The sequence below is a fragment of the Polistes fuscatus genome, unplaced genomic scaffold, assembly GCF_010416935.1.
Source record: "Polistes fuscatus isolate 324 unplaced genomic scaffold, CU_Pfus_HIC Scaffold40, whole genome shotgun sequence".
Lineage (NCBI taxonomy): Eukaryota > Metazoa > Arthropoda > Insecta > Hymenoptera > Vespidae > Polistes > Polistes fuscatus.
In genome coordinates, this window is record NW_025113119.1 from 34,499 (window position 1) to 106,587 (window position 72,089).

Below are 72,089 nucleotides of genomic sequence, written 5' to 3' on the forward strand. Positions count from 1 at the left end.
TTAATTATTACATACGGTGGTGATTGATTAAAAACTGTTAATATCTTTAAAAATAAATTCTAGTAAGTAGAACAGCAATATTCTGTTCAGTTAAAATACAATAAAAATAAATGTATTATACTGTTTTTTAATTCAATTTATGGTACTTTACTTCTTTTTTATATTTTTCAGATTTCATACATAAACTACTTTCTTAAATAGTTTCATAAAAGTATGTTGCTGTACACTTGTTATTCTAATCAAAGACCATAACACACCCAAGGAAAAGACTTTAGTCCAACATTGGATCTATGCATATAAATTTCATTTTCCAATGGGTTAACGATATAAATACTTCTTTTAACTAATGTCTTCTTCATAGAGGATTTATGCGAATTATTATGTGAATAGAATTCAGCCACAGATGCAGGAATAAGCAAGACATGAATCTTTTAAAAAGTGAAAATAATTATCTTGATTCTAAAAGAAACAAATATTATAATTCTCTTGAAAATTCTCTTAAAAAATATTTATTCAGAGCATTAGAAAACTTGTTCTCACGGCATAGATGATTAATCATTTTACTGGAAGAGAGAGCGCATGAAAGATTTTGAAAGACATCGTCTTCTTTTTATTTACACTGGAAAAAAATAATATGCATTATTATTTTTTCAACAGAATTAAAATATGAATGCATTTTTGTTATTTATAAATTATTTTTTACAATAGTTTTTATTAAACTATAATCTCTTGCAGCTTTTTTTGTTCAGTATCAGTATATATTTAAATTTCTGCTTCAGTTTTGGAGATTTCTAAAACCAATGCAGAGTAATGTAATGCCTATTACTATCGTTATAAAAATTTATCTAAAAGAAAGTATCCATCCGAAACAAACGCGGAACTTTGTAATGTGTATAGACTGCGAAAAAAAATGTTTTGTTACGCAGAAGAAGTATAACTTCTTACGTGCGTACATAAGTACACACACCTGATATTTTTTTAATTCTTTTATTAACGTGCACCTGATGTTAACGATTTACAAATCGTACCATCTAGTTCCTTTAATAAATGTACATTGGGATTAAGATCAGAAAATTATGAAGGTGATTTGTAAAATAATAAAGCAAGTGTGAAGTAGAAATTCCTGAACAATCGGTGCCTCGTGTTTCAAATCGTTATCGCGTTACAATTAACATTGCTTATATTAGAAGTATTTTTTAAAAATTATTTTTTTAAAGTATGCAACTAATGCTTCAAATATGCTAAACAATATTTTGGATTCAGTTCTTTTTTCGCTTTTCCCCATACTTTCATCCTCTCATCACTGCCATTAATAACATTGAATTTGCTTTAATCCCTCATAGAAATATAACATAATATATTCCTTCGCAAATTTAAATCTCTTAACTCTATTTATCGAATGTATATATCCAGGGTATCTCAGTTATATGGAATCCTTTACAAATCTCTTTTTTTTAATTGTATGAAAATACTTTTGAAAGAATTTTGTCTCAAGGTCATTTTTTACAAAAGTTTAAGGTTATCAATGTTTTTCTAAATTGAGCGCTGTAGTTCTTGCGATATTCTTATAGACAATAAAAACGAATAAGAATGATCTGCTTGATCATATGATTTCGGTCATTTATTCTCGAAATATATACATTTAAAAATAATGAATCCTTAACGCTTTGTGCGTTTTTGTACTATTGCATATCAGCCATTCCTGCACATAGCATTTTAAGCGTAATTCGGCTCTACAGCGGAGCCATCGGAGCATTAAGTTGAATTATATTAAATCATGCACTTGTATTCAAATGTAAATTTTGGGAAATTTTTACTAATTGTGTAGGCTACAGGTGTTCAAACTGGTGACTATTTACTTTTTTTATATGAACTATCATACATCTTTTTTAAATAGTTTACATCATAAATAAAAATCTAATGGGGTGAAGTCAGGGGTGGATACTTAACAAAAACGAGTGATAAACATATGAATATGTATATGTTACTAGAACAGTGGGAAATCCGGCATGTTTATATTTTGTTTCATATCTGCTTTTTTACTTAACCGGTTTCTTCTTCGTCATTCTATAGAATATCTGGAAAATGTGAGAGATATGAATACATTTCCTACATTGTTAAAAAACGCTTTACATCGAAGGCAATGCTTGGGAATTACAAACATTGCCTAAATTTTCCACTATTCCAGTAATAGATATAATCCAATAATTTCCCTAGCGCATTTTAAAAAAAAGTTTACTCACATTGAAGTTTCATTGTTCTTTTTATATATAATATCAAAGAATTTAGGTAAACACAATATCTAAAGGTTACAGAAATATTTTCTTATAATATTTCTGAGAAAGGAAAGAATAGAAATACTTTGTTCATACTATGTATAACATTTTTACGATAAATGTTTATATTATTTTAAAATGAAACTTCTTAGGCGACGGTAACGATAAAATTTTATAAAACGAAATGAGCATAGAGGAGCCACAGATGAAGGAATAAAGAAAGAACGAGATAGAATTAACAAGTCGTTTGACAGTTGTTCGTGCGCAATGTATGTATGCTAACGCAAATCCGTTTTAAACTAACGTGCAAATTTTTTAAGTCGAATTATACGTTCGTCTTGTGCGGAATCTCAACGACAGTAAATTAATACGGTGTGGGGTATTTTGTAGTAATACTAAAGGCAGTTCTTTAAACGACAATGAATTTTTATTATTAAGTCTTGGCGAATATAGTACAATTATTTGAATGCTTGATGTATGATGATGAATTTATGCTTAGTGTACACTATATGAGAAAGCTGTGTATAATGTTACAAGAACACAAATGTGTGTCTGAGAGAATATTTGTGGGTTTAGTGATCGCTAGTTGAATACAAAAACACACATCAAACACACACACAAAAGCGAGCATGCAGCGGGATGTTAAGACTGTGCGTATCTCTATAAACTGAAACTTAATGTTGATGTGTGTGAAGCACAAATGGTGTTCTTTTGTTTCCTACATTGACAAAAATGACTCGGTATTGTGGACAATTCCTAGGCTTTTTACACAATGACTGCATTGCACAGATTCTCTATAAAATATATATCCTATATTTACACACGTGTTTTTTTTTTTAATACAATTATCGTATTACGTCAAAAATCAATCGAACTTATGATCGTTATTAATCGCAATGATTGTAATAAAAAAGAATTTTTCTATTCTCTCGAGGAAGTTTGATAAAATATCATGATCATCGAATAATCATTTTGTCTTACATTTTCTGTTCTAAATATTTAAATCGTGCAAAAATATTTGAATGTTTATATTATAATAACAATAATAATAATTTTAGTGGATAAATGCGTTAAAAAAAGAAAACAAAAAATAATGTGAACGTTTAGTGTTTTGCAATTTCACAGTTATTATTTTTTTTATCACAGTCTAATTAGAATTTCGGATAAGTGATGTCCTAGGTCCTCGTCGAAATGTTAGTTTTCTTTATTTCTTTTGTATTATTTGTTGTAGTTTGACAAACCTTGATTTACAAACAAGTGCCCGGTTTTAATAAGAATGACAGTTATCATCGATGAATCAGATACGTCCGAGAACCATAGCAAGGAGAGCCATGCGAACATAAACGCCGATCTCCGCTTGTCTAAAATATGCGGCTCGAAGATCCATGTCAAATTCTGTACTAATGTCGAAAACACGTGGAAGAGGGATGCATTACCACTATTTTATTCTTTGCGCGTGACATTAATTGCGGCGTCACTATGAAATGATCACAAACCTGTCTATATTCCGCCTGCGTAGCGAAACGTTCACGTTGAATACGTGTCATATACAATACATCCGTATCTGGTAATGCTGCCTCAAAACTTTTAAACATTTCCTGAGATACGCCACGCTTTGACACATAATCTATCACATGTTCGGGCATTTCAAGCCCGGGTGGAGAAACATATCGAAGTTCAACGTTGACAAAGTCAGTAACTTGGAAAGAGAATGAATGGTTCTTCCGTGCTTTTAATCCCCGAACATAGCGGTCATTAAACCATTAATAGTTCCAATCTCATCACGAATCGTAAAGATATCCAATAAGGCCTGAGTGGGGTGTTCACCAATACCATCGCCGGTATTTATTAGAGGTTTTCTACAGTGTTGAGATGCTTTTGAAACATCATCAAGCTCAGGGTGTCTAAGGACAACAACATCCGCATAAACAGCCATTACAGCCACAGAATCTTCTAAGGTTTCACCCTTTTTAACCGATGACGTAGATCCATTAGAGTAAATAACCCTCCCACCCAGTCGTTCCATAGCAGCTAAAAAACTGCACGATGTTCTGGTACTATCTTCGTAAAAAATAGATGCCATAATTTTTCCTCTCAGTATGTGATCCAAAGTTCATTCTTTTCGAATCGCATTCCGAAATGTTTCGGAAAGATTAAACACCTCTTTCAGTTCTTCTTTATTAAATGTATCTGCCGAAAGAATATGATGACCGGTCAGATTGCAACTAACATGACTCGAAGGTGTCGATTGTAGATGTAAATTTGTACTATTATCGCTCTTGTGACGTATTGAACTACTAAAGGAAAAAGGTGAAATATTTCGTTGAACTCCGAGTAGCATTGGATGGTCGACGTCCACATCGATCGTTTTTGCATTGACAATATACTGATGTTTTATATTTCATTCATTTCTCTGATATCCTGACCAAAACCTGGATTAACCAGAATTTCTTTTTCGACATTAGTTACTTCACCTCTGAGAATAACTCTGTGAACAGATCCGCGATCTTTCATACCTGTGAAAGGAGTCCATTGAGTTTTGCTAAATGGCATTGCTTCCGGTATCACCCATTCATCGTCGAGATCAACTTCAATGTAGATATTTGGTTGATCTGGTATGTTGAATATCTTTTTTGGATTCTTGTAAAACTTCTCGACCAGTTCTTCTATCGTAAGTCTTCGTTCGTGTACGGCATTTAGTAACAATGCTAAAATTGTTTCCCATCCTGGAAAACCTGGTGGCGAATTTTCGCTTAATTTTTCTTCAATGGTGTGAAGTGCATGATCCGTTGCGAAACAATCGATCACATCTAAATTGTCCTATAACGCTTGTTGGTCCTCTTTAGATACTAAACAAGGTCGTACTTGACCCTTTCTTTCACCTATTCGTTTTAGATCATCTTGACGAAGGAAAAGATGGTGTGGACATATTTCACTAGTTACTGCTAGACCCTTTTCTATGGTAGTACGTATGATCTGAATTTCTTCTTTTCGTGTAACATGACAAATATGAACAGGTCTGTCATACAAATTGGCCAAAAGTAGAACTGCTGCTGTAGTTTGTCCCTCGGCATGAGCACATATAGGATATTTCTTAGGCCAGTTTTGAAAATGCTTCATCCAAACGTTCAGATTCAGCAAACAAAGCGTCGTGAATGTTTCATTCAGATACATCATGAGGCATATGGCAAGGGGTGCGAGTTCTGGTATTTTACTGTAATTGTCCGATGAGGCACCAACGAAAAGAGCATAATCGCATCTTGCACCAGCTACGGTATGCTCTTTTGCCAAGGCAAAGATCTGATGATCAACGACAGCTGGACTGGTTTTGGGCATAGCAAATATCATGTCGATACCACCAGCCAAAGCGGCAGCCATGCATGATGCCAAATCTTCTTTGTGATTTTCATCAGGATCACGAGTGTGTACGTGAACATCTATGAAACGCGGTAGTTTTTCATTCTTCGTGAAGGCATGCAATAAGTGTGCGTTTTCATGCGCGGGGCACATCCACCTAATATTCTCATTGCCTCGACAAGAAGTTTAACACATTTAACATCCGTGACAAGTGGAACAGAATAATCTACCGCCAATCTTCTGGTACGATAACCATGTGTCATGAAGTTTGACACACGTCTAGCACCACCATTTCTCATTGGCAAATTAATGACGAAGTCGAATTGTTTTTTCGAAAGAAAATTAGCAAGATGCCTTGATTCTCTCGGACTGGAGTCCTCGTTAACGCTGATGTTTTTAAATGTCCATTGCACCGGTTCAACTTCGACTCCGTATTCACTGTAAAAATCCACAGTGCCCATGCTGGCATACAAATTGTAACCCATCTTGTGCAGACTGCTAATGGCCGGTAATAATTCCATTTTATGTTTGAAACTTCCTATTGATAATAAGATGCTTTTCTGCGGTATATGAAAACCAGTACTCATCATTCCTGTGAGATACGCCTCGTAACGATTTTCTCCGAAGCAAGCAACTTCTCCCGTTGATACCATTTCAACACCTAACATGACGTCGGCACCTGCTAAACGCGAGAATGAAAATTGCGGTACTTTAACACCAACTTTTCCACACCCAGCTAGAACATCTACAGGTCCAACTGATTCACCAACTATCAATCGTGTTGCCATTGCGACAAAATCGTGATCCAATGTTTTGGAAACGGATGGAAAAGACCTTGAAACTCGTACGTTGCATTCTATCACTTTTAATTCGTTGTCTTTGGCGCTCAATTGCATGGTAAAGGGACCAGTTACTCTCAAAGATGCAGCAACAGCTTTGGAAATCGATTTGATTTTTACTAAAGTTTTTGCATTGATATCTTGCGAGGGTGTTACTAATGTAGCATCTCCTGAATGAACACCAGTATTTTTGACATGTTCAGAAACAGCCATGCATAGAATCAAACCGTCGTACGCTAAAGCATCCACGTCGATTTCTTTTGCTTCCAAGATGAATTTTGATATCACAACGGGATGTTCCTTGCTGACCTCCCTGGTACTTTTCAAATAAGATTCAAGATCTTGATTAGAGTGTGCGACATTCATAGCAGCACCACTTAAAACATAAGATGGTCGCACTAGACAAGGATAACCAACGTCTTGGCAAAATTCAATTGCGGATTCGAGATTAGTCAATTCTTTCCATCTGGGTTGTGAAATTCCAATTCCATCCAACATGCGAGAAAGTTTAAATCGATTTTCCGCACCGTCTACAGATTCTGGTGATGTTCCAAGTATTCTAGCTTGTTGTCTGTGAAGATTCATAGCAATATTGTTCGTCAATTGTCCACCCATAGATAAAATGATTCCTTCTGGCGATTCGTTGTCGTAAATATCCATTACTACTTCGAATGTAATTTCTTCGAAGTAAAGACGATCGCTCATGTCGTAATCCGTGCTCATGTTTCATGATTATAATTAACCATAATGGTTTTACGATTCAAATTTCGAAGTTCACGTAGACAACTTACAGCACTCCAATCGAATTCTACAGAACTGCCAATTCTGTTTTCTCCAGAACCTATAACCATTGTATAACCCCCAGGAAAATCGATATCGTGGGTTATACCATTGTAAGTCAAATAAAGATAATTCGTAGTCGCTGGCCATTCGGCAGCAACGGTACCTATTTGTTAACCACAGGTCTGATGTTACTTTCTTGTCTTTGTATTCGCACTGCTAGTTCAGAACTTTTAATCACCGTAGCTATTTGTTTATCGGAAAATCCAATTTGTTTTGCACGTAACAGCATGTCATGCGATAATCTTGTATGATCGGTAGTTTCCAAAACCGAATATAGATCGATTATGATCTTCATCTTTTGCAGAAACCAACGATTTATTTTTGTTAGTTCGTAGAGACGATCCATAGAATATCCAGCTTTTATGGAAGCAGCGAAAACAAACATTCTCTTGTCCGTAGGTTTTTCCAATTCCTCGTCGTTGACAGAGTTGGTGTACGGATCGAAACCATTAACATTTTCGTCAGCCATTCTCAATGCTTTTTGGAAAGCTTCCTAGAATTTGCGACCAATCGCCATTACCTCGCCTACGCTTTTCATAGAACTACCAATTTTTGTGCTGACTCGTTGGAGTTTGCTGAGATCCTATCTTGGTATTTTGACAACGCAATAATCCAAGCTAGGCTCGAAACAAGCTGTCGTTCGTCCAGTTACGGAATTATGAATATCCGGTAAATGATAACTCAGTGCTAATTTAGCAGCTACATAAGCAAGAGGATAACCGGTTGGTTTGATAGCCAATGCAGAACTTCTCGATAGTCTTGCATTAACTTCAATGATGTAATACTCTTCGCAATTTTGATTTAAAGCGTATTGTATATTACATTATCCTACTATTCCAAAATATCTGATCACTTTGATGGCCGTAGTACGAAGCACGTTGTATTCTCGATTCGACAGAATTTGACTAGGTGTAACGACAATTGATTCACCAGTGTGAATTCCAAGCGGATCGATGTTCTCCATGCTGCAAACTGCGATACAATTGTCGTATGCATCTCGAACTACTTCGTATTCAACTTCCTTCCAACCCTTCAATGATTTGTCTATGATAAGTTGATTTGAATGGGAGAGCGCCTGTTGCGCTAATTTTTTTAATTCGTCTTGCGTATTAGCGAAACCTGAACCGAAACCACCGAGAGAAAACGCTTCTCTTGCCATAATCAGATAACCGAGTATCTTAGCTGCTTCTAAGGCTTACGCTGTATCAATACAGCGTGAATTCAGTGACTTACACTGTCATATATGTCAGAAACGCTGAAAATATGTGTGATAGTGATAATTTAGAAAATGAAAGCGAGCAGCCTCTTGCAAAGAATGCTAAATCACACTATGACGCACAATCAAGTAATTCAAGACAATCGACCAATTGTCACAGTAATACCATCAATGGTATACCACCAAAATCAAATATTATTATTACTAAAGCAACTGAATAAAAGAATGAGACCGTCTCGATTTTTAGGAAATTTTTAATTTTTTATTTTTTATTTTTATTTTTGATTGTTGTTTTAATAAATCACCTTTCATGCATATTTTGTGTACAAAATAGTTTCGATGTTTCACATTTGCCAGGCCATGTCCCACGATGGCTTTAGTGTTTTTTCCCTTTCATGCTCTTAAACACACACACACTCTTTCTCTATTTCTTTGTCTCTCTCTGTCTAAAATAGATATTAACACGTTGACTGCCATGTAGATCACCGGTGACCTCAACACGACCGTTAGTAAAAATACATAATAAGAGTAAACATCGATTCTGATAAATTTTTAAGTAATACCATTGTTTTTAAAAAAGGTTGAAGAAATTTACAGCTACAGAGCATGCAAAAACAATTTTGCTATTACAAGGAAAATAAACATTTTACTCGAGCACACTTCGATGAGTTACATTGAGACACGGTAGGCAAAGAAAAGGTGAACCAAAACAGTCAACACTTTCCGATTATTTTTTAATTCGTGATAACGTCTTTTCTGTACGTTATTGCTTGATAAAATACAATCTTCAACATTAGCACATTGTACTAAATACTTTGCTAACTTCATCCTAAAACCAAGAATTGAAATATTTTTCCGAGTTACTTGTTTCTATAACACAATCAAATTTACAAGGCAAGTACTTTTTGAAAACTATACATTTTCAGATTCTTGCAAACAAAGAAAAAATTTCGAAGAAAATATAAAATAGTAAAATCTTAAGAAAATACCAAAAAATCTGTTGGAGGTTCTTCGAAACAATTTGTGACTATTATAAACTGAGTAAATATAATATATTTTTTCGTGGAATTCGGTCTCTTTAATCTTTGTATATGTCTTCTGCAAATAAAATCAATCGTCACGGTCAGAAATTAATCGTTGAAATAAATTCCTCAATCTTTTCCGTATTTAAAAGGAGCAAATAATCGTGAAATGGTCTGCAGCACCTCGGGGGTCACCGGTGACCTTATCATAAATAATGTATAAAACACAATTATAGAACATCGTTTATTAGTTGTAAACAAAATTTTAACAAAATATGTATCTAATAATAGAAAAATACGTGTAGGTATGTGGCAGCAAACATGCGGAAAGCGCGCGACAATCAACGTGTTAAGAAGGATAAATAGAAGTAGAAAGAGAGAGAGAGAGAGAGAGAGAGAGAAAATTAGATGAGTCAGAACGAGATTAGAACATCTCGTTGAGCTCGTAATCCTTTGAACTCCTGTCTCGCTCTGTATGTCACAAAACACGCGTCCCAACGCACTCGATGTTGTTTGTGAAGGGGGATGATGACGGAGAGGAATTAAAAGGGCTACTGGTTGTGCGATTGATGCGATACCGACACCGACGCCGACGACGCCCTTTCAATTTAACTATTCTCATCTTTTTCTCTCTTTTCTATCTATCTTCCTATCTATAGGTGTTGTCTCCTTTTAGTTTCCAGATACGCCTTAAACACTGCCAGTCGACCTGGAGCTTCTTCTTCTTCTATCTTTGTGTTTCTTTTTCTCTCTCTTTATTTCGTTCTCTTTGCTATTTTCATTTTATGTCTTTCTTTATCCGAAAGGTAAAACGCCATCTTCTTCTCTTACCGCTATCTCTCTGGTGTTAGCTTCTTATTTTTTTTTGTCTATCTTTATCAGTTCGCTTTAACTAACCTCGTACGGATTCGAAGTCGATCGTAAGTTGCTTGATTCATTCTTTTTTTTTATCTCTAATTAAACACATAGCATTTTTTTGTACGTGTAGGTAACCTAAGTGGATATTCAATTAACCTTAGCGCTGCGTGTTCTCAATTTATAAACTTAATAATAAATTTTATAATTTATAAACTTCGCGTATAGGTTGGGGATTGCGTAAGACTACAACCTCGAATGGTTATCTCTCTCTCTCTTTCTCTCTCTTTCTCTCTCTTTCACTTTCTAGCTACTTTTTACTATATTTTTCTCTCTTGTTACCTTTCTTGGTGGAAGAAATTTTCGTTCTATTATGTAAAGGTTTGATTGTTCAAATTCATGCTTTTCCTAGCTTGTTGCTTAAAAAGTGTACGCCAGGTGTTAAGTAACGCCGTGTGGTTATTATAAATTTACGTATAAGTAGGGGAATTTTACGATACACTGTATAAATATTAAAATTGTTATTTTTTTTGTATTCTCATGTTTCCTGTAAAAAGAACAATTTATACAGATAGATTATAAAAAGAAACAGACAGTGTGTATGTGTGATACAATTTTTGAAGGTATACTTCTCTCAGCCTGTTTTAAAAGAAATGATGAGAGTGAATTTTTACGATGCGTGCGCACCCCGACAAAACAAACTTCCGAAAGTGATCAACGTCTTTTGGTATTTACAATGCACGGGCAAAGCGATTTCCAATTTATGGCATAAGGTAATTCGATATGTCTCTTTTACATTTACTGTGGACTGATATCTATATTTTTATATTTTTTCAATACTAAAGAACGAGCGTGGCTTGACGAGGATTTCCTTAAAAATTCGTGTGGCACTCAACGTGTTTGTTGAACGACCGACGCCTTGTATCGGTACTCCGGTGGTTTTCTTGTCGTTGAAAATGCACTTATAGGTGGATGTTGGGAATCGTTTATTTATGAGGAATGAGGATAGGTGAAAATAAATTAAAATATATTTTTTGAGCCCAGTCAGTATTAATAAGTACAATTTATTTAGCTCGTTGCAGGGAAAAGCTTTCGGCATAAAAACCCTGGTTGAAATACAGTTGATGATGATGTGTCGCTAGCTTGCCTATCGGCAGCTATCGATGATGATGATATTCCAAAGGAAGAATATAATTTTGACCACGTGCCTTCTTCCTTTGTTCCTTTGTTCTACTGATGTAATAGTAGCGCAGTAATGTAGCTCTCTTGGATATGATCGCTCGCAGGTCTCGTGGTAGAATAGCATTTAAATGTGAAAGCACGCGGGTTTTATAGAAAAAGACGATGCAACGCGCAGACCAATTACTGAAAAGTTAGATAACGTAGCTGTCGATGCATATGATTGGAGTAATAGAAATGGTGGGAGAACGCGTGCTAGAAGAAAGAAAGCGCCCTGCAAGGAGCTCGCTGCGCTCCTTTGTTACACCGTAACTAAGATGTTTCTTTGTCGCTATATCTCGGCACGCGTCGATACGTCTCGAAACGTCTCGAAACGATTCTCACTCACTCGCTTGCGTAGAATTACGCAACAGTGTTAACGATCTATGTACGATCCGTAAAGATTGCAAATTCTTAGCGTAAATTCGAAATACGCGCCTCAATCATTTTGAGATTATCGAAGTAAGAATATTCTTTCTTTGTGAGAATATTGAGAATATAGAAATGTTGTTATCACCCCTCCCTACTCTTCAAACCATTGCAAAGCACGCCCTGCTGGCTCTTCAACGAAGACACCCGTCCTATTCTTACAATAGTTTATTGTAATTATTACATACAATGGTGATTGATATTAGTAAAACTGTCAATATCTTCAAAAATATCTTCAAAAACATTGATTATTTGTGAATATTAGTAATAAAAGTCTTTTTTAAAGGTAAGTGAGGTATGTATTATTATTTATTAGTTTCTTGAAGTTAAGTGAGGTATGTATTAATATTTATTCATTTCTTGAGGTTAACTGAGGTATGTATTATTATTTATTAGTTTTAATTCGTTTCATTTCTTCTCTATAGTGATCATCAATTTAGGTTGAAAATGAATGAACCGGATAACATGCTGTGCGATTTTTGTTAAGCCTTAACCATATGATGACAATTTTCTGATTTCAATCTAAGTATACCGATGAATTACAAATCGTTCTCTTTATCCTGATATTATAACAGACAATAGTAAGTAGAATATATATAAAGTAATGTTTTGTATATGTATTATATTGTTTTTTAATTCAATTTATGTGCTCTGCTTCTCTATTTTTATTTTTTATATTTCATACATTAACTACTTTCTTAATTAACTTGAGCTAAGTATGCGGCTTTACATTTTTTATTCCAATCAAAGACCGCTACACACCCTAGGAAGACTCCATTTCAGCATCGGATCTATGCATATAAATTTCATTTTCCAATGAAGTTAACGATATAAAAATTTCTTTTAACTAATGTCTTCTTCATAGAGGATTCATGTGAATTATTATGTGAATAGAATTCCTCCACAGTTGCATGAATAAGCAAGACATAAATCTATTAAAAAGTAAAAATAATAATCTTGCTTCTAAAAGAAACAAATATTATAATTCTCTTGAAAATTCTTTTAAAAAATATTTATTCAGAGCATTAGAAAACTTATTCTCTCCGCATAGATGATCAATCATTTTTCTGGAAGAGAGAGCGCATTATTTTCAACAATGATAAGAAGAAGCCGACGATACTGAAATCATGAAAGATTTTGGAAGACATCGTCTTCTTTTTATTTACACTGGAAAAAAATAATATGCATTATTATTTTTTCAACAGAATTAAAAAAAGAATGCATTTTTGTTATTTATAAATTATTTTTTACAATAGTTCTTATAAAACTATAATCTCTTGCAGCTTTTTGTTCAGTATCAGTATATATTTGAATTTTTGTTTCAGTTTTTGAGATTTCTAAAACTAATAAAGGGAAGTGTAATGCCTATTACTATCGTTATAAAAATGTTCCTAAAAGAAAGTGTCAATAACAAACAAACATGGAACGTTGTAAGGCGTATAGACTGTAAAAAAACATACATAAGTACTCACGCTAGTTTCTTTTTTTTTTTTTAATAAACATTAACAGTAATTTAAATTTTCTATAAAAATAATTCCACCACTTATTTTAACACTATTTCTAGCACGGTTTTTTATATAACTATCTTAACCGAAAGGTTTCTATTTACACCTTTATTAAAAATAGAGTTATAGAACAAGAAATTAAGTTTCATTTACATTTTTTGAATAAAAATATGTAATATTGATTCTACTGTGATATGATTCTATTGAAAGCAAATATTTTAGGAATCAGTTGAATCTAGAATAACAAAAAGTAAAAATTTTTTAAATTGTTGTGTTTAAATTGTTTAAATTTTATTTAAGAAATACGTAGTTGTTTCATAAAATATCAATATTAATTAAAATCGTAAACGTTTAAATTAAAGTGTGATCTTTTATTTGAAAGTGTGCAACGCAAATATTTTTAACAAAAAATGGATTTTGTAATTTTGCAAATCTATCGATTTTATCAAAGTATAAAGCGGTGCCATGCTTTATATTTTAATGATCAAATTATTACAAAGTTTTGTCAATAATTACATAAATTATTGAATATCGAATAGATTATTTTTTCATTCGTCTCTCTATTCCTTTTTTCCACGTAAATCTGCCAGGGAAATAGATTTAAAAATATCCCAACGGGTTAGCCGTATCGAATCGTACTAATTTCTTTCTTTATCTAACTGATCAATATCCGAGTCTTCATATTAGAACAGAAATCTTAGTTCTTTCAAAAATCACGTCGGTCATAATATTATCCTTTACATTTTTTACAACTCGTACAATAATGTAAATTATAAATAGTTCGATTACTATAAACCATTATTATTGAAATTATAAGTTAATAATGCAAATTTAAAATTATAATAAGAAAAAGATTGTGCTGCGACATACAATCTCATTTAAATATTTACAAATAATTACTACTCGTTTTATATCGTCTTTTAACGTTGGATGTTTTATATTTGATAAATTCTGTTACTTTTTACACAGGATATTCTTGTAAATGTTCGTTATATTTTGTATGTCATGAAATATAAATATTGCACTATGATAGAAATGGAGGGTGTGTCTTGATTTGGACGTGAGTTTTTTAGATCACTTTGTTTGTGTGACACAGGCGGATGTTAAAGTACGGGTCACTTCCGTTTCATTCTTCTGTTATCGAACTTATTTCTTTCTCTATGTAGGAAATTACCTTTCTCTAACTACATTATGTTAAATTCATTACATTATCGTGATATATATAGGGTGCCGTAGTTTTTTCTCGCTAAACATTACCAATATATTTTACAAGCAAAAATAAGACAAAATATCATTTAAACATAAGATTTTTAATGCTTTATTAAAACGTTGTAAACAAAAATATAAAATAATGATTATCTGGTATTGTTTGTTACTATCGCACGGATTAAAGTCATATAAAATTTCATTTCAAAATGCTACCCGTTATCATGAATATAGAACAAAAATCTATGAAAAATGTAACCTATTGTATTATTTATTTCATATTCATTTTTTTTCATTTCTGTAAATAAATCACAAATTTGTTGTTATAACTTTGGACAAAATAACAGTTCCCAATCATTTCGTATTTTTAATTATAACTTTTTAATATAATATTTAAAAGTCTATGTTAATATAAAATTTTTTTCTTATTTTTATTTATAAAGTATGTTAGTAATATTTGGCGAGAGAAAATTGAGATACCCTGTATATGATATAATAAAAAAATATTAAATAATATAATAATAAAATAATAAAGTAAAATAAAATAACATTTTATATACCCAAAAATATAGTATATATCTCGAAAATATTGAAAAGTATTGAATGAAGTAAATAATTTAGTAATCAAGTAATCTTAATATTTAACAGGACAAAGCCCTAATGAAAAGAAAAAGAAAAAGAAGAAGTAACCATAACTTGAAACTAACAATAATTGTAAAATAATGGATGATAGTGTTACGTCCTGTGGCGTAATAAAAGGTATGGTCTATTTTTGGTCAAGCTTTGAAGTCTTTACCAGGAAATGACCTAAAGAATTGCGACTGGATTGGCGAGTGATGAGATTTGAATGTGAGAAACTGGAAGGAAAGAGGGTAGTTAAAATATGAACTTGATTTTAGTTTTATTGCAGTAAAAGTAGATAATTAAATATTAAAGTAAAATGCTTACCTTTTGCTGCTGCTGGTGGGATAGGCCTCTGGCTCTGGTTTAATCAAAACAAGTAGAATAATTCTAGTCGCAGGTAATAAATGTATTTTACTGACTCTCAAATTCATTTTCTTTTTTCGATTTTACGGAATGCAGAATTCGGACTTATAAAAAACAGACTTACTAACTAAGAGACCGTTTGATTAACACATCTTATTTTTTTTCGAGCTTTGCACACTTGTAATAAGTACATGAGAATATTCGTTATACTTTTTAAGAAAATTTGATAATCAACCGATTGCTGAAAAATGGGAATAGAAATTTTGCTTAAATGATCTCGAGCCTTTAATGTTGCTGGATCGATTCCTCGACAAAAAAAATATTTATTTTTTTATTTTTTTTATATTTTTTTTTCGTTATTGTAAAGCATGTTTAAAGAATTTTCTTTTGTTTCTCTATAGAGTATATTATATTAATTTTTTAGGGAATATAATAAAATGAGAAGTGATTTGTATTAAAAAGCGTGTGAAGTTTCTTCTTTTTGTCAACGTTATATTTTATTAAAAATCAACATTATTATGCAAGTTATATAATTAATTATTATAAATTGTATTACAAACAATAAATAACAAAAATTTGCTCTTTTTACGTACCTGGAACGATACATTTTTTGGATAATATTCGTCGTACAGACGCACTAACATAAATTTAATACGATTTCGTCGGTAGTGATTACAAATAAAAAAATACAAGCAAAATTACTTTCAATTAAAGTTTATTGTTATTTTGTTACAATAAAATCAGCATAGTATTCAGTCATATTACACCGGCTGGATCTTTAATTATCTTTTCGTAATTTAAAGAATTCATTCGTTGCGATAGATATTGTTTTAAGATTGTTTATCGATATCCAACAATGCATTCGGCTACTATTGTGCCTGTTTGATCCCAAGATTTGTTTAGCTTTATTATTTTTCCTGTTTTCTTATAACATACTTTACTATAACGAAAACAAAAAATAAAAACAGACCCGAAACAAATATTTTCTCTGTCGAGGAATCGATCTGCCTTCATCAGAAACACGATAATTATTGCGAAATTTCTACCCTCGTTTTTTTGGAAACGACTAAATATCTACTTTTTTAAAAACTACAACGAATATTGTCATGGACTACTACAAGTGTGCAAAGTTTGAAAATAATCGGAAAGAGGTCAATCTGACGGTCCCCTTTATATTAACTTATTGGGTGGTTACATTGACGCCTACAAGGTTCATAGATTTAAAGAATTAACAAAGAGTGTACCTTCTAGAGATGAAGTCCAGACGACTTCGGATCCACGAATTTCTATTAATCTGGGCATATGGGTAGAAATATTGATTCTTTGTCGAATAGTTTATATTTCCTAAGAACGATAATAAATACAAAATCTCTAAATTATTTACTCAATGTTATACGTACCTTTTATTTGTAAATGGTACGACACGAGCATGGGAAATGTTTGTTTTGTCATCCGTTTCCTTAGTTTAAGTATTAAAATTATATCGAGTACCTGATTTAAAAGATTCGACGAGAAAAATCCGGAGCTTAACAGGTAAAAAGAAAATCCTAGGACGTAAGGATAGTACGCAGAAATTTGTATTTTGTTAAGAGAAAAGTTTTTAATTGGAAAAATGTTATATTTACTGTAGAGTAAAGAAACGCCGTAATATTTTAGTGAAAGTAACATTTGATTGCAAAAAAGTAGTATCAAATCAAAGTAATTAATTGGTAAGGAGCGTTATAATGTATTGTAAAAGATATAATAACTGAAGAAGGTCAAATGTAAGATCACAGTGCTATTAATAAGGTTTGATCCAATCATTGATAAAATCGTTTTACTGTGGTTTGAATTTGACATGCGGTTTAAGAATTATACAGTGTAAGGTTTGGATTAATTATTTTTTTAATATTTTAATAATTTTTATTTATCTTTATTAAGTAATTAAAGAAAAAAAGGAGAGGATACATACATATATATATTACAATATATATTTATTTAAAGATATAATTGGATAGGATAAATTCGTAAGTTTCTATAATTATCCAAATTATTAATTAATAATCGTTGTGTTTTATGTTACTCTTTTAATGTCTTTTTTCTTAACAAAATTATCTCTTGCAATGTCGTGCTTAACTCTTTGTTATTCGTCGTACTTCTTAACAGAATCTTTCAGTTTCTAAAAACAATACAATATCAAGTGCTCATCCTAACGTTACACATACATCTTTATGCGTCACCCTCTATCGTCTTTCGTCATCTCTTTGCAGCGTCTTTTCTCCTAATTTTTCCTTTCTTTCGAATCCCCACTTCGCACCCTCGCGGATGACAATTGATCGTATGATCACTTTGCTTTCGGTCACTTACGTAACAGCACTCCCGCACTCGCTGCGACTAGTTGTCCACTGACTGATAAACACTGACAGTGACCAAACAGTACCCGGAAATTTGATGCTGTTCTTATGGTTTAAAAAATAATAATGGCAAAAAAATTAAAAATATCAATTTTTTTTATTTATATTAAGTAACTTTTTAAGCTATTTTAATTTATTTAACTTTTGTACATTCCTTCAATAATAATCGGTAAGTATATAAAAGTAAAAATCAAAAATTTATAATGTAACACAGGATATGACAACTTTAACAGGATAATTTATAATTTTAATATAATAATAATAATATAATAAAACCATAATGAAAGAATAAAGTGTTATGGCTAAAAAATACAGAGGGCGTATATATACGCCTTTCGTATATATTGATGGATTTGTGAGGGCCTATATATACGCCTTTCGTATATTTATGGACTTGCGAGGGCGTATATATACGCCTTTAGCAATCAAAGGGCTATATATATCGGCGTATAAGCGCGGCGTTTTTAAATCGAATCTTGATGCTTATGTTTCTTTATTTATTGTCAAAAATAATGAACCTTGAATAAAAGAAAAACAATAATTCATTTTAACAGAAACTATTATTATTTAGTCGAGAGTAAAAATAATGAATTATTTTGTGTCTCGACACATAAAACTAATTAGTATAATTATTGATATAAATTTTTTGCCTCACAAAAATTTATTTGTATATTTTTGTATAATATAATGAAGACAAAGTTAGTCGCGAACGGTTTAAATAGCAATTAATTTTGATATTTCTGAAATTGTAAAGAAATTAAATGATTTTATTTTTCCAAATGTACTAAGTATTTTGTTTTAAATGAAAACTATGTATCCCTCAAGAATGGGTCGAACATTTAACGAAAATAAGATGAGTCGGAGTTTTTATGAAACACAAAATCTATTCTTTTATCAACTTCGCTTTAAAAGGTAATTCGATTATTATATCGTTTTCGTGAAATTTCTCATAATTATAAAACTCAGGGGGGGTCTTCTATATCTGTGGTAATATTGAGGAATTCATTTGTTTGCATATTCTCGTCAACCTCTTCTCTTTCTTCTGCTCGAATTTCCGCTGTATTATCAATTGTGCTGACTGAAAAATTGGAGAAGGATTGTCCTCCACAGTATTTGCACAGATCTGTGCGAAGCATCCCTGTTTTGTGGCAGCTGCATGCAAAGTATTGCACTCTCCCGTCCACGCACACTGTACCTAAACATAGACAAGTAGAAAACATGTAAGGAAAAAGATTAAGAATTTGCGTGCGAAGATAATGTATATGATTTTTTATATAGATTTTTATATAGACTTTAAAAATCGTGAATTTTTTGAAAAATCATTGAGTCGTGCAAATTTTTGCAAAATTCCAAATATCGTAATAATTTTTGTTTTCTTCTTCGAATCATGTATAACAAAGGTAACGTTGGTATTCAATTTACAAGAGAAACGCTATATGGTTCACATTTTACAAAATTATTTTGCGATTTTTAATTTTCTTGAATTAACTCATTCGACTTGTTTCACCATTAATTTATTTAATCTATTCAAATTTTTTTGAGAACCTACCATTTTCAGCAAATTGTCAGGCGCTGAACCCTTAGTATTCATGACAGGAATTATGATTGTGGCAGATCGCTTCCAGCCCCAATCCCGTGCATCTAATTTATTTCCCAACCATGATTGGATTTGATAGAATGTACGTTTAACGTGTTTTCGCAGGACGGGTTGCGTTGGAGGTAAAGCCACCAAGAGAATTTCCACGTTGGTGTGCACGGCCAGCGATGCAAATTTTTCGTATCGAGCATCACTGAATATTTTTACAGCGGTCTGCAGATTGTTATTTTTTTGCAGAAAGACACGATGCTCTTTTTTCCTTTTCCGTACATGGCACTCGTCGTGTCATATCCAGCAAATGGGTGAGCAAATAAAATATACGGCTTAAGATGTGCGTGGTCTTCTGTATAATACAAGGTATTTTTGTTACCACCTGGCGATATCTTGTAAAAATACAAAGGACTGGAATCAGATAACGCTATGAATAAAACTAGCAGATCGGTGTCATTACCGACAACTGCAACTTCGCGGTCCGTGTTTTGTTTTAGTTCTATCGCTGTCCTTCCTATAAGCGGGTCCGCTTCTTCTTCTGCATTTTTTACGTTGAGACCTTTCATAGTCTGACAGCATCTGCACCAGTCCCATCTTGTTCTTTATATTGGAAAGAAACCTTCTTTGATTTAAAGTTACTATAGTGCTCTCTTTTAACTCGACATCCGGTGCAATGTTCCGTTGTCGTCAGCGGTATCTTTTGTATGATTTTATTCCTACATATTCCTCGGTGTATCCATCGAAGATGACCGAAGGATTTGTAGTAAACACACCGACAATCACCGTTGACAAGGAACACAAGACAGTTCGAAGTTCAAACGGACGGTTTTTCTCCAACCAAAAATTAAATTTCTTTACGTCATCATCGTCTCGTTTTTTTCTATGGTTGGCGAGATCGACGATTTGTTCACTCGTAAATGATACGACGTCACAATAATCTTCCAAGCACTGAATAATTGAGAACGACGATGGCATTATTCTTAAAAATCGTGCGATGACACTAGGTGTAGCACCTCTTCCATGTTCCAGATCTGTACCGAAGAACCTGTTTAAAGTTTGCTCAATCGTCATGTCTGTCCAGACACCGCACCAAGCTTTGTAAGACCTTCGCACCGTAAAATACCCCTCCGTTGTGAACCTTCGGTATTCATCGTTGGTCATTATCAGCTCTATGTTGACCATATCTTGAAGATATATTTGAATGCTTTTAGCGTAGTTGAAATGGCCTGCAGCATGGAAAATTAGCAACATTTTACGAATACTTTGAAGGTCTAATTGCCAGTTGTCTGAGCGTTCGGCCTATATAAATTGCAACGCAATTACGATACACTCAAAGTATTGCACCTATAATTGTGCTGTAGGTCCTTGATTTTTAAAAATTGCAATTTGTGTAGTCAAGTCCACAGTAATCGAAGTAATCGAAGGTTCTGATTGACAATCGCCGATAGTCGGAGGTTCTCTACCCAACTTTGGAGAAGAGGTCTTCGTCGTATTGTTGACTTATTTTACCTTCGATTTCACGACAGATCATTACTCCCAGAGCGGTAAATGTCAAGATATGAGCACGCATCGCACGAGCATAAGCATGCTTTGTCAACAACTTTTTCACTGATGCTGGAGCGTATGTTACTGCCCAGATATCTTCAAGTCCGCTGCCACTCATAATGTGACCGATTGAGCCCACGTAGGACACGAGCAAGTGGAACCCACTCAGGCGAACCACAACGTTTTTCAGTGTATCCTGTGATGCAGCAACAATGGGGAATCTGGTTGAAAAGAAATAGAAATTAGACTTCTCACCTTGTGATCACCTCTGTCTTTCTTTACAGATAAATAAGAAATTATGTCTCTCAACGATTCGTTCTCGAATCAATGTTTCGTTATCCTTGGTTCCGCTTCCGCGGTATGTTTTCCTTGATTCCCGCAAATCGTTTAACATTGTAACAACGTCGCTGGCCAGGCGTCTTATACGTCTTGTACGTACAAGCTTAAATATCGCAAATTAAATTATGTATCAATATTTCGCATAACATACACATTCGAAAATATTTAACAGTCATTTAATAAGGGGCAGATCGTTGTTGCGTTCCGTTTGATGTCTCCATGGGCAGTCTTTACGGTTACCACCCGAACCACGTTGTCCTCTCCGGGATGTATGTCTACAATCCGTCCCAGTTGCCATCTCATACAGGGTTGGTTCTTATCGATGAGAATAACGATCGCTTCTTTCTCAAGCTTATATTGAGAATTACTCAATTTCTGATGTTTCTGCAGCTTGCGTAGATATTCAATGTGCCACCGTCGCCGGAAATCCTGTCGCACCTTAGAAATATGTTTCCATGACGATAGTCGGTTTGTTTGAATGTTCTCGTAGTTTTCCTCTGGTAACATATTAAATGGTCTTCCTACTAAAAAATAGGCAGGTGTTAGAGCTGTAGCATCAATCGGATCTGACGAAATGGGGCATAAAGGTCGCGAATTTAATATAGCTTCGATCTCTAGCTAATGTGGACAATTCTTCATAGTAAATAAATGTTCTCCTACCACCCGTCTAAAATGATGTTTGAAAGATTTAACAGCAGATTCCCATAGACTTTCGAAATGAGGTGATAGTGGGGGGTTAAAATGCCACGATATTCTTTGGTCGGTCGCGAAATTGTGTATCTTCGTTTTGCATTCGTCCGATTCGATTATTGCATATAAATCTTTCAAATGGTTATTCGCCCCGACGAAATTAGTACCGTTATCCGAGTACACGTGTGACGGAATAGCTCTTGACTCTGTAAAAAGTCGGAAGGCGGCTAAAAACGCGTCTGTAGTCAAGTCGCGAATTAACTCGAGATGCACGGCCTTTATGCACATGCAGACGAAGATACACCCGTATATCTTAATGTGACCCTTGTTACGATGTTCCTTCTCTTTCGCATAGAGTGGACCAAAGAAATCTACTCCAGTATGGGAAAATGCGATGATTTCTTGGACTAAAGATCTCGGTAGATCGCCCATTTTGCACTTTATGCCGGACGCACGGAATCAAATGCAGCGTACGCAATGACGTACAATTTTCCGCACTTGATTTTTGCCGTCTAAAAGCCAAAATCGTTGTCGAATGGAGTATAGGGTGGTTTGTATACCGTCGTGAAAATTTTGTTCGTGAAATTTCCGAATGAGGAGATCGGTCACGTGGTGATGAGATGGTAATAATATTGGGCATTTCTCCTGGAAAGGTAAGTTGTGTTCCTTAATCGTCCTCCTACTCGAATCAAGCCTGTTTCGTCGATGATCGGGTTTAGCGCAGCGAGTCTTGTACTTTTAACTCCCCCCGAATGAGTCAATCTTTCCCTTTCAGCACGAAATTGTTTGTCTCGAATGAGTCTGAGTACCTGTCGTTCCGAGTCTATTATTTCCCTGGTCGAGATTTCTCCCCGATATGAGTTAGTTTTGATCCATCTTCTACACCGAGCTGTGATTTTTTACACTATTCCTACCAGGACCGGTCAAATGACCGTTTTTAAATTTTCATTTGGAATTTCCTACATTCAACGTATGTGAATCGCCTTTAAACTTACCACTTTCCTCATATATATGTATGATATATTTTTCAATATTCACTTATTTTTCTATTGTTTATTTTCCGAGAAAAATTTGTAGTCTGTCTTACCTACCACGACCGGTCATTTGACCGGTAGTACGATTTATACATTTATGTAAGAGTTTCTCTCTAAGACTCAATGCCAAAACTATAAAGTCGTTACAAACGAAAGGTAATGTAGTTATGACACATTTTATCCGATAAGTGCCTTCCAGAAAATGGTTAACGGCACTTCCAAGTGTTTACAGTTCTCACTCGACTATCGGGCTAGCGGTGTTTATTTGCTTGATTGATATCCGATACGGTCAAGATCCTCGAATGTTCTACGCCATCTCATCTACTATGACGTAAAATAAATAAACTTGTAACTGAAGGAAGTGTATAGACGTCTTCTCACGAATTCAAATCAGTATAGTCTTGCGACACGAACAGAGTGCATCGAACGTGAAAGTCACAAAGAGCATACTTGGCAGTCTTTTATTATTATTTTGTAATATTTTATATCGTATTACGTGTTATAAGTGCCATTTTCAAAATAGTGAACAAGACTAACAATACTTCGCAGTAAGTTTCACATTTTATCTTTTATTCTTTTTTTATCTATTTTGATTTACATTTCATATTTTAGTTTTATTTTGTAGAATATTTGTCCCCAAAATGGCAAGACGTTTGAGGAGTGCGAATGTATTAGAGAGAATAAATGATATCGATGCAGAATGTTCTGAAGATGATCAGGAAATTCTGGATATGGAAAATAACAATACGGAAAATTATGATCCACTTGAAACAGATTCGAACACCGATGAGAACGAAGAGAATATTCGAACGTACGTAGACGACGAAAAGAAGGAGATTCTTAGTTAGTTCCGATAGTGAGAATGAGGAGAAGTAAGACAGAAATGCGATGGACGGAACTGTTGGCACGAAGTAAAAATAGGGTCTAAATCCTGGAAGAGCACCTGGTCTAATATTTTAGGAAAACATCAGGCCCGACTGGGTACAGTAAACGTAATATTATGAAAGGCGAAGTAGGACGGGCATTTTCTTTCTGTATAAGTGATAAGAATATAATCGAACTTATAAGAAAGGGCACAGAGGCAGAGGCATTTAGAGTGTTGGGATATAAATGGGACTATCTACTGCAAAGTTATATGCATTTTTTGCAATTCTGTATGCACGCGGCGCAATATGAGGCTAAGAATAGATATAGCACTTCTAGGAATAAAAAGTGGGGCCCGCCTTTTTTCTCAATACTATGAGTAGACATGACTGTTACGGAGATTATGAGATTTATTCGATTTGACGACAGAAATCACGAAACCAACGGTTACAAACCGATAAATTTGCATGATTTCCGAAGTTTGGTACAAGTTTATTTGACAACAGTCAGAATTGTTATAAACCAGGACCATATATTACTATTAACGAACAATTGTTTCCAACGAAAGCAAGGTGTAGATTTACTCAATACATGCCCAATAAACCGGACAAATTTGGTATAAAATTCTGGTTAGCATCGAGTGCGTAGCAAATATAATAAACGGCTTTCGCATAGTTTGGGAAAGATGAAAGTAGAGAACCCTCAGTTCCTCTTGGAGAGTTTGTCACTATGGAAATTAGCAAAACCGTTAGTAGGATGTGGAAGAAATATAACCACGGACAACTTTTTTACAGCCTACCTTTAGCAACAAAACTGTTTAGCAACAAAAACTACGATTGTTGAGACATTAGAGCAAATGAAAAGAGCTACCAGACTGGCAAAACGAAAATGACGACATGGCAACTTTTTTCAACCTGAAACTCTACCGCTCAATAATTGTATGTTTCAGTTTACAAAGCCAAGCCAAGAAAGAAAGTTCTAAGTTCTCAGTTCAATGCACAACTCCGTACAAATTGAAAAAATGACACGAACACCGGAGACAATTCAATTATCTAATAGCACCAAGTTTGGCGTAGATGGACCAGACCAAATGGCGCAACAAAAACTACGATTGTTGGGACAATTAGAGCAAATAGAAAAGAGCTACCAAGACTGGCAAAACTGAAAAATGACGACATGGCACTTTTTTCAACCAAACTCTACCGCTCAAATAATTGTATGTTTACAGTTTACAAAGCCAAGCCAAGAAAGAAAGTTCTAATTCTCAGTTCAATGCACAACTCCGTACAAATTGAAAAAAATGACACCCGAACACCGGAGACAATTCAATTATATAATAGCACCAAGTTTGGCGTAGATGTGACCGACCAAATGGCCAGAAATTATTCGGTAAAATCTAAATCTCGGAGATGGCCTTTGCAAGTATTTTTTAATATCTTGGATTTAGCCGGGATAAATGCATGGGTGTTATATAAAGAAACTACGGGAGGAGAAATTACAAGACAGGAATTTCTATTTCAATTGGCAGAAGAACTTGCCATCGAATACCAACAAGAGCTCGGCAAAAAAAATCAACCAATACCCATCGCAAGTACAAGTACAGGTTCTCGTGAACGGAAAACATGTCAGATAAGGTATTGTAAAGATAATAAGACGAACAAAATCTGTCTAAAATGTAGAAAGTACGTATGCGGAAAATGTACAGTTGAGAAGCCCATTTGTAAAAAATGCGACGAAAACGAATAAAATGTAGATTATGTACTCTTGAATAAAAGAAAATATATTTTTATACTGGTAAGCTGGCCATTGGTCTGCATTCAATATTGAAAAATATAAGTTGTGAAAGACCGGTCATTTGACCAGCCGCGGTAGGAATAGGTATATTGAACTGTCGGTAGGAATAGTGTTAATAGTCGTGTAGTTGGATAATCGCTGAAATATGCTCTCCGGTTCGATTCGTGTCATCAATACTAAAATACTATCCAATACTGGGAACAGTCTACAGAATATCTCATCATGAAATATTGTCGGTCCATACTTATCATTGTTAAAATAATGTGTTGTCTTTCCTGGTCATTGATTTTACACTTTACTGAAAGAATCAATCAGTAAAAGAATGCTTAGAATAAATATTTTTTAAAAGAATTATATTAAACGTTTCTTCTTTATACAAAGTTATTATTTTTACCTTCTAACAGATTCTAGTCTTGATTATTCCTCGTAACTGCAGCTGCATTATTCGCATAATAATTTAAATGGATTCTCTTTAAAGAAGACATTAGTTAATACAAGTTTACATTATTTACTTGTAAGTGAATAAACAATAATGTCTTTTAATACCTGCTTCGACGCTCGAAGATACAATTTGCATTAATAAAAAATTTTCTAGTATAATGCATTTTCCATTTGCTATTTAAATAAGCAATTACTTGGATGTCCTTCTTCTTCAATTCTTTTAATGGAATATTACTGCAAAAGAATTATCCCAATGTAAGTGAAATAAGGGCAGTGTCTTTAAAGATCTTTAATAGTGGTTGAATTGTCAGAAACTTCTTATCGTTGTAGAAAGTAGTGCGCTTTCTCTTCCAGTAAAATGATTGAACACCTATGTAGAAAGAATAAGTTTATTAATTCTGTGAATATATATTTTTCAAGGGTAATATAATTTTCGTATTCTACTACAAGTACAACATTATTATTTTTACTTTTCAACATATTCTAATCTTGATTATAGCTTGTTAATGTAAGTATATTATTTTTGCGCTAGCATTTCATTTTTATTCTGTACAAAGGAGAAATTAGTTTTTAATAATCTTTAATTTTTTCCTTTCAATCAATGAACAGTAAAGTCTTTCATTACCTGAAACGAAGCTATGCCATATATTTAGTAAAAGAAAGGAACTTTTGTAATAGAATTTATTTCCTATTTGATTTTAAAACTTCTAATTATTAGATTGCATTTTTTCATTGAATTTTTTGATAGGATATTTATGTTTGTGTTTCCTTCCGAGTGTAAATAAGAACATTAAGACGGTCTTGCAGAATCTCTCATAATGATAATATTGTCGGACCATTCTTAGCGTTGTTAAAATAAATGTGTTCTCTTTCCTGTTAAATAATTTTATACTTTTACTGAAAGAATCACAATTAATATATTAATGCTTAGAATAAATATTTTTTAAAAGAATTATATTAATCGTTTCTTCTTTATACAAGGTTATTATTTTACTATCTAACAGATTCTGGTCTTAATTAATCCTCGTAACTGCAACTGCATTATATTCGCATAATAATTTAAATGGATTCTCTTTAAAGAAGACATTAGTTAATACAAGTTTACATTATTTTCTTGTAAGTGAATAAACAATAATGTCTTTCCATACCTGCTTCGACGCTCGAAGATACAATTTGCGTTATAAAAAATTTTCAAGTACAATGTATTTCCTATTTGCTATTTAAATAAGCAATTACTTGGATGCACTTCTTCTTCAATTCTTTTATTGGAATATTACTGCAAAAGAATTATCCCAATGTAAGTGAATAAGGGCAGTGTCTTTAAAGATCTTTTATAGTGGTGGAATTGTCAGAAACTTCTTATCGTTGTAGAAAGTAGTGCGCTTTCTCTTCCAGTAAAATGATTGAACACCTATGTAGAAAGAATAAGTTTATTAATTCTGTGAATATATTTTTCAAGGGTAATATAATTTTCGTATTCTACAAGTACAACATTATTATTTTACTTTTCAACATATTCTAATCTTGATTATAGCTTGTTAATGTAAGTATATTATTTTTGCGCGCTAGCATTTCATTTTATTCTGTACAAAGGAGAAATTAGTTTTTAATAATCTTTAATTTTTTCCTTTCAATCAATGAACAGTAAAGTCTTTCATTACCTGAAACGAAGCTATGCCATATATTTAGTAAAGAAAGGAACTTTTGTAATAGAATTTATTTCCTATTTGATTTTAAAACTTCTAATTATAGATTGCATTTTTCATTGAATTTTTTGATAGGATTTTATGTTTGTGTTTCCTTCCGAGTGTAAAATAAGCATTAAGACGGTCTTGCAGAATCTCTCATAATGATAATATTGTCGGACCATTCTTAGCGTTGTTAAAAATAAATGTGTTCTCTTTCCTGTTAAATAATTTTATACTTTTACTGAAAGAATCACAATTAATATATTAATGCTTAGAATAAATATTTTTTAAAAGAATATATTAATCGTTTCTGCTTTATACAAGGTTATTATTTTTACTATCTAACAGATTCTGGTCTTAATTATTCCTCGTAACTGCAACTGCATTTATTTGGCATAATAATTTAAATAGATTCTCTTTAAAGAAGACATTAGTTGATACTAGAGTCTACAATATTTTCTTGTGAGTTCAATCTATAGGGAAAGATAATGACTATTCATGAGATTATTTATAACATATTTTTACTTCTTTATAAGAAAAATCAAATATATTGTAAAGTTTAGGAAAAAATTGGGCTGCTTAATACTAGACCACGATTCGAACCATGGATATTTCGTTTTTCGGGCTACTGCTTTATCCATAAATTAATCCAGGGAATACGGAACAACCCTCTTACGAATACGTTTTTATGTATTTGGCATGGTGGTGCGCTGAAATCATAACATTTAATATTTCATATACATTATTTTTTTTTTATTTAAGTAGAGGCAAAAAAAAGAGTATGTATAACATAAATGGCAAAAATAGAATGGCGAAAAACTAAATGAATGGCGAAAACTACCCAAACAACGGGTATTCTCGAATAAAATATACAAAAAATATAAAATAAATATGTATAAATCATAAAATAACAATAAAAAGACATTTGAAAAATAAAAAGGATTGATCGGTATTATATTTACATAGTAAATAATATTCTATAACGATAATCTATTTCTGAAGGATCTCTCCCTCTATTGAAAAACTAAACAATTCAAAAGTGCTCTACAAATAAAAAAATATATCTCCGTTTTTTTAAAATCTATCGAAAAGGCAAATGAGCTTTAGCGATAATAGCATTGATACGTATTTATATTTATCGAGAAATTTTGTAACATTCGCTATCGTTTGGTGACCCAAAATATTGCGAAATTTCAATAGAAAAGAACGTAACAGACTAATGGATAAAACTTACGTGACTGGTGTAGAAAACACTGATCACTGATTTTACAATTAACACTTTTTATTACAAAATGAAATCACTCATACTCTCTGTTGAGCTCACAGTAAGTCAAAGGTAGTTCGAGAGTAAATGTGTTGCGTATCCCACGCAACGAGTGAGTAGGGCGAAGCACCTAGGCGCGTCGGCCCTGCCAAAGCGTTAGACGCGTGCGATAAAGCATTATCGCTGTTTCTAGTGGTAACCACGGCAGCGCTAAGATGCCTGCAAGGGCTCTTTCTTTATTCTAGCTCGCGTTCTCCCACTACATTTATCACGCCAATCATATGTATCGACAGCCGCGTTATGATCGGACTTTTCGGTGATTGGTGCAGCATTGCATCGCCTTTTGGTATAAAAGCCAGCGCGTTTTTGCGCCGGTTGTCACTCTGGATTCATCGCTCGAGATTCATCTAGCTGGACTTGCGAGAACTACTTCAAGGAGAATTCTTTGTATTGCGTAATACCATATCATCTAAGTTCGGCCAGCGACAAGGGACAAAGGCGGTCCTGCACTTGGCCAGAATTATCCGGATTTGTGGATTCTTCTTCATCGTTTTCAACCAGGGTTTTTATGCCGAAAGGCTTTTCCCTGACGAGCCAAATAAAGCGTACTTTTTAGTACTGATTGGGCTCAAATAAAGTTGTTATTGTGTTCTTTATTTTCCTATCCTCCTTCCCATTAATAAGGAATCTCGATATCACTCGTAAGGGCATTTTTCGATTCACTACTATCCACTGGAGTACCGATTAAGGCATCGGTCGCAACAACATTTTGGTCCTTCGAGCCGGATCGAGGGAGCTTCCTCCCCACTCTTCGTCCGGCGTCTATTGTGCATACAGTCTTCTTCAACGGAGGAGAAAGAGGCAACGGAAGACTTCCGATCGAGCAACAAAGGAGGTATTGCATCATCGCTACAAGCCGAGAAGCTTCTATTGTTCCGGTGCGTGAGTACGCTGCACGGGACGCCTTATTCAGAGGATTCACGTGAGTTTTGTAATTTCTGTTGCTTGATCATTCTTCGAAGTTGTATTTTTCCCCCTCTTTTCTCTTCTTAATTTTGCCTTTTGTCGTGAAAATGCCTCGTTCGAGTAGTGCACGTGGTGATGTTGAGCGCGTTATACGTAGATTCGAGTATGTAAAGAAAGAATTCGCGCAATTTCAAAAGGCGGTGAGCGAGATAGATCATACCAACCCGCGCGATATAATGAAATTAAAGCTTAGAATTTCCAAAGTTGATAAGAATGTGGCAATATTAGAGGACTTGATAGAAAAGACTTCCGGTGAAACGATGGGAACGCTGGTTGACGAAATTCGCAATCATGTCGAGTCAGTCATCGACGCCAGGGCGGAGGCGGAATTGATCATTAATAGAGCTGAATCGGTAGCCACTTTAGACACAAATGCGCCTACTACGAATCTATTGTCTCCAGTTAGCACTACGGTTAGCAATCCGTCCGTAGATAGCATTTACAGAGTACCGGCGGTACAATTACCTCGTTTTGACGGGAAGCATGAGGAATGGCCTAGTTTCGCGGACTCGTTTCAATCGGTGATAGGAGATAATCCCGCGCTTCGCGATATACAAAAATTTGCATATTTGAAATCATGTTTATCGGGACCGGCCGCGGAGAAAATAAGAGTTTTGGAAATTACCGCGGATAATTATCCGATTGCGTGGAAGACCTTAGTCGAGTGCTATGACAATCCGTTAATATTAATAAATAAGCACGTACGAGCTATTTTAGAGGGTCCCCCTATTGACAGTGAATTTCCCTCGTCTTTAATTGCCGCGTCCGATGCGCTAAGCGCAAATTATAGGGCTTTAGTAGCGACTAAAAAAGTGTTTGTCGATCAATTTGCTATTGCCGCACATCTTTCGCGAATGGATCCAGCAACACGGCTTCAATGGGAACAACGGTATTCCCGAGATGCTTTACCGACGGTAGACGAATTTGTGATATTTTTGCGCGATCAGGGAAATGCGCTAGTAAACTCCCAGCCGGCAGAACATTCTAAAAGAATTAACAATAGCAGAAGGAACGCACCGTTAGGACCCGAGAGAAATTTTCGCTCAAGGAATTTGATGCGTAACGAGCCGCGGTTTAATTCTCCGCGAAATTGGCCGCGAATTTCCGACCGAGGACAAGTTCAAGCGTATTCCACAAGCGCGACTGTCTCGTGTGGCGTATGTCGCGAGAGGCATAACACATCGGAGTGTGAGCGGCTACTGCGAGCCGAGCCCGAGGAGCGCAGAAGAATCGTGGTTAACGCCAATTTGTGTTGTAATTGTTTACAAGCTGGTCACCGCGTATACACATGTATTAAGAATGGCTGCTGCAGTAAGTGCAACGGCAGGCATCATGAGTTGTTACATGTGAGAGAGGCCGTTGCAGAAGGTGCAGCGGCGGGCATCACGAATTGTTGCGTTCGAACGGCGTCGGCGGTGCAGAATGCACATGTAGAGCTCCATCACTCGCAAGCACCCGCGCTGTTACTAACTGCAGTGGTGCATTTGCTGGATCGCGACGGCAGGCCGCACGAGTGTCGTGTGCTCCTGGATTCGGGTTCCGAAGCACATTTCTTAACGATCCGGTTCGCGAATCTTCTGCGAATAGCCAAACGGGACGTGAATGTACCCATTTCTGGCGTAAACCAAACGGAAACTAGAGTCAAACAGGCAATATTAGCAACGTTGAAATCGCGAACAGAAAATTACGCGTTAGAATTACAATTCTTATTATTACCCACTGTAACGAATAGGTTGCCTTCGCAACGAATTCGCAAGAAGAATTGATTATACCGGCAGGGATCCATTGGCAGATCCCAAGTTTTATGAGCCCGCGAATATCGACGCGATTCTCGGTGTCGAGATTTTTGCTTCACTATGGCGCGCAGGTCAGAGCATTAGGTTGAATGAAAATTTAATGGCACAAGGAACTGTACTAGGATGGCTCGTTATGAGCACAGGAAATACGCGCACTCCGCAGAGCGTTAATTGCCACACGGCCACGGTAGATTTGAACTCACAATTGGAAAAATTCTGGAAAATTGAGGAAGTAGCTGAGAGTAGTATTAGATCGCACGAGGAAAATTTGTGCGAAGCACATTACAGAAGCAACACGCGACGGGATGATACTGGCAGATATATAGTGAGATTGCCCTTTAAGGAAGAAAATCAGTTAGGAGATTCGTATACGAGCGCGTTACGAAGATTTCACGCATTAGAGCGATCATTATCGCGCAAACCGAAAATTAGAGATGAATATATTAAATTCTTATCCGAATATGAAGAACTAGGGCATATGACAAGGATAGAAGGGGGACCCCACGAAGATAGATTCTATTTACCGCATCATGCTGTATTAAAGCATACTAGTATTACGACCAAATTGCGAGTAGTGTTCGACGCGTCGGCAAAAACCAGCAACGGGAAATCTTTGAATAACGTATTAATGGTTGGCCCAACCATACAGGAGGATCTATTTGCACTTTTAGTAAGATTTAGATCACATGCTATTGCTATTACCGCGGACATCGCGAAGATGTATCGGCAGATAATAATTGATCCGCGCGATCGCAAATATCAAACTATACTGTGGCGTCGACAGGAAAGTGATCCCGTGAAAACATATAGATTAAATACAGTAACCTATGGAACTGCCTCCGCGTCGTTTTTAGCAACTCGTACGTTACATCAACTCGCGAGCGACGAATTTGACAGATTCCCGAGAGCTGCCATCGCGCTTAAGGAAGATTTCTATGTAGACGACTTGTTAACCGGAGCGCGTACGGTTAGGGAAGCGAAGCAAGTCCGCGACGAGTTAATAAGTATAACCGCAGGGGCAGGCATGCATTTGCGGCAATGGGCGTCAAATTGCGCCGAGATTCTAAAGGACTTAGATACCGCAGATAATAACATCATAAATTTAGATTCGTCAGAAACGATAAAAACATTAGGTGTTAATTGGAACGCGGCCGAAGACAACATAGGCTATACGGTAAAGCGAGCAGCTGATCCATCGAAGGTTACTAAGCGCGTTATATTATCCGAAATTTCTCAGTTATTCGACCCGCTAGGTTTATTAGGACCGGTAGTAATCAACGCGAAATTGATGATGCAACGGCTATGGCAATTAAAATCAACATGGGACGAAGATGTCCCCGCCGATATATATAAAATATGGCAGGAGTTCCGCCAAAATCTCCACACGCTCGAGGAGATAAGGTTCGCGCGCAACGTAGCAGGTGATGGAGAAGAAATGGAAATGCATGGTTTTTGTGACGCGAGCGAAAGGGCTTACGGCGCGTGCATTTATGTTAAAACGTTAGGAAAAAATCCCACTTTACGATTAGTCTGCGCCAAATCCAAGGTAGCGCCGCTTAAAACGCAATCGCTTCCGCGACTAGAACTTTGCGGCGCCTTAATACTTTCGCGTCTCTTTAAGGCCACTAAAAATGCTTTGCGTAGAAATGATTTCTGCCGTACAATATTTTGGACGGACTCTACGGTAGTTTTGCATTGGCTCAACACTCCGCCTCACACGTTAAAAACCTACGTAGCACATCGCGTAGCTGAAATTCAAGAGAGCACAGCTCGCGAGCTGTGGCGTCATGTATCGTCCGAACATAATCCCGCGGATTTAATTTCTCGCGGCGTTACACCTGCCGAACTCCGTGAAAGTAAGCTCTGGAAGTCCGGTCCTGCATGGCTTATCCAGCCGGAATCAAATTGGCCGCATAGTAGATTAGAACCAATCGAAATCCCGGAAAAGAAAAGGATTGTAACTCACGCAAGGGTAGCTACTCCGTTCGAACTATTTAGACGGTACTCCTCATTCGTCAAATTAAAGCGCATTATCGCGTATTGCGTTAGATTCGCACGTAACTCGCGCAATTTAAAAGAGAAAAGAATAATGGGTGAGTTAACCGTGGACGAATTGAAAGGCGCGGAAATAATCGCGATTAGATTGATACAGGAAGAAGCATTTCCCGAGATCATCAAATTAATCAAGTCCGGTAAAGAGGTTTGCGCATCATTCTCCGTACTTAGCCCGTTTGTAGACAATTTAGGAATATTAAGAGTTGGAGGTAGATTGGCAAGGAGCAACTTGCCATACGAGCAAAGGCATCCCGCATTATTGCCGAAAGACCATACAATTACAAACGCGATAATACGCGAAAAGCACCATCAAATAGGGCACGGTGGTACGCAAGCCACTTTGAACGCACTTCGCGAGTCGTTTTGGCCAATAATGGGCGAAGTAGCGTTAAGCGCGTAATATATAAATGCATTACTTGTCGACGTTTAAAACCCGCTACGCCGCAATATCCTATGAGTGATCTACCTGCCAGTCGTCTTCTACCGAATCGTCCGTTTATCCACACCGGCGTAGATTTCTGCGGTCCGTTATTCATCAAGGAAAGGCAACACCGGAACCGTGGTCGCGCGAAAATATATGTGGCGGTATTCGTCTGTTTTAGCACCAAGGCCGTACATTTAGAACTCGTGAATGATCTAACGACTGAAGCATTTTTAGCAGCTTTGCGTAGATTTATGGCACGCCGTGGAAAATGTTCGGACATATATTCCGACAACGCGACTAATTTCGTAGGTGCGGCGAACGAACTAGAAGCGCGCGTCTCGCGAAGTTTGGTAAATGAAGGAATCAAGTGGCATTTCATCCCACCCCGTTCCCCCCATTTTGGAGGTCTATGGGAGGCGGCCGTAAAATCATTCAAATATCATCTAGTTCGAATTATAGGCGAGACATTGCTATCTTACGAGGCGTTATTAACATACGTCCTCGAGATAGAGGCGATTCTTAACTCGCGTCCTATCACGCCTCTGTCTAATGACCCGAATGATTTGCGCGCTCTTACACCTGGGCATTTTCTAATTGGAAATTCGTTTACGAGTTTGCCAGAGGACGAATACAGGGATATACCATCCGGGCGCCTGTCCCAATGGCAGCACGTACAGCAGATGAGACAGCATTTTTGGAACCGATGGAATAAGGAATATTTGAACGAGCAGACGGTCCGTAAAAAATGGCACAGAGGCACAGCAGACAAAATAAGTCCGGGTACACTAGTCATCTTGCGAGAAGATAATTCCCCTCCACTCAAATGGTCATTAGGACGTATCGCGGAAGTACATAAAGGAGCCGACGGTATAGCACGCGTGGCGAGCGTAAAAACTGCCAACGGTCTTGTAAAGCGCGGTATTAAACGTCTTTCTCCTTTACCAAGCGATTTATAAAAAAAAAAAAAATTTTTTTTTTTTTTTTTTTTCTTTCAGTCGCGTTAATTACTGAATATGTATTGTAATAAGCGGTTAACATTATGTATATATAGTTTATAATTTGTATTTAAGTGTGCGCATTTTGGTTTTTAAATTTTGAACGGTGCCCGTTCAAGGGGGGGAGTATGTTGCGTATCCCACGCAACGAGTGAGTAGGGCGAAGCACCTAGGCGCGTACGGCCCTGCCAAAGCGTTAGACGCGTGCGATAAAGCATATCGCTGTTTCTAGTGGTAACCACGGCAGCGCTAAGATGCCTGCAAGGGCTCTTTCTTTATTCTAGCTCGCGTTCTCCCACTACATTTATCACGCCAATCATATGTATCGACAGCCGCGTTATGATCGGACTTTTCGGTGATTGGTGCAGCATTGCATCGCCTTTTGGTATAAAAGCCAGCGCGTTTTTGCGCCGGTTGTCACTCTGGATTCATCGCTCGAGATTCATCTAGCTGGACTTGCGAGAACTACTTCAAGGAGAATTCTTTGTATTGCGTAATACCATATCATCTAAGTTCGGCCAGCGACAAGGGACAAAGGCGGTCCTGCACTTGGCCAGAATTATCCGGATTTGTGGATTCTTCTTCAACGTTTTCAACCAGGGTTTTTATGCCGAAAGGCTTTTCCCTGACGAGCCAATAAAGCGTACTTTTTAGTACTGATTGGGCTCAAATAAAGTTGTTATTGTGTTCTTTATTTTCCTATCCTCCTTCCCATTAATAAGGAATCTCGATATCACTCGTAAGGGCATTTTTCGATTCACTACTATCCACTGGAGTACCGATTAAGGCATCGGTCGCAACAACATAATGTAAGAGAAATAATAATATAAAATAATATAAAAATAATAAATTAAAAAATGATAAAATGTGATAAAAGATAAAAAAATGATAAATTAAATTACATATAATTAATAATAATAAGAAGAATAAACGCAAATAAAGCTATACAATAAAATATAATACAAAAGATAAGACAAGAGGTCAAATAAAGAATATTATAACCAAATCAAATATATAAAGTAGACTGCTAGAGAATCTAATAACAAAAACACTGACGATATCGCTTCTTACCATTAAAGAAATGTACAAGTTAACAGTTGAAATAAGTTCGTATAAAGTTTCAACTAAACCGAGCCATCAGACGGCTGGCGGAAGAGTGTCAATCTTTTCCTTCCTAACAAAGAGTTTTCCATCTTTGGCAACAATGTCCGACGTTGCCACCGCAATTCTTTCCTAATTTACGAATCGCTTGCTCTTATTTTCTAGTTTCGACTTCGTTAGCCTCTCCTAGTCGTCGGTTGTCGAATTCGTCGTTTTCTAGGGGATACGAACAGGCACTACCTATGACAATGTAGATACATAGTTAGTAATCTATCAGTTATATTTCATAATATCAAACCGTGTGACGTAAAAGTGCGTCTTTTTACGGATTTTCTTATCACAAGGTTCAATAAATAATCTGAACAAAGATGAAATTTTTTAGGACATATTTTTTGAAAGCAAATGAACAAGGAAACTTTAATGCGAGTAAACTTTTTTTAAAATGCGTTAGAGAAACTATCGGACTATATCTGTTACCGGAATAGTTGGAAATTCAGGCAATGTTAGCAGTTCCTAGGCATGCCTTCAATGCAAAGCGATTTTTAAAAACTTCGTTAGAGCCTCTGCCTCAAGTTTAATCAACACAAATAGAATAATTCTAGTCGCGGGTAATAAATGTATTTTACTGACTCTCAAATTCGTTTATCTTGAATATTTATTCTTTTACGTTACGTTACGTTTTATTTTACAGAATGTATAATACGGACTTATTAATAAAAACAGAAAACAGACTTATAAACTGGATACGGACTTATTAATTAAAACAGACTTATTAAATAAAACAGACCTTCGAACTAACAAGGACACCGTCAGATTGATACCTCTCAGATTTTTTCAAACTTTGTACACTTGTAGTAAGTACATAAGAATATTCGTTATACATTTTAAGAAAATTAGATATTCAAGCGTTTTCGGAAAAACGGGAATAGAAATTTTGCAAAAATGGTCTCAAGTGTCTCTAATATCGCCGGATCAATTCCTCGACAGGAAAAATATTCTTTTTCTGTACATTTTTTATTTTTTGTTTTCATTATTGTAAAGTATGTTTAATTGATTTTACTTCTTTTTATAGGAAAAATATGTTATATTAATTTTTTAGGGAATATAATAAAAAAATATTAGTTGTATAAATGCATTTTCCTTAAATTGTGCAATTTGCACATTTGTATTAAAAAGCGTGTGAAGTTTTTTCTTTTTCCCAATGTTATTATTTATTAATAAATCAACATCATTAGGCAAGTTATTTAATTAATAATTATAAATAGAATTACAAACAATAAATAACAAACATTTGTTTTTTTACGTACTTTGAACGCGCAGCCTTCACTATCCGAGGAGGTTTTCAAGAGTAGCGATGAAATCCACTTCCGCTTCCTGTTCAGCGGCACATAATGATCTGATTGAATGAACATCAGATACAAATTCGGATTTCGGCCGTTCTCCTACTAAATGGTTAATGCCAATATAGAACTCAGGATCGGCCAAGTGACGCGGTGACCAACAGTGAATAGAATCACCTTCAAGTGGTCGTTGATTCGCGTAAACAACTCTTCCCTCTCTGGTGGACAAATCTGAGCATCTTACTCCTCCAGGGTCATTACTCACTAAAATCGAGCTACTTCCGTTAGCACGATAATCAATCCTCCCAACATGGACGTACTTAGGATACTTCCGTCCAACAACTTCTAGCAGATCTTGAATGCTAGCAACATCTGCATGCAAATCCCTGTTGGAATAATTCTCTGGCATGAAGTCATCTGGGTTTTCCAAAACCGGAAAATCATCAGGCGAAATGGCTTCACTAGTAGCCGTTCGCTTATCACCAGCAGATACTTCAGAAACCTTCCAGATTGCACCTGGTAATGGACTGTTTTCATAGAAATACTGTCGATACTCTCTAGGAGTAGATCTCATTGACAGTAATCTGACAATTTCTCGCAAATCAGAGAAAGTAACAGTCGTTGGTTCGGGTACTCGTATTCCATTAATTCGTTCAGGTATTGTTAAACGAGGTAGAAATTGGCAATTGTAGTTCTTAATTATGCCAATAGAATTTACGAGATTAGCCAGAGGTGAGAAGTGAGCTCCGAGTTCACTCACAATCTGCACTTGCTCGATGGTAACGTCAAATGTTCGAAAGTGACGTCCACCAGTTGACCTTGAACTTTGCTCTCTCAGTGCTTGCATCATTTTGATTTCCATTTGTAGCAGGGTGACTCGATATAGCTGATAGACGCTTGAGCCAATTGGAAATTTCACCTGCAATCGCGCAAACTTACAAAATAGAAACTGCGCCATGAAACCTGCTGCACGAGTAGACATCGGCAAAACAACTGTCCGTGGTAAGGTGACGACTTGGAGGGCATTCATTGCATCCTCATGCATCTTATAGCCAAACATTAACTTTTCAAAAATTTTACGATGTTCATTAGCTGTATGTTCGGTCTTCTTCTTCTATCAATCTTCTTTCTATCAATCTTAAGAAAAAATACACTGACTTAACCTAAAGCAGATACAGACTTATTAAGGAAAAACATAAACGTAAGATTCAATAGTACAAACGAAAATGACTCGCTTCGCTTCGTGATCCTCTTTATAAACCTATTTCAGCCCCCACTTCCTTGACCAGTTATTTCCCTTCCACAACGAATCAGTTTTCAGGATTTGTGAACTTTGTTCCTCATTGGATAGTGATACTGACGCCCACAAGACTCTTTGGCTTAGGAAACTAACAAAGAGCTGACAATTGCCATCGACGACGGAACTTTCGATCGTAGCAGATAAAAATAGAAAACGATCTATAACACTACTAAAGATATAATTTTTCGAGTAAAAAAAAATTCGTGAATAAAAAGAGCTGCGTAAATGTAAGAATAGACGTATAGTACTTGAAATACTTAAATCCTACAACTCGCTACTATGATACAAGGAAGCAGCTTCATTGCTAGTAAGTTTCGACTCTAAAGTCGAGTATCTTTTGAAATGTATATGTTACTACTAAAGTGCAGAAATCAGTTATTTTGCATATTACTTAGGTATGTGCAAATTAACAAGAGTGATCGATCCGTTAGAATATCGAAAATTATTTAATTTCTCAAATTATCTCGGTAATCTGCTAATTATTTAGATAGTCTGTACAGTATCTACTAGGTAATGATAGTTTTCCTACTATGTTAAAGCGATAATAAGACTTCTTTTGGAACAACAGCAATGTTTGTGTACGCTTAAATTACCATAATATTATTTATTTATTTTTCGACATCTAAAGAATCAAATCAACACAATCAAAGAATTAACAAATTACTTGATAGAATTATACATCAATCAATTAAAAAACTATAATAGAAAGAATCAAACAGTATAAAATATTATTAAAATTAACCAAATTAATTTTTAAAACATATGATAAATTTGTATAAATATTGAATTTATTTTGTCAAATGAAAGAATGAATAGTGTTTATATGTGTAAGAAAATATAGCTATAATAAGAAACTAAATATGACTCTTTTGTTGCGTACGAATGTGTTTTGTTTGTCATGCGACATCGCTTCATGTGTGGTCCTATAAAAACCTCCCGAATATTCTCGATCCGGAAGTATGGAAGATTCTCGAATTTTTATGGTCGGGAATGATCAAGAAACTTCGATTAAGAATGTAAAGAAATAAGAAAATGTAATAGGAGAGAAAATGAGTATATATAAGCGACGAAAATTTTATATTGTTTCTAGGATGAGTTTGTGTGTTTTTGTTATTTATAAATAAAAAATAAATATGATCTTATCCTCATTAACATTTACAAAAATTATGCTTACTTATCAGTTAAATCGAAAGATTGTTTTTTTTTTAAGTACATAGCACTTTGTTTTTTACGACGAGCAGATATTCTTTAATGGGTACATTAAGTAGGTAAATAATGAAAAAGTCTTCATTCCGCAAGTTTACGGAGCCAATCAATAATTCTGTAGATTAATTAGATAATGTGTACATTAACAGCTTTCGAGCTTAAGCGGTAACATCTGTATTGTTGAAAGAGATTCAGTCTGAACGGGTTGAATTTCTTAATATTCTGTTTAAACGCTTCTAAAAGAATAATTTTAAAGTGAAAGACAAAGAACGTCTCAGATAGATAAAAAAATTAAAAAATTTAAAATTGCAAAAATTACTCAATGAAAATTCACTTCAAGCGATTTCAGAGTTTTTTAAAGCGTTAAGTGGCACTTTAATGACTGCTTTAAAACGCTTGCATGTAATGAAAAAAATTCATAACGAAGAAAAATGGTAACCACACCTACAACGCAAGAACTAAATTTACCACATAATATTTTAGAAACAAAATAAAAAATAAAATATAAATTAATGTTTATTTACATATTTTTTAACTTTTATTTAATTTCAAGTTAAAAATATTGTTATAAAAATGCATAATTAATATTAAAAATATGTATACTGTAAAAAAAATTATTAATAGCGACTCGCTTCATTTAAACTAATATTTTTGACTAGTATATAAATTTAATTAAAATTAAAATAAATAAATAATAATAAATACAAACTTTTTAATATTTTTTTAGGTATCTATTCAATGTCCATTCAGGCTTAACAAAATGTTGCTAAAAATATACCAACAATTAAACATATTTATATTACAAAAATATACAAATAATAGAAACTAGCTTTACTTGAACCAATAAATTCGACTAACTTAGTTCGTATAGTTGTAGTGTTAATGCTGTAAGCACAATCTCAAAAATTTTAAGTAGTAAACTGCTAACTGTTATTGTGCAAACTTAATATACTACTCGCAATTTGGTGTACATATCTTACTAGGGGATGATCAGGTAGGCCCCCTCCGATTTTTCACAATTTTTGAACCTTTATAGTACTCTATGAGACTATTCATTGTGCCATATACTTGACGTATATATTCAGCTGTTTGCTAAAAAACGCAAATTGAATTTTCACATAGATACCTATTCTTTTAGTTGTGTAGTGTAGTAGTCTACAATAGTGACGCTGTGTGCGTGTCACTGAGGTCGCCGATATCTATATCTTATTTCGACAGTAAAAATTAGCCTTTTCTTTTTTTTCCAATTTCTATTATGCATTATTGTGAACAAAGCTTAACAAGATGACTGTCGTCGCTTTTCACATGATTTGTCTGCCACGCCTACATTTTTTTATATATTATGGAATGCGTATTTTGTTAAAATTCTATTTACAACTGATAAACAGTAATTTGTAATGTTGTTTTATTTTATTATTTAAAGTAAGGTCACCGGTAACCGTCGAGGCGCTGTAGACCATTTTAGGATTATTTGCTCCTTCTAAATACGGAAAAGATTGCGGAATTTATAGTAACGAATAATTTATGACCGAGACGATTGATTTTATTTGCAGAAGACCTATACACAGACCAAAGAGACCGAATTCCACGAAAAAATATATTATACTTATTCGATTTATAAGAGTCACAAACTGCTTCGAAGCAGCACCTCCAATGGATTTTTTGGTATTTTCTTAAGATTTTTCTATTTTTTATTTTCTTCGAAATTTCATGTTTGTTTGCAAGAATCTGAAAATGTATAATTTTCAACAAGTATTTGTGTTGTAAATTCAATTATGTTATAGAAAGAAGTAACTCCTTAACTAATTTTTTTTTTATAAAAAAAACTAGTATGTGTACTTATCTACGCACGTAAGAAGTTATACTTCTTTTTCGTAACAAAAAACTTTTTTTTACAACATACACGCCTTACAACGTTCCGTGTTTGTTTGTGATAGATATTTTCTTTTAGATAAATTTTTATAACTACAGTAGTAGGCATTACATTACTATGCATTGGTTTCAGAAATCTCCAAAACTGAAGCAGAAATTTAAATGTATACTAATACTGGACAAAAAACTGCAAGAGATTATAGTTTAATAAGAACTATTGTAAAAAATAATTTATAAATAATAAAAAGCATTCATTTTTTAATTCTTTTGATAAAATAATAATGCATATTATTTTTTTCAAGTGTAAATAAAAAAAAGACGATGTCTTCCAAAATCTTTCATGATTTCAGTATCGTTGGATTCTTCTTATCATTGTTGAAAATAATGCGCTCTCTCTTCCAGTAAAATGATTGATCATCTATGCAGAAAGAATAAGTTTTCTTATCATTTAAATAAACATTTTTTAAAAGAATTACAATAATCGATTCTTTTTTATATAAGGTTATTATTTTTACCATCTAATAGGTTCTGGTCTTGATTATTCCTCGTAACTGCAGCTGCAATCTATTCGCATAATAATTTAAATGGATTCTCTTTAAAGAAGACATTAGTTAATACAAGTTTACATTATTTTCTTGTAAGTGAATAAACAATAATGTCTTTCCATACCTGCTTCGACGCTCGAAGATACAATTTGCGTTAATAAAAAATTTTCAAGTACAATGTATTTCCTATTTGCTATTTAAATAAGCAATTACTTGGATGCACTTCTTCTTCAATTCTTTTATTGGAATATTACTGCAAAAGAATTATCCCAATGTAAGTGAAATAAGGGCAGTGTCTTTAAAGATCTTTTATGTGGTGGAATTGTCAGAAACTTCTTATCGTTGTAGAAAGTAGTGCGCTTTCTCTTCCAGTAAAATGATTGAACACCTATGTAGAAAGAATAAGTTTATTAATTCTGTGAATATATATTTTTCAAGGGTAATATAATTTTCGTATTCTACAAGTACAACATATTCTTTTCAATATTCTAATCTTGATTATAGCTTGTTAATGTAAGTATATTATTTTTGCGCTAGCATTTCATTTTTATTCTGTACAAAGGAGAAATTAGTTTTTAATAATCTTTAATTTTTTCCTTTCAATCAATGAACAGTAAAGTCTTTCATTACCTGAAACGAAGCTATGCCATATATTTAGTAAAAGAAAGGAACTTTTGTAATAGAATTTATTTCCTATTTGATTTTAAAACTTCTAATTATTAGATTGCATTTTTTCATTGAATTTTTTGATAGGATATTTATGTTTGTGTTTCCTTCCGAGTGTAAATAAGCATTAAGACGGTCTTGCAGAATCTCTCATAATGATAATATTGTCGGACCATTCTTAGCGTTGTTAAAATAAATGTGTTCTCTTTCCTGTTAAATAATTTTATACTTTTACTGAAAGAATCACAATTAATATATTAATGCTTAGAATAAATATTTTTTAAAAGAATTATATTAATCGTTTCTGCTTTATACAAGGTTATTATTTTTACTATCTAACAGATTCTGGTCTTAATTATTCCTCGTAACTGCAACTGCATTCTATTGCATAATAATTTAAATAGATTCTCTTTAAAGAAGACATTAGTTGATACTAGAGTCTACAATATTTTCTTGTGAGTTCAATCTATAGGGAAAGATAATGACTATGTTCATGAGATTATTTATAACATATTTTTACTTCTTATAAGAAAAATCAAATATATTGTAAAGTTTAGGAAAAAATTGGGCTGCTTAACATACTAGACCACGATTCGAACCATGGATATTTCGTTTTTCGGGCTACTGCTTATCCATAAATTAATCCAGGGAATACGGAACAACCCTCTTACGAATACGTTTTTATGTATTTGGCATGGTGGTGCGCTTGAAATCATAACATTTAATATTTCATATACATTATTTTTTTTTTCGTTTTGTAAAAGTATTTTGCAAGAAAAGAATTTTCAAAATATTGCTATAAGGGATTTATTTAGGCATAATCTTTCCTGTTCAATCAATGGATTCCCCCCTCGTATAAAAAACAAAAAATAAAAATAAATATGACATAAATTATAAATTATAAACAAAAAAAATATATTAAACAAAAATTTTTTTTAATTTAATTATTTAAGTAGAGGCAAAAAAAAGAGTATGTATAACATAAAATGGCAAATGAATGGCGAAAACTACCCAAAACTTGGGTAAGCTCTCGAATAGTGTTAGTACAACGGTTTATTCTTAAGAAAATATAAATAATTCGTCAATAGTGTATAAAATAATTTAACGATCATAAAATCAAGTAACATAAAGAATTTGAAAAAAAAAAAGGATTGATCGGTATTATATTTACATAGTAAAAAGTAATATTCTATAACGATAATCTATTTCTGAAGGATCTCTCCCTCTATTGAAAAAACTAAACAATTCAAAAGTGCTCTACAAATAAAAAAATATATTTCCGTTTTTTTAAAATCTATCGAAAAGGCAAATGAGCTTTAGCGATAATAGCATTGATACGTATTTATATTTATCGAGAAATTTTGTAACATTCGCTATCGTTTGGTGACCCAAAATATTGCGAAATTTCAATAGAAAAGAACGTAACAGACTAATGGATAAAACTTACGTGACTGGTGTAGAAAACACTGATCACTGATTTTACAATTAACACTTTTTATATTACAAAATGAAATACACTCATACTCTCTGTTGAGCTCACAGTAAGTCAAAGGTAGTTCGAGAGTAAATAATGTAAGAGAAATAATAATATAAAATAATATAAAAATAATAAATTAAAAAATGATAAAATGTGATAAAAGATAAAAAAATGATAAATTAAATTACATATAATTATTAATAATAATAAGAAGAAGAATAAACGCAAATAAAGCTATACAATAAAATATAATACAAAAGATAAGACAAGAGGTCAAATAAAGAATATTATAACCAAATCAAATATATAAAGTAGACTGCTAGAGAATCTAATAACAAAAACACTGACGATATCGCTTCTTACCATTAAAGAAATGTACAAGTTAACAGTTGAAATAAGTTCGTATAGAGTTTCAACTAAACCGAGCCATCAGACGGCTGGCGGAAGAGTGTCAATCTTTTCCTTCCTAACAAAGAGTTTTCCATCTTTGGCAACAATGTCCGACGTTGCCACCGCAATTCTTTCCTAATTTACGAATCGCTTGCTCTTATTTTCTAGTTTCGACTTCGTTAGCCTCTCCTAGTCGTCGGTTGTCGAATTCGTCGTTTTCTAGGGGATACGAACAGGCACTACCTATGACAATGTAGATACATAGTTAGTAATCTATCAGTTATATTTCATAATATCAAACCGTGTGACGTAAAAGTGCGTCTTTTTACGGATTTTCTTATCACAAGGTTCAATAAATAATCTGAACAAAGATGAAATTTTTTAGGACATATTTTTTGAAAGCAAATGAACAAGGAAACTTTAATGCGAGTAAACTTTTTTTTAAAATGCGTTAGAGAAACTATCGGACTATATCTGTTACCGGAATAGTTGGAAATTCAGGCAATGTTAGCAGTTCCTAGGCATGCCTTCAATGCAAAGCGATTTTTAAAAACTTCGTTAGAGCCTCTGCCTCAAGTTTAATCAACACAAATAGAATAATTCTAGTCGCGGGTAATAAATGTATTTTACTGACTCTCAAATTCGTTTATCTTGAATATTTATTCTTTTACGTTACGTTACGTTTTATTTTACAGAATGTATAATACGGACTTATTAATAAAAACAGAAAACAGACTTATAAACTGGATACGGACTTATTAATTAAAACAGACTTATTAAATAAAACAGACCTTCGAACTAACAAGGACACCGTCAGATTGATACCTCTCAGATTTTTTTCAAACTTTGTACACTTGTAGTAAGTACATAAGAATATTCGTTATACATTTTAAGAAAATTAGATATTCAAGCGTTTTCGGAAAAACGGGAATAGAAATTTTGCAAAAATGGTCTCAAGTGTCTCTAATATCGCCGGATCAATTCCTCGACAGGAAAAATATTCTTTTCTGTACATTTTTTATTTTTGTTTTCATTATTGTAAAGTATGTTTAATTGATTTTACTTCTTTTTATAGGAAAAATATGTTATATTAATTTTTTAGGGAATATAATAAAAAAATATTAGTTGTATTAAATGCATTTTCCTTAAATTGTGCAATTTGCACATTTGTATTAAAAAGCGTGTGAAGTTTTTTCTTTTTCCCAATGTTATTATTTTATTAATAAATCAACATCATTAGGCAAGTTATTTAATTAATAATTATAAATAGAATTACAAACAATAAATAACAAACATTTGTTTTTTTACGTACTTTGAACGATACATTTTTCAGGATAATATTCGTCGTACAGACACAAAACATAAATATAATCTGGTTTCATCGATATTAATTAGAAATAAACAAAATACAAGTACAGTTAATAATAATTAAAAATGTATTTTGTTATTTTGTTACAATGAAATCAGCGTGTTTGGTCATATTGCACTGGCTGGCTGTTTAATCGTCTTTTCAAAATTTAAAGAATTTATTCGCAGCGATAGATCTCGTTTTAAGATTGTTTATCGATTACTAACCAAGCATTCCGCTACTCTTGTGCATGTTGATACCAAGATTTTTATAGCTTCATTATTTTTCTTGTTTTTGTGTTACAAACTTTACAATATAGAAAACAAATAATAAAAAAAGACAAGAAAAATAATATTTTCCTTATCGAGGAATCGATCCGGCAACATCAAACGCGAAACCATTTTTGCAAAATTTCTACCCTTGTTTTTTCGAAAACGATTAAATATTTAGTTTTTTTTTTAAAGTATAACGAATATTCCTATAGACTACTAAAAGTGTGCAAAATTTGAAAAAAATCAGAAAGTGGCTAATCTGACGGTTAGTTCCCATTGTTAGCTCCTTATTAAGTAGTTATATGTACACCTACAAGGCACTAATTGGTTTAAAGAATTAACAAAGAGTATACATTCTGGAGGTGAAGTCAAGACGACTTCGGATCCATGAATTTCTATGAATTTGAATACTTGGAAACTCGCGGAAATTATAATGTTCTCTAAACCTTATAAAGATTCGTATGATGTAAATTCTTATAGACCGCTATCGCTCTTACCATTACTATCGAAATTACTGGAAAAAAATAATGTACAAAAGAATGAAACGAATAATTTCGGACAAAAACCTGATTCATGACCATCAATTTGGATTCCGAAACAAACACTCTACCGTTGAACAAGTACACCGACTAACTAACACTATAGTAACAGCTTTAGAAAATAAGGAGTACTGTCCCGCCGTCTTTATCTTCTTCTTCTTCTTCATTCTTTGGTTTAGGCAAATTGCCTGTTTCGTAACGATGTTTTTCTGCTTATTGCACTGTTAAATTATCGTACCATCGTTTTCGTGGGCGCCCCGTGCTTCTGCGGCCAACCGGTAACTTATCCCGTGCAATTCTGACAATTCTTCCGTTGTCCGTTCTGTTGATATGTTCGTTCCATTCTTTTTTTCTTTTTAGTATCTATTCGTTAATGTTTTCCACTTTGCATGTTCTTCTTATATCTTCACTTCTCTCTCGATCCAGTAGTGTTTTTCCAGCTATTCTGCGAAGAACTCTCATTTCGGTTGTCTCTAGTAACTGTTTCGTTTTCGCCGTGTCTGGTCGAGTTTCTGCGGTATGTGACATAATAGGTCTTACCATTGCCTTGTAGATTCTTGCTTTGGTCTCTATGTCAATGTTTTTGTTTCGCCATATTGTGTCATTCAAACAACCCGCTATTCTGGATGCCTTCATTGTCTGTTCTCTTACCTCTGCTTCAACATCCCATACCCTGAGATTTCTATTCCTAGGTACTTAAATCTCATTTCCTGCTGAATAACCTTCTCTTCAATTTCCAGTTTGCACCTTAACGGTGTCTTTGATGTTGTCATGCATTTGGTTTTCTGGGCCGATATTTTATATTGAATGATTTGGCTATGCAGATAAATCGGTGTAGTAGACGTTGTAGATCATCCTCATTTTCGGCCACCAATACAGCGTCATCAGCATAGGATAGGATGGTTATTTCTTCGTTGCCCATTTTATATCCTTTTAGCAGTCTTACATTTCTTATTATTTCGTCCATAATGATGTTAAAAAGCAGGGGACTTAGGTAATCCCATTGTCGGATACCACGACCTGCATCAATCGGTTCAATCAAGGCACCATTTATCTTTGCTTGGATCTTATTGTTTCTATAGATGTCCTCTATGGTCTTGATAAGAATATTCGGAATTTGGCGGTTATAGAGGAGGTGTATAACATCCTTTAACTGCATTTGGTCGAATGCCTTTTCCAGATCAATGAAACACACATATGCTGATCTGTTGTAATCAATTGATTTTTCTGTTATCTGTCTTATGATGAAAACCGTGTCTGTGCCTGATCTGCCTGATCTGAATCCCTGTTGTTCGTCTTCTAGATTCGTTAAGCTGTTAATTTTATTCGTTATAACGTTTGTTGTTAGTTTCAATGAAGTGTTTAAAAGATTTATTCCCCTGTAGTTTGTAGGCAGATTTTTGTCTCCTTTTTTAAACATAACTATAGTTGTACTAGTTCGCCATTTATCAGGTATTCTGTGTTAGTATAGTATTTTTTTGTATTAGGAATGTTAACTGTTGTGTGAGACGTTGGCCACCATATTTTAGTAGTTCGTTTGGAATGCCATCTTGCCCTGGGCTCTTCCTATTCTTTAGTTTTCGAATAGCTGTTTCTACATCACTGGAGTCAATTTGTATGTCGTTTTTAGTTACTATTTCTGGCGTATTTAGATCCGCTTGAGGTTCTTCTGATTTATAGAGTTCTGTTAAGTAGTTAATCCAGGTTTCTCTTGAGATCTGATTTGTTTCTATCATTTCGTTGACCTCCTTTCTTTGATTTCTAATAAATCGCCAGATTTGTTTTTGGAGTCCATAGAAGTCACTCTCCATTCTCTTCGAAAAAATCTCCCAATGGTGTTGTTTTGTTTTCCTTACTAATGTCGCTGTTTGATTCCGGATTCGTCTATATATTTCGTATGATTCAGGTGTTCGTAATGTTCTATAGTTAAGGTATGCTATTTTCTTTTTTTTGCATATTTCCTTAATCTCTGTGCGGAACCAAGGAGTTTTGATCATTCTAGCCCGGTTTTTTACATTTCGTGTTCCTAGGGCTTCATATGCAGCTTCCAAAATGTTAGTTTTTAGTTTCTTCCAGGCCGTGTTTGTATTATCTTCTTCTTTTATTGAGTTTATTTCGATTTTATCCTTCAACCTGTTCTCATATAGTTGTTTGGTTGGTAAGTTCCTAGTGACTCGATTTTTATTTTCGATTCTTGAGTTGCACGGGCAAGATTTCTTTGGGGTTTAAACTTCATTTTTATTTTTGCTAATAGCAGGCTATGATCGCTTCCTACATTCGCGGAATTTAACGTCCTGATATCTAATATTTGGTTTGGTTGGACGTATCTGTTTGTAACAATATAATTAATTGTAAATCTGAAGCCTCTGGTGTTGCTGTATGTAAATTTATAGTGTTCCTTATGATTGTAAAATGTATTATTAATCCTTAGCTCGCTAAATGTGCATAACTGTGTCATTAGTTCTCCATTACCATTTAAAACGTTTTCGTTGAACCTTTGTTTTATTCCAGGTATTATTTCGTTTTCGATGCGGGCGTTAAAATCTCCAAGGATTATCATTTGTTGGTTATTTGGTAATGATCCGACTATATTTTGTAGTTGGTCGTAGAAGGCTTCTCTTTCTTCTTTCGGTTTATTATCTTCGGGTGCATAAATTTACACTATATTTAATTTTTGGTCTTCCGCTTTCATTTTTACCACCAATATTCGTGAAGATATGTAGTTACACTCTTGTATGTTGTTTTTGTATTTCTTAGATACTGCGATGGCTATCCCTTCCTTTGCTCTGACTTGTTTTTCTACCCCACTATAGATTACTAAATAGTCATCGTATTGCAATTGACGTTTGCCTTTCTTTTTGGTTTCTTGTAAAGCACATATATTAATTTTATTATCTTTTAGTTCTTTTAGGGTTTCTTGATCTTTATTATTGAATGATTTGATGTTCCAGGTAGTCAGACGTATAATGTGTTTTTTTTTCCTATTCGTTGTCCTTTTCGTTGTCCTTTTCCTTGCATGGGTCGTCATCTGTAGATAAGTCCTATTCCGAGGCAGAGTATCGTTTCTATGAGCAATTTTTTTTTTTACGTTGGGTAGGGAGCTAGCCTGATCCAACAACCTTCTTCCTTTTTCCGGGCTTAGGACCGGCAACATGATCGCTGATCTGCGATCATGCAGGCGGAGTTACATTGGATCTATGCATATAAATTTCATTTTTCAATGGTTTAACGATATAAAAATTTCTTTTAACTAATGTCTTCTTCATAGAGGATTCATGTGAATTATTATGTGAATAGAATTCCTCCACAGTTGCAGGAATAAGCAAGACATGAATCTGGTAAAAGGTAAAAATAATAAACTTGCTTCTGAAAGATGCAAATATTATAATTCTCTTTAAAATTCTTTTGAAAAATATATTCAAAGCATTAGAAAACTTATTCTCTCTGCATAGATGATGAATCATTTTACTGGAAGAGAGAGCGCATTATTTTCAACAATGATGAGAAGAAGCCGACGATACTGAAATCATGAAAGATTTTGGAAGACACCGTCTTCTTTTTCTTCACACTTGGAAGAAATTATGTGCAATAATGTTCTATCGAAATAATTGAAAAATGAATGCATCTTAATTATTTATAAATTTTTTTTTACAATAATTGTTATTAAACTATAATCTCTTGCAGGTTTTTGACCAGTATCAATATACATTTGAATATTTGTTTCAGTTTTTGAGATTTCTAAAACTAATGCAGAGAAGTGTAATGCCTATTACTATCGTTATAAAAATGTTTCTAAAAGAAAGTGTCAATCGCAAACAAACGCGGAACGTTGTAAGGCGTATAGGCTGTGAAAAAACATACATAAGTACTTACACTAGTTTTTTTTTTTTTTGAATAAAAATTAACAGTTATTTAAATTTTGTATAAAAATAATTCCGCCACTTATTTTAACACTATTTCTAGCACGGTTTTTTATATAACTATTTTAACCAAAAGGTTTCCATTCACACCTTTAGTAGAAATAGTGTTATAGAACTAGAAATTAAGTTTCATTTACCTTTTTTGAATAAAAATAATATGTAATATTGATTCTACTGAAATGATTGGTATGATTCTATTGAAAGCAAATATTTTCAGAATCAGTTGAATCTAGAATAACGAAAAGTAAAAAATTTAAAATTTTTTAAATTTTATTTAAGAAATACGTAGTGGTTTCATGAAATATCAATATTAATTAAAATCGTAAACGTTTAAATTTAAGTGTGATTTTTTATTTGAAAGTTTGCAACGTAAATATTTTTAACAAAAAAAGAATTTTGTAATTTTGCAAATCTATTGATTTTATAAAAGTTTACAGCGGTGTCATGCTTTATATTTTAACGATCAAATTATTACAAAGTTTTGACAATAATTACATAAATGATGTAGTAGCGAATAGATTATTTTTTTATTCGTCTCTCTATTCCTTTTTTTCACGTTAACCTGCCAGGGAAATAGATTTAAAAATATCCCAACAGGTTAATCGTATCGAATCGTACTAATTTCTTTCTTTATCTAACTGATCAATATCCGAGTCTTCATTTTAGAACAGAGATCCTAATTCTTTCAAGAGTCACGTCAGTCATAGTATTATCCTGTAAATTTTTTACAACTCGTACAATAATGTAAATTGTAAATAGTTCGATTACTATAAACTATTATCATTGAAATTATAAGTTAATAATGCAAATTTAAAATTATAATTTCAATTAGTAAGAAATAAAATCAGGAAATGTCAAAAAACAAACAAAGAAAAGAAATAAATGTTCTCCTGGGATGAATAAGAAAAAGATTGTGCTGCGACATACAATCTCATTTAAATATTTACAAATAATTACTACTCGTTTTATATCGTCTTTTAACGTTGGATGTTTTATATTTGATAAATTCTGTTACTTTTTACACAGGATATTCTTGTAAATGTTCGTTTATTTTGTATGTCATAAATATAAATATTGCACTACGATAGAAATGGAGGGTGTGTCTTGATTTGGACGTGAGTTTTTTAGATCACTTTGTTTGTGTGACACAGGCGGATGTTAAAGTACGGGTCACTTCCGTTTCATTCTTCTGTTATCGAACTTATTTCTTTCTCTATGTAGGAAATTACCTTTCTCTAACTACATTATGTTAAATTCATTACATTATCGTGATATATATAGGTTGTCGTAGTTTTTTCTCGCTAAACTTTATCAATATATTTTACAAGCAAAAATTAGACAGATTATCATTTAAACATAAGCTTTTTAATGCTTTATTAAAACGTTGTAAACAAAAATATAAAATAATGATTATCTGGTATTGTTTGTTACTATCGCACGGATTAAAGTCATATAAAATTTCATTTCAAAATGCTACCCGTTATCATGAATATAGAACAAAAATCTATGAAAAATGTAACCTATTGTATTATTTATTTCATATTCATTTTTTTTTCATTTCTGTAAATAAATCACAAATTTGTTGTCTTAACTTTGGACAAAACACCAGTTCCTAATCTTTTCGTATTTTTAATTAAAAATTTTTAATAAAATATATAAAAGTCTATGTTTATAAATATTCTTGTCTTATTTTAATTTGTAAAATATGTTAGTAATATTTGGCGAGAGAAAATTAAGATACCCTGTTTATGATATAATAAAAAGAATATTAAATAATATAATAAAAAATAATAGAGTAAAATATAATAACATTTTATATACCCAAAAATATAGTATATATCTCGAAAATATTGAAAAGTATTGAATGAAGTAAATAATTTAGTAATCAAGTAATCTTAATATTTAACAGGACAAAAAGCCCTAATGAAAAGAAAAAGAAAAAGAAGAAGTAACCATAACTTGAAACTAACAATAATTGTAAAATAATGGATGATAGTGTTACGTCCTGTGGCGTAATAAAAGTTATGGTCTATTTTTGGTCAAACTTTGAAGTCATTACCAGGAAATGACCTAAAGAATTGCGACTGGATTGGCGAGTGATGAGATTTGAATGTGAGAAACTGGAAGGAAAGAGGGTAGTTAAAATATGAACTTGATTTTAGTTTTATTGCAGTAAAAGTAGATAATTAAATATTAAAGTAAAATGCTTACCTTTTGCTGCTGCTGGTGGGATAGGCCTCTGGCTCTGGTTTAATCAAAACAAGTAGAATAATTCTAGTCGCAGGTAATAAATGTATTTTACTGACTCTCAAATTCATTTTTTTTTTCGATTTTACGGAATGCAGAATTCGGACTTATTAATTAAAACAGACTTACTAACTAAGAGACCGTTTGATTAACACATCTTATTTTTTTTCGAGCTTTGCACACTTGTAATAAGTACATGAGAATATTCGTTATACTTTTTAAGAAAATTTGATAATCAACCGATTGCTGAAAAATGGGAATAGAAATTTTGCTTAAATGATCTCGAGCCTTTAATGTTGCTGGATCGATTCCTCGACAAAAAAAATATTTTTTTTTTATTTTTTTTATATTTTTTTTTCGTTATTGTAAAGCATGTTTAAAGAATTTTCTTTTGTTTCTCTATAGAGTATATTATATTAATTTTTTAGGGAATATAATAAAATGAGAAGTGATTTGTATTAAAAAGCGTGTGAAGTTTCTTCTTTTTGTCAACGTTATATTTTATTAAAAATCAACATTATATGCAAGTTATATAATTAATTATTATAAATTGTATTACAAACAATAAATAACAAAAATTTGCTCTTTTTACGTACCTGGAACGATACATTTTTTGGATAATATTCGTCGTACAGACGCACTAACATAAATTTAATACGATTTCGTCGGTAGTGATTACAAATAAAAAAATACAAGCAAAATTACTTTCAATTAAAGTTTATTGTTATTTTGTTACAATAAAATCAGCATAGTATTCAGTCATATTACACCGGCTGGATCTTTAATTATCTTTTCGTAATTTAAAGAATTCATTCGTTGCGATAGATATTGTTTTAAATTGTTTATCGATATCCAACAATGCATTCGGCTACTCTTGTGCCTGTTTGATCCAAGATTTAGCTTTATTATTTTTCCTGTTTTCTTATAACATACTTTACAAACGAAAACAAAAAATAAAAACAGACCCGAAACAAATATTTTCTCTGTCGAGGAATCGATCTGCCTTCATCAGAAACACGATCATTATTGCGAAATTTCTACCCTCGTTTTTTTAAAAACGACTAAATATCTACTTTTTTAAAAATTACAACAAATATTGTCATGGACTACTACAAGTGTGCAAAGTTTGAAAATAATCGAAGAGAGGTCAATCTCACGGTCCCTTTTATATCCTTATTGGGTAGTTACATTGACGCCTACATGGTTCATCGATTTAAAGAATTAACAAAGAGTGTACCTTCTAGAGGTGAAGTCCAGACGACTTCGGATCCACGAAAATCTATGAGTCTGGGCATATGGGTAGAAGTACTGATTCTTTGTCGATTAGTTTATATTTCCTAAGAACGATAATGAATACAAAATCTCTAAAATATTTACACAATGTTATACGTACCTTTTATTTGTGAATGGTACGACACTAGCCTGGGAAATGTTTGTTTTGTCATCCGTTTCCTTAGTTTTTGTATTAAAATTATATCGGGTACCTGATATAAAAGATTCTACGAAAAAAATCCGGAGCTTAACAGGTAAAAAGAAGATCCTAGGACGTAAGGATAGTAAGCAAACATTTGTATTTTGTTAAGAGAAAAGTTTTTAATTGGAAACATTTTAAATTTTCTGTAGAGTAAAGAAACGCCTTGTGTTTTTAGAAAATAGCGGATTTTAGTGAAAGTAACATTTGATAGCAAAAAAGTCGTATCAAATCAAAGTAATTAATTGGTAAAGATCGTAATAGTGTATTGTAAAAGTTATAATAACTGAAGAAAGATCAAATGTAAGATCACAGTGCTATTTATAAGGTTTGAGCCAACTATTGATAAAATCGTTTGACTGTGGTTTGTATTTGACATGCGGTTTAAGAATTATACAGTGTAAGGTTTGGATTAATTATTTGTTTAATATTTTAATAATTTTTATTTATCTTTTTTAAGTAATGAAAGACAAAAGGAAAGGATACATACATATATATTACAATATATATTATTTAAAGGTATAATTGGATAGGATAAATTCGTAAGTTTCTATAATTATCCAAATTATTAATTAATAATCGTTGTGTTTTATGTTATTTTTTTAATGTCTTTTTTCTTAACAAAATTATCTTTTGCAACGTCGTTCTTAGCTCTTTGTTATTCGTCGTACTTCTTAACAGAATCTTTCAGTTTCTCAATACAATACCATATGAAGTGCTCGTCCCAACGTTACATATACATCTTTATGCGTCTCCTCACTCTATCGTCTTTCGTCATCTCTTTGCAGCGTCTTTTCTTTTAATTTTTCCTTTCTTTCGAATCCCCACTTCGCACACTCGCGGATGACAATTGATCGTATGATCACTTTGCTTTCGGTCACTTACGTCACAGCACTCCCGCACGCACACACATCCATTCTCATGCATTCATACTGACACCATCATACATGACAAAAGAAAGAACATTTTCTTTAGCTTTCCTTATAAAGAAATCGTCTGCAGCTAATGTCGGAACATCTATAGTCACACTTCTGAAAGTAATCGCTTTTCGTTATCTCCGTCTTTATTTCTTTTCGTTCACAAGAGAAAGGAGCTTTCCAAAAATGAAGCAAGAAATTTTCAAAAAAATAAATTCTACTCTTATTACAAATTTATATATTATATAATATATGTAGGATTCCTTTCTCTTCTCATCAGTCTTTCTACGAATATCTGAATATTTAACATCAGGAATACTGGTGTTAATAATAAATTGTTCTTAAAGATGAATAGACCGTTTCAATGTAAATGCAATTTAATCTGATACAATTCAATACAGTAATAGATGTTCGCTGCTTAAAGGCTAAACGATGACTAACTTAGATCTTTGTGCTTTTGTCCACTGTTTACTTGCATAGCAACGTACCGCTGCACGTCGCTACATCCCAACGGCCCTACCAACCATATCGTATTTTTTTCATAGTCCCTTTGTCTAATTTCCCTTCCCACATATATATATTTTCGTTATAAAAATGTAATTTTCAAAATGTCATATAATCAAGAATCAATAAAAGAAATATTTGATCTACTTTTAAGATGAAAAAATTAGTCTCCTGTTGATTTCGAAGAGGGCAGATGTACGTCGAAGTTATATTCCTTGTTTTTAGACTACAATATGCAATTCCCTCGAGAATTATCAATCATTTAAAGTATATCACATATTTTAATGTACTTTACTAATATTTTGAATTGTTTCTATTAAAATACATTTGTTTTAACGCTCCTGTCCGATGATGAGTTTCAGTTGAATATTTTCATCTAATAAAATATTAGATCAAAATTATTTAATATTTCAAGTATATTAATGAATAATGTAATTTTTAAGTAAATGTTGCCTATGTGTTAATTTTTCTTTACTAAGTAATTAATTGATTTTAATACTAGAAAATAATAAAATAAAATTTTGGTGATTAATGGTAGTGTGTAATAATACTGAAATATTATTTAGAATGCAGAAATGAGTTTGAAGAGGGAAAATTTGGTAGCTTCAATAAAACGAAAAATCGACAAATTATGAAGAATAAATTTAGGCGATTTCGTAAAGTCAGTTTCTATGGGTTTTGTAGGAGAATCTACTGCAAGGGGAAGATAGAAAATGGTATGGAGGGGCACAGATTATGCGCGTTGAATCCACACGCAGCTGAAGTGAAACTAATGTTTTTGAAATGAAAACTTCTTAAAGATCGTTGTGATTTGAAATCGATGAAACGCGCAGTCGATAAAAAGCAGGTGTTGAAACGAAAATGACGTACCAATATTAAAAAGAACCAAACATATACTTCTATAGAATTAAGCCTGCGAGAGAATGAGATAGAATACAGTTTACTGTGTTTCCTGTCATCGCGGTCCCTGTTTTGTGCGGTGTTTCGTAACCTCCCTACTTTTTTCTACTAAGCGATGTACATATGTGTGCTCGTTATATCTATAATATATCGAATATCTATATTGCCTTGCTTTATACTTGTTTTGCTTGTCCGATCGTCCACGTGTGTATGTTGTACGTGAATATTTTTTTATATCACTAATCTTATTGAATTGTTAGATTTTATTCAAAGTGTATAAATGATTTATCCATATAGATATATTTATTTATAGGTATCGAACAAGTAAACGGTTTAATATAGTTTTCTTTCCTCCTGCAAGTTTATCAAATATATAGCTACATATTGAGTGTTATTGAAATATGCGTGAACCTGGTAAGAATAATCATGGAAAGAAGAAAAGAATAATAAAGGAAAAATGATTAGAATTCTGAGAATGAGTATAAAGAAAGGTGACACTAGCAACGTACCTGCGGTAAGAACAATAAATCGCTCTAAAAAACAGCAACAAAACAGCTGTTATAACAGGACGAAGTCCTAATAAAAAAAAGGAGAAAAAGAGGAAGTATAAGGAAAGAAAAGTTCCTGTAAAATGTAAAAAAATACGAATTGTAAGGATAAATAAGAATCAAACATTTGTACATTAGATTATTTTAATTTTAAAAGGTTTTTACAAATTAGTGTGGGACAATGAATTTAGGCCATTCTTACAGATATCAGGAATAGAATGACGAGTCTTAAAAAAGCAATAAGAATCTATACAAATAGAGATATAAGATATATGCATAAATATACATATTTATGTTACGAGAACAAAAAACACACAGAAATGCATTTATTTACTATCAAAAGATATGTCCTAAAAAATTTCATCTTTGTTCAGATTATTTATTGAACCTTGTGATAAGAAAATCCGTAAAAAGACGCACTTTTACGTCACACGGTTTGATATTATGAAATATAACTGATAGATTACTAACTATGTATCTACATTGTCATAGGTAGTGCCTGTTCGTATCCCCTAGAAAACGACGAATTCGACAACCGACGACTAGGAGAGGCTAACGAAGTCGAAACTAGAAAATAAGAGCAAGCGATTCGTAAATTAGGAAAGAATTGCGGTGGCAACGTCGGACATTGTTGCCAAAGATGGAAAACTCTTTGTTAGGAAGGAAAAGATTGACACTCTTCCGCCAGCCGTCTGATGGCTCGGTTTAGTTGAAACTTTATACGAACTTATTTCAACTGTTAACTTGTACATTTCTTTAATGGTAAGAAGCGATATCGTCAGTGTTTTTGTTATTAGATTCTCTAGCAGTCTACTTTATATATTTGATTTGGTTATAATATTCTTTATTTGACCTCTTGTCTTATCTTTTGTATTATATTTTATTGTATAGCTTTATTTGCGTTTATTCTTCTTCTTATTATTATTAATAATTATATGTAATTTAATTTATCATTTTTTTATCTTTTATCACATTTTATCATTTTTTAATTTATTTTTTATATTATTTATATTATTATTTCTCTTACATTATTTACTCTCGAACTACCTTTGACTTACTGTGAGCTCAACAGAGAGTATGAGTGTATTTCATTTTGTAATATAAAAAGTGTTAATTGTAAAATCAGTGATCAGTGTTTTCTACACCAGTCACGTAAGTTTTATCCATTAGTCTGTTACGTTCTTTTCTATTGAAATTTCGCAATATTTTGGGTCACCAAACGATAGCGAATGTTACAAAATTTCTCGATAAATATAAATACGTATCAATGCTATTATCGCTAAAGCTCATTTGCCTTTTCGATAGATTTTAAAAAAACGGAGATATATTTTTTTATTTGTAGAGCACTTTTGAATTGTTTAGTTTTTTCAATAGAGGGAGAGATCCTTCAGAAATAGATTATCGTTATAGAATATTACTTTTTACTATGTAAATATAATACCGATCAATCCTTTTTTTTTTCAAATTCTTTATGTTACTTGATTTTATGATCGTTAAATTATTTTATACACTATTGACGAATTATTTATATTTTCTTAAGAATAAACCGTTGTACTAACACTATTCGAGAGCTTACCCAAGTTTTGGGTAGTTTTCGCCATTCATTTGCCATTTTATGTTATACATACTCTTTTTTTTGCCTCTACTTAAATAATTAAATTAAAAAAATTTTTGTTTAATATATTTTTTTTGTTTATAATTTATAATTTATGTCATATTTATTTTTATTTTTTGTTTTTTATTACGAGGGGGGAATCCATTGATTGAACAGGAAAGATTATGCCTAAATAAATCCCTTATAGCAATATTTTGAAAATTCTTTTCTTGCAAAATACATTTTACAAAACGAAAAAAAAAAATAATGTATATGAATATTAAATGTTATGATTTCAAGCGCACCACCATGCCAAATACATAAAAACGTATTCGTAAGAGGGTTGTTCCGTATTCCCTGGATTAATTTATGGATAAGCAGTAGCCCGAAAAACGAAATATCCATGGTTCGAATCGTGGTCTAGTATATTAAGCAGCCCAATTTTTCCTAAACTTTACAATATATTTGATTTTTCTTATAAAGAAGTAAAAATATGTTATAAATAATCTCATGAACATAGTCATTATCTTTCCCTATAGATTGAACTCACAAGAAAATATTGTAGACTCTAGTATCAACTAATGTCTTCTTTAAAGAGAATCTATTTAAATTATTATGCGAATATAATGCAGTTGCAGTTACGAGGATTAATTAAGACCAGAATCTGTTAGATAGTAAAAATAATAACCTTGTATAAAGAAGAAACGATTAATATAATTCTTTTAAAAAATATTTATTCTAAGCATTAATATATTAATTGTGATTCTTTCAGTAAAAGTATAAAATTATTTAACAGGAAAGAGAACACATTTATTTTAACAACGCTAAGAATGGTCCGACAATATTATCATTATGAGAGATTCTGCAAGACCGTCTTAATGCTTATTTACACTCGGAAGGAAACACAAACATAAATATCCTATCAAAAAATTCAATGAAAAAATGCAATCTAATAATTAGAAGTTTTAAAATCAAATAGGAAATAAATTCTATTACAAAAGTTCCTTTCTTTTACAAAATATATAGCATAGCTTCGTTTCAGGTAATGAAAGACTTTACTGTTCATTGATTGAAAGGAAAAAATTAAAGATTATTAAAAACTAATTTCTCCTTTGTACAGAATAAAAATGAAATGCTAGCGCAAAAATAATATACTTACATTAACAAGCTATAATCAAGATTAGAATATGTTGAAAAGTAAAACTAATATTCTTGTACTTGTAGAACAAAAAAATTATATTACTCTTGAAAAATATATATTCACAGAATTAATAAACTTATTCTTTCTACATAGGTGTTCAATCATTTTACTGGAAGAGAAAGCGCACTACTTTCTACAACGATAAGAAGTTTCTGACAATTTCACCAACATTAAAGATTTTGGAAGACAGTGCCCTTATTTTACTTACACTAGGAAAATCCTTATGTAGTAGTATTCCAATAAAAGAATTGAAGAAGAAGTGCATCCAAGTAATTGCTTATTTAAATAGTAAATAGGAAATACATTGTACTTGAAAATTTTTTATTAACGCAAATTGTATCTTCGAGCGTCGAAGCAGGTATGGAAAAACATTATTGTTTATTCACTTACAAGAAAATAATGTAAACTTGTATTAACTAATGTCTTCTTTAAAGAGAATCCATTTAAATTATTATGCGAATAGATTGCAGCTGCAGTTACGAGGAATAATCAAGACCAGAACCTATTAGATGGTAAAAATAATAACCTTATATAAAAAAGAATCGATTATTGTAATTCTTTTAAAAAATGTTTATTTAAATGATAAGAAAACTTATTCTTTCTGCATAGATGATCAATCATTTTACTGGAAGAGAGAGCGCATTATTTTCAACAATGATAAGAAGAATCCAACGATACTGAAATCATGAAAGATTTTGGAAGACATCGTCTTTTTTTTATTTACACTTGAAAAAAATAATATGCATTATTATTTTATCAAAAGAATTAAAAAATGAATGCTTTTTTATTATTTATAAATTATTTTTTACAATAGTTCTTATTAAACTATAATCTCTTGCAGTTTTTTGTCCAGTATTAGTATACATTTAAATTTCTGCTTCAGTTTTGGAGATTTCTGAAACCAATGCATAGTAATGTAATGCCTACTACTGTAGTTATAAAAATTTATCTAAAAGAAAATATCTATCACAAACAAACACGGAACGTTGTAAGGCGTGTATGTTGTAAAAAAAAGTTTTTTGTTACGAAAAAGAAGTATAACTTCTTACGTGCGTAGATAAGTACACATACTAGTTTTTTTTTATAAAAAAAAATTAGTTAAAGGAGTTACTTCTTTCTATAACATAATTGAATTTACAACACAAATACTTGTTGAAAAATACATTTCAGATTCTTGCAAACAAACATGAAATTTCGAAGAAAATAAAAAATAGAAAAATCTTAGAAAATACCAAAAAATCCATTGGAGGTGCTGCTTCGAAGCAGTTTGTGACTCTTATAAATCGAATAAGTATAATATATTTTTTCGTGGAATTCGGTCTCTTTGGTCTGTGTATAGGTCTTCTGCAAATAAAATCAATCGTCTCGGTCATAAATTATTCGTTACTATAAATTCCGCAATCTTTTCCGTATTTAGAAGGAGCAAATAATCCTAAAATGGTCTACAGCGCCTCGACGGTTACCGGTGACCTTACTTTAAATAATAAATAAAACAACATTACAAATTACTGTTTATCAGTTGTAATAGAATTTTAACAAAATACGCATTCCATAATATATAAAAAAATGTAGGCGTGGCAGACAAATCATGTGAAAAGCGACGACAGTCATCTTGTTAAGCTTTGTTCACAATAATGCATAATAGAAATTGGAAAAAAAAAGAAAAGGCTAATTGTTTACTGTCGAAATAAGATATATGAGATTCGGCACCTCAGTGACACGCACACAGCGTCACTATTGTAACGTACTACACTACACAACTAAAAGAATAGTATCTATGTGAAAATTCAATGTTGCGTTTGTTTTAGCAAACAGCTGAAGTATAATAACTCAAGTATATGGCACAATGAATAGTCTCAAGAGTACTTATAAAGGTTCAAAAATTGTGAAAAATCGGAGGGGGCCTACCTGATCATCCCCTAGTAAGATATGTACACCAAATTGCGAGTATATTAAGTTTGCACAATAACAGTTAGCAGTTTACTACTTAAAATTTTTGAGATTGTGCTTACAGCATTAACACTACAACTATACGAACGAAGTTAGTCGAATTTATTGGTTCAAGTAAAGCTAGTTTCTATTATTTGTATTTTTGTATAAATATGTTTAATTGTTGGTATATTTTTAGCAACATTTGTTAAGCCTGAATGGACATTGAATAGATACCTAAAAAAATATTAAAAAGTTTGTATTTATTATTATTTATTTTTTAATTTTAATTAAATTTATATACTAGTCAAAAATATTAGTTTAAATGAAGCGAGTCGCTATTATAATTTTTTTTACAGTATACATATTTTTATATTAATTATGCATTTTTATAACAATATTTTTAACTTGAAATTAAATAAAAGTTAAAAAATATGTAAATAAACATTAATTTATATTTTATTTTTTTTTTTTTTCTAAAATATTATGTGGTAAATTTAGTTCTTGCGTTGTAGGTGTGGTTACCATTTTTCTTCGTTATGAATTTTTTTCATTACATGCAAGCGTTTTAAAGCAGTCATTAAAGTGCCACTTAACGCTTTAAAAAACTCTGAAATCGCTTGAAGTGAATTTTCATTGAGTAATTTTTGCAATTTTAAATTTTTTAATTTTTTTATCTATCTGAGACGTTCTTTGTCTTTCACTTTAAAATTATTCTTTTAGAAGCGTTTAAACAGAATATTAAGAAATTCAACCCGTTCAGACTGAATCTCTTTCAACAATACAGATGTTACCGCTTAAGCTCGAAAGCTGTTAATGTACACATTATCTAATTAATCTACAGAATTATTGATTGGCTCCGTAAAACTTGCGGAATGAAGACTTTTTCATTATTTACCTACTTAATGTACCCATTAAAGAATATCTGCTCGTCGTAAAAAACAAAGTGCTATGTACTTAAAAAAAAACAATCTTTCGATTAACTGATAAGTAAGCATAATTTTTGTAAATGTTAATGAGGATAGATCATATTTATTTTTTATTTATAAATAACAAAAACACACAAACTCATCCTAGAAACAATATAAAATTTTCGTCGCTTATATATACTCATTTTCTCTCCTATTACATTTTCTTATTTCTTTACATTCTTAATCGAAGTTTCTTGATCATTCCCGACCATAAAAATTCGAGAATCTTCCATACTTCCGGATCGAGAATATTCGGGAGGTTTTTATAGGACCACACATGAAGCGATGTCGCATGACAAACAAAAACACATTCGTACGCAACAAAAGAGTCATATTTAGTTTCTTATTATAGCTATATTTTCTTACACATATAAACACTATTCATTCTTTCATTTGACAAAATAAATTCAATATTTATACAAATTTATCATATGTTTTAAAAAAATTTGGTTAATTTTAATAATATTTTATACTGTTTGATTCTTTCTATTATAGTTTTTTAATTGATTGATGTATAATTCTATCAAGTAATTTGTTAATTCTTTGATTGTGTTGATTTGATTCTTTAGATGTCGAAAAATAAATAAATAATATTATGGTAATTTAAGCGTACACAAACATTGCTGTTGTTCCAAAAGAAGTCTTATTATCGCTTTAACATAGTAGGAAAACTATCATTACCTAGTAGATACTGTACAGACTATCTAAATAATTAGCAGATTACCGAGATAATTTGAGAAATTAATAATTTTCGATATTCTAACGGATCGATCACTCTTGTTAATTTGCACATACCTAAGTAATATGCAAAATAACTGATTTCTGCACTTTATTAGTAACATATACATTTCAAAGATACTCGACTTTAGAGTCGAAACTTACTAGCAATGAAGCTGCTTCCTTGTATCATAGTAGCGAGTTGTAGGATTTAAGTATTTCAAGTACTATACGTCTATTCTTACATTTACGCAGCTCTTTTTATTCACGAATTTTTTTTACTCGAAAAATTATATCTTTAGTGTTATAGATCGTTTTCTATTTTATCTGCTACGATCGAAAGTTCCGTCGTCGATGGCAATTGTCAGCTCTTTGTTAGTTTCCTAAGCCAAAGAGTCTTGTGGGCGTCAGTATCACTATCCAATGAGGAACAAGTTCACAAATCCTGAAAACTGATTCGTTGTGGAAGGGAAATAACTGGTCAAGGAAGTGGGGGCTGAAATAGGTTTATAAAGAGGATCACGAAGCGAAGCGAGTCATTTTCGTTTGTACTATTGAATCTTACGTTTTGTTTTTCCTTAATAAGTCTGTATCTGCTTTAGGTTAAGTCAGTGTATTTTTTTCTTAAGATTGATCGTTAACGTAAAAGAATAAATTTCAAGATAATCGAATTTAAGAGAATAATTTTAGTAAAATTAGTTTTTTTTTTCCGCTACTAGATTCATATTATTCTTATTGATAGAAAGTGTGTTAAGAGCCAAATTCCAGGAGCTACTACACAAAATGGTAAGAATCTTACTTTAATTCTTAATATGTTACGTACGGCGCTCAGTTCTTTCAGGACCCGCATATTTTAGATGCTATTTTGTATAATAACATCACTCAATTAAAAAATGATGCAATTATCACTAACAATAATTCATTTTCTATTATCAAATAACAGTCAACTTTGACTTTCATTTTCTTAATTCTATGCTCGTCACTTTGCTATTATTTTAGATTTTGGTCCTAATTCATACATTAATAAATCTATTTTAAATTATCATTAAAAAAACTGAAAATATAATGTATTCTTAAAAACTATTTTCCTTACAAATTGAAACACGATTTTTGAAATAACAAAATGCTGTACAGCTTTATAAGTAACAATACAGAGCTACCCATTTAATGGCATAACTGATTTATACGCTCTGGGAATATCGACATTAATTTTTTCTTCGCTAATCCTTTGTTAGGAGAATATACGAGACTTCGTTGCTTTGATAAAGTTACTAAAAATTTATTTTTATTTCCTTAAATCATCGTTTGAGTCTAAGAAACCTTAAAACGAGATATACGCGATATGTTAACATTGTGATAGAGTTCTAACCAATTTCCAACTTTAACTACCTTCTTACCTCCTCTATCGTCTATTGTCTATGAATTTTGCTATCAATTAAGCATTTTTATTTCTTTTCAGCTTTTTTTCCTTAACTTTGTCTTCTTTGAAATCCCTACTCCGCTTAATCGTAGAAGACAATAGATCGCGTATGTGCCGCTCTGTTTTCGGAAACGCCTTTATTTTTGTTCTCTTTTTCGTTTTCCTTTTATTTTTTGTTCAAGAAATAATACAAAAATCAAAGTTTCATGTCACAAAATTGTTTTTAAAAGTAATTTACAGTCTTGATTAAGCTACGTTGATAAGATATTATTACAGGTAACAGTGAAGTAGGCGTTTTAACTAAAAAATCTCATATATTGGGAACCGAAAGGTGATTTGAATTTAAATAATTGTCGGTATTGGAAAATCTCACCTATTGGGAACCGAAAAGTCATAATCAATGTCTCGACAATTAGAAAGGTAATTATTTTACAAAACCGGAAAATCTCATTTATTAAAACCGAAAGGTCGTAAACAAGGCTTAGACAAAAATAAAATTAATTGATAAAAAAACTCATTTATTGAGGGCCGAAGTATTAATTTTTTAACAAAAAAGTCTTATTTATCGAGAGCCGAAAGGTAAAATTACGAGAAATTTAGGCCAGAAGAGTTTTTCTTTCTTTGGCATTAGCGAAAATACGTTTAAACATTTCGTCAATTTTAAATTTTTTATAAGAGTAGTTCGTTGTATATTTACTTTAAGCAGTCAAGGAGAGTGAACAAAAACTTTTCCGTATTTCCTGGTACTGTGCTTTTGCTACGCGTTACTTGTAAACGAACGAGGCAAATTAAACAGGCAATGAACTAAAGGAAAAAAAGTAAGCTGACGAAATCTAGAAGAGTCTTACGCTTCTGTTTTTGCTAACGAATATTCCATTTAAAGAATAGAAAAAATTTACCTTAAAAACTATCTCCTTGTTTTGGTAAATAGGCAAAAACGCCGAAGACAAACTAAAAAAAAGTTAGAATATATTACCTAATCTCGTTTAAACCGGATTAAGCTAAATAAGGAAACAGAAAAACTGACTTCGCATTTAGAGGAGATAATATTTTCGCAATATTGTAAGAAGAAACTATTATTGAACTTGTTTATTAACCTTAACCAACAACCAACAGCGTAATTACTCTGTTTAAAATTTAGAGGGTATTTAAAAATAACTTTGTCAAATATAAATATAAAGACCTTGGCAAGGTACATTTGAAATTTAACGTTGAATTAAATTAAGGCTGAGTTAAAATAAGTTTAAAATTATATTAATTTTATTTCATTATATTTATTTAAAATAAAATAAATCAACTATGTTCTCGTCGCCACTAAAAGTATTACTAGAACCAGGGTGTTAAAAAGACAAAATCCAAACGTAGAGACTTTCGAACATCGTGCTGCTTCTGATACCCAAAACAAAATGTAACCACGGAGGGGGTTACCCACGAAAAAGTGATAGCGTAAACGAGCTTGGTCATTCGGAGAATTTTTTATCGCTAGCGAGGTATAGGGAGTCGCGACTTACTACCCCTAGTTTTGATTTAAATACACGATTTCAAATATAAACGAATATAAACGATAATATAAACGAAAAATAATTTTTTGAAAAATATCTTAAGGTAATAAAGTAGTGTAACTAAGTAATGAAAATGAAAATTTTGTAAAGAAAAATCAAGATATTTATATATATTTTAATATAATCACCATACACATTACTTTAAATCTTACTATTTCCTTTTAAACCTTACGTTTTACTTTAAATCTCGCCTTATACTTTAAATCTTGCTTCTTATCTTAAAACCTTGCTTTCTATCTGTTCCTTTGTTGCCTATATATATACATTATCCTCTCTATTATCTTTTTGTTTTTTCATCGGTTTCGGTTCGCGAATATTCGAGAGGATCCGATACGACAACATATCAGGTGATAATTTCAATCGCCACCATTTTACAACATAGCACACTCTTACGCAACAAAGGGTTATATTTAGTTTCTACTTTCTCTTTTCTTATACATATTATAATGAAAAAAAACTTGTGTGTGTACTTGTGTACGCACGTAAGAAGTTATACTTCTTTGGCATACCAAAGCCAGTATAACCTCAATAACCTCAAAAATAACTTTAAAAAAATAACTTAAAAAAAAAATTACTTTTAATATTATTATTATTATTATTATTATTATTATTATTATTATTATTATTATCACTATTAATTTTCATTGTTAATTTTTTATTTTCCTTATTTATTTTTTATTTATGTTATTATTATTATTATATTATTATTATTATTATTATTATTATTATTAATTTTCTTTTTACATAGAATATAGTTGATAAAGAATCCTGTTCCCCCCTCCCTGCTTGATGATCGATAATATCCGCTAATGTAAGCCGATTATTTTTCTTTTATTATTATATTTGTATTAATTTATTTATTTATTTAATTTTATAAATATATATAGCGTGACCAGGTAAAAAGGGGGCGTATTGGAAGTATGGGAAGATAAGCAACTAATTATTATTATTTAATTATTTAACAAAAAAAAGAAAGGAACATAATCCAGGATTGCCGACAGGTAAACAAAACCAATGCAAAATTTTGTTTTTCTTTATTCCACAGATTCTATTAATTCAAAAGTAGTTTTAACTTGACGACTATTTTACTTAGAATAACTGATTATTGCTCATTACTACTATTGCACACCTGGATTGCAATCCGTCTTTTTAGCTCAAAAAGAAATCGCACACACAGTATGCAATCGGTCTCGAATAGGTTGAATAATTTTTTAACAAGTTCATTACAGTTTTCTCTACTTTTTGTTCCGTACCAAAACATAATTTGAATCTTAATATATAACCAATAATAGAATCGCATGCTATTCTGCCTATTAAACCGTATTTGATTATTTTACTTGGATTATAAACTTTGAAATTGAGTCGACCGCGACACGGTATCCTACCTTCATTAACGGATATATTCTGCCCTGGAGAAAAGTTCCCTTCAAATTTTTTAGGAAAGTAATCGATTAGATGTTGCACTTAGTACAACATGTCAGCATTTGAAAAACTATTTTTGTTATCAGAAAATGTAAATATTTATAGATTTCTCGAAACCTATATATATTGCGGCTCATGGTTTACGAAAAAATTGGTGTTTCAATGATGGGGTTAGTTGACTAATACTGGTTAATTCTTGCCCTCCTAACAAGCCTATAATTATACTAATCCAAAAAATGTAATTCACATGTTGTGACATCAGCCACTTTCCGCATTTTTTCCCCTTTTTAACACTTATCCGACCGCGCGAATCATAGCGAACTGTATTGCTTTCACCGTGCTTGGGCAAGCTAAACTACGCTGTCTACCGCCGCGCATTTTTTGCAAGTAACGCGGACTGGTATACATTATTTGAAATAAACGAAGTCTGAAAAATATTTAACAAGAAGTGTTTAATTATATTTTACGGTAACAATTTTGAATAACTATTTTACATATTGTTTATACAAAACATGAAATTGAAAATATATGTAACAATTATTCTGTAGGTCGTTTAAAAAGTATAATTTTTCTAGTTTGAAAATTAAGATAATCAAAGATGACTAAAGATAAATACCACGTTCCAAACATAAAATAAAAAAATAATAACGCATTTTAATATTTTTTAACAGTGCGATTCCGTTCAAAGCATGCCAATTTATACAATGGCACATTACAATAGTTGCATACATACCGTGTATATCCAATATTGTTGTTAGCATTGTATATTCTACTTCGTCGGTTAGAGTATAATTTATTTCCACCCATAAAAATTTTTAATAATTATTGTTTTTTAAAATGTTGGGATAGTCTAGTCGTTGGGTCATATTTCAGTGCTCGTTTTGTTCTTCCATTCGCGTTCGAATATTATGCCTCTTCGGTGTCTAAAATTAGAATTTCGTGTTTTTCTATCAATGCTATTGTACTTTCAGTAAAAATACTTTCTATGTCATTTTATTATTATTTATTTTTTTCTTTAACTAAAAATAAATTAAAAAGAGCAGCATTATAAAAATAAGGCATTGCTTTTTTTTGTCCATTCGTGATTTTTCGAAAAATATTGTAATAAGACATAAATTGATCTGTTTTAGAGTTTTAAGTGATTGTGATAGAACATTTCATTTTCACAAATAGCAATATCACACATTTAATTCCAAAATTATAATATAAAAGTTACCAGGTGTAACTACAATCTCTTACATTTCTTACATACATACTAACAAACGCGCTGAACGCCACTAGAAATAAAATACGTTCCAAGCCCCAGCTGGCCCAGGACCGTACATACATGGCGATAGCTCAGGGTCTTATATTATTTTCCCAACAATCTGCACGATCAACTCCTTTCACATATTTGTTGTATTCCACAACAGATTTAGGTTCTGTTCTTTCATCTGACTAATGTGAAATGTTTAGCATTTATGCCGAATGAATGGGAGACATTGCTCTTACTGTTCGCTTTTTCTTTGCTTGCCACACTTGTGAAAGAACTTTTCCATTTCTCGAAAATTTTGTTTTATTTTTTTTTAATGTAATGTTCTTTAAATTTTGAGGAAACCCGCTATTTGATCGTATTTCTTCGTAAACTCTTATCTTTTTCTGTATAAATAATTCAGCTGTGTGTACGTTATTGTAATAAATGTCTATGTAAATATAATGATGGAATTCTACATAAAGATTAAGGATCTTAAAATTACAAATATATCCTGACATTTCATCGCACAGCATCCGGATTCTATATTTCACTAACTTTTCAGGATTATATGCGTGAAAGATAATCTTTCTTGCCAAGGAATTATGCCTTCATCCGGTGATAATTTTCGCTTTCGTGTATATACACTTTGGAATTTTTATTATAAATAATATCAAATTTCTCTAATTTTAAATATTTTGTCTGATTTCTTATGCAATAAATCATTATTAAAAAAATGTTACATTTTTCATATCTCCATTAATTTATTGCGGCTTTTTATTTTAGGGAATATTGAAGTTTCTATATATGAAAAAAGTGGATCAATAATCATTCATGTTATCTTTTTGTCTTTTTTTCAACACGATAATTAAACTTAGAAACTTTTCATTTTTCTCACTGTAACGTCAACTCATTTCACTGCTTTATATTCTTTAAATTTGTTTACAAACTTAAGGCTATATTTATTTGTTTCTGTTACTAAAAATTCAAAGAAATCATTACCAAGAAATAACTGTACTATTCCCAATACGTTTTCTTGATCTTGAGTCATCGTGTTTCCGCTGGAGGTTCTATCATATGCTTCTAGTTCGAATCTCATATCATTCTCTAATCAATCATCGACATCATTGACATTTACGTCTTAATCTGTGTCATAGAAGGATCTAGTATCATCTTCCGATTCGATCAAATGTATTCAACGATTACTTTGATATATGGGAACAATAATACCACCATTGTCGTTATATTCAGAGCACTTATTTGCATATAGCATGAGAACAGTCTGATAGTATATTCATGAAAAACTAATCATTTTAATTTTCATTATTTCTTCCGGACATTTTAGGCGGGATTTTTTATGCATTATAAATTGTTTTTGAAGTTAGAGACTTATGATAACTAAAATATGACACATATAATTGTGATTTTAAAATATTTAAAAACCGTCTAAAAACTGCGTCAATAACAGTATCACCGTTAGTTTTCGAAACATTTCGATTTGTGTTCATTTCGAGTTTTAGTTCATCATTCAATAAAGCTATGAGGTTCTAGTAAACTGAAGTTTACGTTAAAATCACCAATCAAAATCATGAGATTCGAGTAATAGTTTTTTTTTAAAAGTGCAGAACTGCCTTTAATATATGGTAAAAGTTTAAAATGCAAGAAATCTTTAATTTTTTGAACCATTTGATTTGGAGAAATATATACGACCACAGAAATCACTGTTTGTCCATTTTCAAATAAGCATTCTGCCGCACATGTGTCTTCACTATCTTGAATAACAATACCCA

General features: G+C 32.5%; 2 protein-coding genes, 1 long non-coding RNA gene and 1 pseudogene across 3 annotated transcripts; 3 read left to right on the forward strand and 1 right to left on the reverse strand.

Moving 5' to 3' along the window:
* Nucleotides 1–3,573: 3,573 nt before the first annotated feature.
* LOC122521565 lies at nucleotides 3,574–8,489 on the reverse strand (annotated as a pseudogene).
* A 14,825-nt stretch (nucleotides 8,490–23,314) lies between these two features.
* LOC122521578 lies at nucleotides 23,315–24,081 on the forward strand. The gene is made up of 3 exons (XR_006304796.1): nucleotides 23,315–23,498; nucleotides 23,575–23,890; nucleotides 23,968–24,081. It is a non-coding gene; the product is annotated as an uncharacterized LOC122521578 (long non-coding RNA).
* A 6,514-nt stretch (nucleotides 24,082–30,595) lies between these two features.
* On the forward strand, nucleotides 30,596–34,670 carry LOC122521567. The gene is made up of 2 exons (XM_043642413.1): nucleotides 30,596–32,109; nucleotides 32,198–34,670. Exons 1-2 carry the CDS (start codon nucleotides 30,596–30,598, stop codon nucleotides 34,668–34,670), a joined length of 3,987 nt encoding a protein of 1,328 aa, XP_043498348.1.
* A 53-nt stretch (nucleotides 34,671–34,723) lies between these two features.
* Nucleotides 34,724–35,650, forward strand: LOC122521568. Its single transcript, XM_043642414.1, has one exon. It carries the CDS (start codon nucleotides 34,724–34,726, stop codon nucleotides 35,648–35,650), a length of 927 nt encoding a protein of 308 aa, XP_043498349.1.
* Nucleotides 35,651–72,089: the final 36,439 nt, after the last annotated feature.

Excerpts from the sequence above, each read along its gene's own strand:
- LOC122521568 (XM_043642414.1), top strand. The coding sequence starts at position 34,724 with ATGAGTGATCTACCTGCCAGTCGTCTTCTACCGAATCGTCCGTTTATC.
- LOC122521567 (XM_043642413.1), top strand. The coding sequence starts at position 30,596 with ATGAAATTAAAGCTTAGAATTTCCAAAGTTGATAAGAATGTGGCAATA. Across the intron at positions 32,110-32,197 it reads TCGCGAACAGAAAATTACGC|GGATCCATTGGCAGATCCCA; the intron begins GTTAGAATTACA and ends TTATACCGGCAG.